Consider the following 71,365-nt stretch of genomic DNA (forward strand, 5'->3'; position numbering starts at 1 on the left):
GCAAATCATCATAACATACTTCTATATCAAATGGATGTGAAGAGTGCCTTTCTCAATGGGAAGATTGAAGGGGAAGTGTATGTTGCACAACCGCCTGGCTTTGAAAATCCAAAACATCCTGACATGGTATACAAGCTCAACAAGGCACTGTATGGCCTCAAACAAGCCCCTAGGGCCTGGTATGACACACTCAAATACTTTCTGAAGAGCAAAGGCTTCATACCTGGTTCCCTAGATCCCACTCTTTTCACGAAGACATATGATGGTGAACTGTTTGTGTGCCAAATATATGTGGATGACATTATCTTCGGCTGCACCAATCAGAAGTACAGTGAAGAGTTTGGATATATGATGCAAGAGCAATATCAGATGTCCATGATGGGGGAGCTGAAGTTCTTCCTTGGTCTTCAAATACAACAACAACGCAATGGCATCTTCATATCTCAAGATAAGTATCTCAAAGATTGCCTGAAGAAGTTCGGTATGCAAGACTGCAAAGGCTTCACAACACCAATGTCAGCCAAACATCATCTGGGTCCTGACGACAATGGTAAAGAGTTCGACCAAAAGGTATACCGCTCCATGATTGGTTCTTTACTTTATCTATGTGCATCTAGGCCAGATATTATACTTAGTGTTTGCATGTGTGCTCGATTTCAAGCGGCACCAAAGGAGTCGCATCACTTAGCTGTGAAGCGAATTCTTCGATATTTGGCTCACACCCCAACTCTAGGATTATGGTATCCAAAGGGCTCAGAGTTTGATCTGGTTGGATTCTCGGATGCTGATTATGCTGGTGACAAAGTTGATCGCAAGTCTACATCAGGCACATGTCACTTTCTGGGACGATCACTTGTATGTTGGTCTAAAGAAGCAGAAGTGTGTATCTCTCTCCACTGTTGAATCTGAATACATTGCTGCTGGATCTTGCTGCGCTCAGCTTCTGTGGATGAAGCAAACACTCAAGGACTATGGCATTCATCTGAAGCAAGTGCCACTTTACTGTGACAACGAAAGCGCCATCAAGATTGCTAACAACCCAGTTCAGCACTTGAAGACAAACACATTGAAATTCGTCATCACTTTCTCAGAGATCATGTTGTGAAGGAAGACATTGATATCATACACGTCAACACTGAAGAGCAATTGGCAGATATCTTCACCAAGCCCTTGGATGAGAAGAGGTTTTGCAAGTTACGGTGTGAGCTAAATATCCTGAAATCCTCAAATGTCCTGTGATCAGGCACACATCCTAACCCTTATGCATATTGATGACTTAGATGTGCAACACACGAAGTGAAGTATATCTTCAATCAATGAAGACATACATTCTAAGTGTGAATACATTAATGTGGAATTTGACTTCGGAGCGCCACGATAATTGTGCGTCGTGTCTGGGTCTAATACTTCCTATACGGTGGGTAACGCCACCACCAAACGTTCTATTTTGAAGTGTTTCACTCATGGCGTTACCTTGCAATGTCTTCACATTTGGTTTGGCTTCGATCTCAACATATTTTCATGATTATCTTCACTATGTTGATTATAGATATATATATATATATGCTAGTGTTCTGTCCTCTACAACATTCACTTATAGCTATGTCTTCGTGTTGAATCTTTTGAACTAAGTGAATGTGATCGGACCCCAACCTCTCTATGCTTTCTATCTCAAACTCTATCTCTCCAAGTCATATGCATTCTATTGAAACTGTTGAATGTCTTCTCTGCGTCCTTGTCAGCAGAAGATACAGAGACAACCATTAAGTCCGTTTTCAATGCTCATTCCTCCACATGAAATTCGGAGAAGTAGGAACGACCACCCTACAATCCAGGCGTACGTGGGACGTGGAACAAACCCCAAAATTCTGCATACTGGCCACGTGTTCCTCAGATGCGAATCGCCAGGGGCACCTGTGTAATAGCACAGTGCCGCCCCTGTGCCTATAAATTCACACTCATAGCGGTCATTATCTCTTCTTCCACCCTCGCACAAACCCTAGCACCATCGCTAGCTCTCGACGACGCCGGCGACGAAGCGCTTCGCTGCCGCAACCTCTCCGACGCCGTCTTCACGCCGATCGCGGACATCGTACTCTCCGCCGTCGCCGTAGGTGTCCTCCGTCGCCAAGTTAGGGCACGAAGGATCGAACTGCTCTGCCTCATCTCCCACTTCGTCTAGCAGTTCTCAGTGTGGTAAATAAAACTCCCTTTTTACAGCACCGTTGATCCTATTGATCTGTCACTTTCTACCACAAGCAGTTTCTGTTCACACAAGCTAGATCTCTTTCATACTGCATCTCATAACATGCCTAGTATATTCACTTGTGCTTCACAAAGTAGTTAGATTCCTCACTTGTACTGATCTGTGGATTCGTACAAATCTGGAACCAACTTATTATCTATGAGTGAATGTCTTTGCACGATGAGGTCAATGTCTTCTAAACTGATTTATCTTCAAAATCTTCTGAGAATGCATATGACCTCTTCCCCTTCCCTCGCACCTTAATGTTGTCACAGGTACATGTCCGTGGGAGAATCCTTTGGTTCTCATAGTCTGCATTCATTTGCAGAATTCTTACAGCTTCACATAAATTCTCCCGAAGCCAGTTCCTGTTGGTCCAGCAAACGAAAACCTTTGAAGCCTTTGAACGTCTTGAAGCCTTTCAAGTTAAAGTTTATGGCTTCAGAAAAGGCAGCAAGGAAGGGTGGCAGAAAGCGTCGTGGTGAGACCTCCAGAGATCTGCCAGATGAACTCTCAGAAATGTACAAGACAGATCCTGAAGAGGATTACAGTCAGCGCAAGACCCGAATCCAATGGATTCGAAGATATTGGGCAGAACAATGGTTCAAATACAGATTTGTGACCCAGGAGTATGCTGAGAAAAACGCCATCAAGAGACTGTGGGGAGACATCCTATTCAAGAATCTTCTACCCAGGTCCAGAGATGAAGCCATTGCTCAAGGCTTCTATCCATGCATGGTCCGTGGACCACAGCCTGCTGATGCACACTCGTCATCACTGCTATGGTGTCGTGACGACAATCTGTTCAAGCGCAACTTTCAGTTTGCTCAAAACTCTGCGAAGCAGAACAAGAAGACTTTTGGGTTAGACTTCAACTCTGGTCCCTCATCTCCAAGGGCAGATGGCACACGACATGCAGAACCCAATGTCATCGGTCCTTTCGCCAACCTTGAAGGCCTCATCACCTACATCTTGGTTCAAGGGACTGGAGTGAAAGAGACTGCGGCTGACACTGAGTCTGATGACGCGCCTGCAGTGCCGAAGCCAAAGCAGTTGAAGAAGCCAAAAGCTTCAAAGCCAGCCCCTTCACCAAAAATCTCAAGGGCGAAGCCATTGGCAACTGCACCTCCTGAAGACAGTGTGTAGTCTGAAGATTTATCACGCGTCTCCAAGCCCCAGAAGGCCAAGATGCCTCTGTCTCACACTGGCAAAGAGCTAACAGCTGCTGCCATCCTGCGCAATGACGACATTGATCTGTCAAGTGATGAAGATCTTGCCGATTACGCTCTTGAGCAACTCATCAAGAGCAAAGAAGAAGCAGAAATCTTCAATGATCTACCTCTCTTTGATGTCACCATCATCCACAACTTCATTGACGAGTGGTTTGACACGCCAAACATCAGCTTTGAAGATCTGCAGCTACCTATTGGCCTCAGTGTCGCCTTTCAAGGCGCCATTACTTCAGAACTTGCTATTGCCCAACGCATTGTTGAACTGAAGCAGAAGATTGACTATGAAAAGGCTCAGTTCAAGAAGCATATGGCCAAGCTCAGCGTGCAAGAAGTGAAGAACTTCAAGACAATGATGCATGAGCTCAAGGAAGCCTTTGTGAAGAAGCGTGCAGAAGCTCAGGGTTCGCGTGAGCGCATGAAGACTCTGGCTGACAGATGTGTGCAAGCCTATAATGAGGCTGAGAAGCGCAAGGCACTTGGGCGTCCTGGCATCGACCCCAGGATGGCCGCAAAGAAGAAGAAGAAGCCTGCTACGGCTGAATCTGATGCACCAAGGCAAGAAGCAGTTCCGATTGTCTTCCCAATAAGAATGACTAGCTCGAAGCCAAAGAGCCGGTCAACAGCTTCAGAGCTCAAGAAGACAAAAACTGCTGAGGCTGAAGCCAGGAAGAGAAAACACTCTGAAGACTCTCCTACTGCCCCCACCAAGAAAAAGTGAAAAACCAAGAAAGCTCGGGCTGCTCCCACAGAGCCCTTGATAGTTGAACCCATTTCTATGGTTCATCCTGACGCAGAACGTCAACTGACAGTTCATGAGCCTGCTTCCACAGAGGCTCCTGAAGCTGAAGACATTCCAGCAGCTAATTCGATCGTTGCTGAAGACATTGGTCATCATGACAATGTAGAAGGTGATGTAGTCCTTCCTCAGTTAGAAAACAGCGAACTCATCAGCATTGGTCGTCCACTAACGCCAATTGCACAGGATGCTTTATGGGCGGATCGCCCACAAGAGGAAGAAGACTATGAGGCCCAGCCCACTCCAACTACACATGCGTCGACTGCGTTCTGCAGGCTTCGCAAAGGTCCAAGGCCTCAAGTCTCTGCTGAAGACATTCCAGCTGCATCAGCCGCAAAAGAAGAAGTACCACAAGATCCCACTCCCCCGCTCCACCAAGAAGCAGTTCTCCAGGAGAACGTGCCTGTGACCGACCCTCCAGCTAGTCAAGTGGAGGATGCAAATCTTGAGGCTGCCACAACCACCAATGAAGCTAATGTGGAGCCCTCCCCAGCAAAAGCTTCAGAAGACAGCGAAGCCACTGATCCCGCCACTTCTGTTCCTGAGTCTACTGCCGATCCCCAATTCAACTATCATGTTGAGCACAGGCCTCAGGTCCAGAAGCCAATCCCAAGACCGCCAAGGTTTCCAGGTCCTGCATCAACACCTGGCTCCTTCAACATCAATGGCTTCAGGGCAGACAACACGTTCTTCGATAGCTCCAGGAACCCCTACTCAAGGGAAAGGATATCATCTGATCGGTTCTGGAGCTATCCTCAGCGAAGCTATTACTCTTGCATTCTTTACAACCAAGGTCGCATCTTCCCACACAAGTGCCTTGACGTTGAAACTATAGCTGGTCTGCCCTGTCTAGAAGAAGCGTTGGATTGCTTCAAGCAAGTGGGTCTGCTGCAGTTTGTTATTGATGAAGAGCATTGGAATGAAGAGCTGCTGCTACAATTCTATGCCACACTTCACATCAAAGGGTATAGCAGAGATCCGAAGACTTGGGTCCTGGAGTGGATGACTGGCAACGTTCATCATGAAGCCAATGCATTTGACATCATTGAGCTTACTGGCTTGCCCACTCCTGGCGATCTCTTCGAGCAAGGCTGTCAGCTGCATGCTGAAGCTATTGAGAGCATCTTTCAGCGGCCAGAACCTAATATGAGTCAAATGCTCAGCATGATGAAGCCATTGCCTCAAGATGCTGCGTATCCCACAGAGTTCTTCGTTGAAGACCTTGAGTACCTGCCCAGAACCATCTATCACATCATCAGGCGAACTCTCTGGCCTATCAAAGGGCACTCTCCAAATGCCAAGCTTCAGGGTGCAATGAAGACTTTGGTCTTCTATATACTTCATGGCAAATGCTTCAATGCACAGGACTTCTTCATACGCCAACTTGCTGCATCAGGCATTGATCTGTTTGGTCTGAAGTTCTACGCCCCTTGGGTCATGCGGCTGATCAAGCTACACTCTGCCATCTCTTATCAGCCCTCAGCCCGCAACCATCGGATCTTCTTGCCTGACGTGGACATGTCTACTGAAGCCATATATTCTGAGCCTGCCAAGCAACCTCTAAATCTTCAGAATGCATAACATCAGAGTTTTACACAGAACGTTGAAGGCGTTGAAGCAGTTTCTCGGGTGTATCCTTTGGCTGGCACTACACGTGCACCACACCCTGCTTCCACTGAAGCCACTGACAGTGCCACTGCTTCAAGACCCAAGAAGCGCACTCGTGTTCTCAACGACCGAGAGCTTCTTGTGGCCCTACATCAGAAACAAGATAGGCATCATGACTGGCTGAAGAGTCAGATGAAAAGCCTCTTGGTGGATGTTAATCGCACTCGAAATCTTGCCACCAAGAATGCTTTCGTTGCTCATGAAACCTGTCGCCGCACATGGAAAGGGCTAACGATGATGCTTTCTGAAGCTGATCTTCAAGAGGATGGCTTCACTGAGAGATTCAAGTTTGACTCCACACCTCCTCGAAGGGTTGTGCTGCTGAGAACTCCATCCCTTGAAGACTCTGAGTTCTCTTCCTCTGCTGCCACAGTCAATGCCAGAATTATTGAGGAAGAAGACGATGCTACTTCACCGCCACCTGCTTCAGCACCTCCAAGCTCTTCTGCACCGCCAAACAACACCAACAACCCTGCTACTCCTCACGGGAACGAGTAGAGGCTCTATGTCTTCAAACCTTTTTGGTCATTACTGACAAAAGGGGGAGAAGCATATGAGATTGATAGTCTTCAAACGGGTACATATGGGCGGGTGCCTTATATTTTGCTTCGTGCTTACAACTCTCATTTTTTTGCTACATTTGGTTCTTATGAGTTGTAACATTTAAACTAGATGGTCGTCTGCTACTTATTCGCCACCTTGTTTTGCGAAGATAAATTCCGCATGTGCGACGATAAATTCCGCACTTAGCTCATTCTGCAGACGTCCATTTTCCATTATGCATGGCATTATCTTCATATACTTTCACATGCATAGTGGATTGTCATCATAAGTTGAAGTGGATCTCCACAAGTACCACCTGCCATGTGCATTTGCATTCCAAAAGCAAATTAACTTATATGCACATCTTCAGGGGGAGCCCTTGCAACTTATGAAGACAATTCCTTATTCTTTACAATTTCACAGATTAATTCCCCGTTGAAAACTTCAACTAGTTTGTCATCAATCACCAAAAAGGGGGAGATTGTAAGTGCATCTAGTGCCACCCCTAGTTGGTTTTGGAGTATTGACGACAAACCTAGTTGAGGGACTAATGTGTTTGTGAGAATTGCAGAATAACACAGGTAGAAGTCCCTCATGATTCGGTTTTACTACCAGAGATGACCCCTAAAACTTTATGAAGACATTGAAGTCAAAGGTGGTATATGAAGATATTCACATTGAAGACTATGACAAGAGAAGACACGATATGAAGCCTATGGAGCTCGAAGACTTAGATCTTTCGTAGTTCTTTTTCTTGTGTTGAGTCATAGGAACCACCGTACTGTTAAGTGGGGTCGAAGAGAACCAGTCAGAATGACTGAAGTGATGCCTAAACCAAAAACCTATGTCTTCGAGTGAAGACTATGAGAGCGAATCTTGTCCAGAGTCGGACAAGTCAGCTTTGCTTGTAGCCCAAGTAAAGTTGCCGTGTGAGTTTGAAATCTGACCGTTGGAACACGTGTCAGTTCCTTAGTGACCCAGGGTCATTTCGGACAAATCAGGTCGGGTTGCCAAGTGGCTATAAATAGCCCACCCCCTACAACCATAAACGGTTGGCTGCTCAGATTGAGAGTACGGCTTTTGTCGTTTGAGAGCAACCCACCTCGAAGCCTTTGAGAGAGAATTCCTTGCGAGGATAAAGCCCTAACCACCCAGAGCCAGAGAGAATTGGGCATCACTTAAGTCTTCTTGTCTGTGTGATCTGAAGACTTATTACACTTGAGGACTGTGCATCCTCCAGCCGGTTAGGCGTCGCGTTCTGAGCATCCAAGAGACATTGTGGATTGCCGGTGAACGAAGTCTGTGAAGGTTTGGGAGTCTACCTTGAAGACTTACCAGAGTGATTGGGCGAGGTCTATGTGACCTTAGCTCAAGGAGAATACGGTGAGGACTGGGTATCCGGGATTGTGTGTCCTAAGGTTTAAATACCTAGCCGCTCCAACCGGACGTACAATTGTCACAGCAACTGGAACTGGTTCAACAAATCATTGTCTTCAACGAGTCACTGGTTTCATCTTCACTTCACTTTACTTACTGTTACTCCTTCTGAAGTCATTGTATGTTTGCTCTATAATTTGTCTTCACTGAGTGACTGCGTGTTCTGTTTGGCTTCACAATATCTTCCTACCTGATCCTTACTACCTAGCTGCTATTAGTCTTTGTGCTTTCACTTCATTGAATACTTGACTATGGTTTGCCTAGTGTAGCCTACCTTCCGCTGCATGGTAATAGGTTTAATTTTATCGTTTCTCTTCAAAACTCCCATGTTCTGAAGACTTTCATAAAAATCGCCTATTCACCCCCCCTCTAGTCGATATAACGCACTTTCACGTATCCCTCAGAAAATTCCATTCAATTCGGTCATATACTTTGTGCATGTCAAGCTTAACCGCACATAATCCCGTTTTGCCCGACCTCTTGTTTTTGATCTTATTAATACATTCATATACTATCAAGATGTTATCCGTAACCATTCTACCCGGAACAAAAGTACTTTGCGTTGGGGATATAATTTCCGGCAGAATGTTTTCCAAGCGTAGTGCTAACATCTTTGAAACAATTTTATAAAGGACATTGCATAAGCTAATAGGACGAAACTGAGTAACTAGTTCAGGGGATTCAACCTTGGGGATCATGACAATTGTTGTATCATTCCACTCATCTGGAATTTTCCTGGAATTTATTGCAACCATTACCTCCTGAGTTATTTCCTCTCCAAGAATATGCCAATACTTTTTGAAAAATATAGCATGCAATCCATCAGGCCCGGGCGCCTTCATATCTCCAATACTATAAACAGCCTTGCGAATATCTTCTGCCGTGAACGGTGCCATCAACATATCATTCATTTGATTTGTGACTTTCGGTTGCACTTTAGCTAGCACTTCCGAACTTGTTTGCTGCACTTCTTGTGTGAAAAGGTTAGAAAAATAATTCTGAACATGGGGATTAAGAGCTGCATCACCTTCTAACCAATTTCCACCTTCACTTTTAAGTTTCTTGATGAAATTTCTTTTCATTCTCGCAGATGCGAACGCCTGAAAGAACGCGGTATTCTGGTCACCGCTAGTTAGCCAGGTCGCCTGTGAAATCTGCCTTGCTTGGATCTCCTCCAATTCCAATAAGTATTCTATTAGTTCCTCCAGCTCTTTCTTTTTCTCCTTATTTTCCGCATTCATCGGCCCGGACATTATTTTTTCCATGTCTCGCTGAGCTTTACGCAAACGCTTTTTTGGTTTTTTTAAGACCCGCTGGTCCCAATCATGAAACTGTGTGTGCATCATATTAAGCTTTTTTATAAATATTTGTTGCCATTGGATCAGAGCCAACCTTCGCCCAAGCCTGTAGTACCGTCTCATTAAACTTCTCTTCCCGTAACCAGCGAGCTTCAAACTTTTTCTGCTGGCCACTTCCACCTGCAACCGGCTAGGAATAATACTCTGTGTTAACTAACAATGGCCGGTGGTTAAATTCCAAGTTCTCTAATGCCACCTGTGGGAACAATCTTGACCAAATCTCATTTACTAATCCTCTATCGAGTCTTTCTCTGATCCTTCCTCTTCCTCATTTTTCTACTATTTTTAGTTTAATATAAACTCACCTGAAGTTTTTTTAAGTCTCATGTATTTTTTTAGGAAATTACTAGCACATATGTCTGTGCATTGCAACGGGAGAGAAAATTGATATGTACTTAAATTTAGAGAACATTGGATGTGCAAGTACGACATATCAACTCATTAAGTAGTTTTAACTGACACACTTAATTTCCTTAAGGGCACTCCGCACTATATTTGAACTTATAATCATATATATATGTATTAACCCTAAATCTAGGTTGTGAATGTGCAGTTGATGAACATACAATACGGCCAAGTTAAACATTGTCGGATTGCAATTTTATATTAAGTTATATCATAATCCCGCGTAATATACTGTCTATCTCATGTTCATCGACAATCCCGCGTAAAAAGCATCCAGAACATTGGGACTTGATTTCTTCTTTTTGAGAAATGTGAGTTAAATCCTCCCTGCTCATTTATAACAAAACAATTATGTGTTCGTTTCTCCAGGGATAATCGGTACCCACTCCTCACCCTCTATCAATTTATGAAGCGGTTTATTGATTTTCCACACAACTTGTAAACATATATAAACTGATGAAATTTAGTGTAAGAAAATGAGAAGCTAGTATTTAAATTGATAAGTAAATAAACCCTCTCATCTGAATTTAAAGCGCTCGAGGGCAAAACTCTACGACCAAGAGACAGCCTCGCGTGAAGATTAAATGCATCTAACTGTAGCCAATGACTGTGTGAAGAAGCAATTTCCACGTAAATATTACATTTTGGCTGCCACGTGGGATAATTGAGCCCGCATACAATGCACCAGTCGGAGGAAAGAAAACCCATCGCATACATTGGCTGATGCTCTATAACGATCTGCTGGAGAGAATAAATCAAGCATTTTTATCGAACGGCCCAAAAATAACGGACATACTCATTGCACCTGGCTTAATAATGATGGATGAATGTAATAGAAAGAAGTACGAGCTAGCCCAATTTACTAACTCAAGGTTTCTTTTTAGTTCATTTTTTCAAAAAAATAATCTTGTTTTCAAATTTGTCCAGAAATTCAAACATTGTTTAGATTTTGAAAATTTGTTCACTTCTTTTCAATTTTTTTTTGCAAACTTAACAAAGTTTAAATCTTTCGCTGCAATTTTTAGATAAAAAAAATCGAAGAACTACAATGGCTAGGGACGTTGTTAACTTACGGGAGGTCATATGATTGGTCCCACTCACACACCATTTTTTGTTAGCCTTTTTTGTGTTTTGCTTTGCCACTCTCTCTTTTCTTTAAAGGCCGCGCTGCTAAACTTGCACCGAAGGCAGGCTGGTGTAGTGGCTAGGTACGCGGGTGTAGCAGCAGCCGGTTGCTGGTTCGAGCTAGTCCTGGCCATCTTAGGCCCGGCCCTGTCGGCCCACCCAGGCCCGGCCCTAAAATCCAGGGCCTAGGCCTGATGGGCTTGCCCGTGGGCCGGGCTTGGGCCTGAGTTTTGAGCCAACCAGCAGGGCTTGGACGGGCTTGGGCTTGGCATATTGGCATTTTAAGGAAGAGGCCCGGCCCACGGCCCTAAGCCCTAAGGGCTTTTCAGGGCTTTTTACCAGATGGGTCGGGCTTGGGCTTGAAAAGTAGGCCCGATGGTAGGGCCTGGGAGGGACTGGGCCTCAGTTTTCTGCCGTGGGCTTTTTCAGGCCCGGCCCAAGCCCGGCCCGGCCCGGCCCATGGCCAGATATAGTTCGAGCCCACCACCAAAAGCAAACTAGCTCGAGAGGATTTGTGACAGACGAAAAAACATCTGGTCCCACCGCAAACCAAAAAAAGTGAAGAAACAATTCTTCCTTTAAAATTAGATAGATTAAAAATAGAAAATAGAAAATAGAATAGATTAGATTAGAAAAATAGAAATAGAAATAGAAATAGATAAAGAATAAAGATATAAAGATAAAGATGGACTCTTGTTTTTTTGAAACTCTTGTGTGAAATCTATTTTTTCTCTGCACGTGGCAGGATTTGCTACGGCTTACCGGCCCAGTTACCCAAAGGGCGCCTAGGTTCTCCTGGTTGGCCAGCAGTGCTTCTGTTCCGAACCCCGAACCCCGCCGCCGCCGCCCTCCTCCTCCGTCAGCCTCGCCCCGGAGCAGCGCGTCGTTGGCGGCGGAGGCCGTGTAAACCCATAAAGGTCAGTTCTCCACGACCCACCACTCCCGCTTCCTCTCTGCTCCAGACCAAATTGTGTCCGTATTGGGTTGGGGATTCACCGGGCCGTGATGGCGACGGTGATGAGGAGATCAGTAACGGCGCTTAGCCTGATCCAGAGCTCCCTCGCGCCAAGCTCGAGGCTGGGACGCTGCCGAATCCGTCGCGCTATGTGCTCCGGCGCGTGGCAGGAGGGGGAATCCGAGGCGGCGGTGCGCGACGTCGTGTGCTTCGGCTCCGGGAGCCTGGACGAGGTGGGAAGCAGGCTGGATCGCCTGAACCTGGCCATATCGCCGGCCCTGGTCAGGCGGGTGATCGATTCTTGTAGCGAGAGGAGTGATTCAGGCAGGAGGCTGCTGCGGTTCCTATCGTGGTGCCGCTCTAAGGACCCCGCCGGATTGGGGGATGAGGAGCACGACAGGGCGATTGCGGTGCTTGCGCGGATGGGTGACCTCACCGCTATGAAAATTGCTGTGGGAGATGGGGAGAAGGATGGCCGTAGGATGGCTCCGGAGACGTTCACCGCTGTGGTCGAGGCTCTTGTCAAGGCAGGGAAGGAGGATGAGGCTGTTAGGTTGTTCAGAGGCTTGGAGAGGCAGAAATTGCTGCCTCAGCAAGGCCCGGGTGCTGGAGGGGAAGGCATATGGTGCAGCAGCCTTGCCATGGTCCAGACATTGTGCATGAAGGGCTATGCTCGTGAGGCGCAGGGTGTTGTGTGGCACCATAAGAGCAAACTCTCAGCGGAGCCCATGGTCAGCATCGTTCAGCGTAGCCTCCTCCATGGATGGTGCGTCCATGGAAATGCTAAGGAAGCTCGGAGAGTCCTTGATGATATCAAGTCCTCAGGCTGCCCATTGGGATTGCCGTCGTTCAACGACTTTCTAAACTGCGTGTGCAATAGAAACCTCAAGTTTAATCCTTCTGCGCTTGTTTCTGAGGCCATGGATATCTTAACTGAGATGAGGTCCTATGGTGTCACCCCTGATTCATCCAGCTTCAACATCTTACTGTCTTGTTTGGGACGAGCAAGAAGAGTGAAAGAAGCATACAGAATCCTCTATTTGATGAGGGAAGGAGAAGAAGGGTGCTCACCTGACTGGGTTAGCTACTATCTTGTAGTTAAGGTCCTCTATTTGACCGATAGAATTATCAGAGGAAAAAGGCTTGTAGAAGATATGCTTGAAAGTGGGGTGCTTCCGACAGCAAAGTTTTTCCATGGCCTCATTGGCATCCTTTGTGGGACAGAGAAAGTTGATCATGCTCTTGACATGTTCAGAATTATGAAGAGTTGTGAGTTAGCGGACACTCATACATATGATCTGCTTATAGAAAAGCTTTCTAGGAACGGTAGGTTCGAGGTTGCAAAGGAGTTATGGGATGATGCTACTAAGAATGGCATTGTGTTAGGGTGCTCATCGGATCTGTTGGATCCCTTGAAGACAGAAGTATTCAGACCAGTTCGTCCTGCACAAAGACAGACCTCTCAGAACTGTAAGAGCTTGATCCGAACTAAGAAGGGTACTGCTGCTGGAGCAATAAATAAGTAGGATACTCTGTCCCAGGACAAAGCAGGGAGTCTAGGTACTATGGGACTAGTCAACTTATCCGAGCATATTTGCTTCTAAACCTTTGGTTTGGAACTATGTATGATGAGTTGATGACCCTTGTTTTTGTTGTTACTTAATAAACTCAATTAATCAGTTGTCAAATCTTTCCTGAATCTTACATGTAATTACCCTATTTTTATGTGGAATCCGTTCCATGACTACTGTTTTTAATAAAGTCAAGTGAACTACTATAATTCAGTGAAGCTGTTACTTTTGCTTTTAGTATTTTATTGCCGTTCTGCCATTATAGTAGTTTGCAAAAATGACTGGCACTCTGGCAGTATTGTATAGCAACTGCCCTCCTTAATCCTTATGTCGAAGTTCTCTATCATAAAGTATACTGTTATGATTAGTTTTTTTGTTTGCTGACCTTTCCCCCTTTTCTTTATTGTCACTGTTACAGTTCTGTTTTAAGCGCACATCGAACTTTATGGACATATCTCAGGAGCAACAACAAGATTTTGGTGTGCTACTAAAGCAGGGGGCTGAAGGAGTGAGTCAAAACTCTAGACTTATATAGTTTCAGTTTGTCCCGTACCTGTTTTCAATAGTTTGTTTGCTTGTTTGCAGAGGGTATTTGTTTCTACATTTGTTGGACGAAAATGCGTAATCAAAGAGCGCTTTTCAAAGAAGTACCGTCACCCATTGCTGGACTCAAAGCTGACTCTAAAACGCTTAAATGCTGTCAGTCTCCTTAACCTATGTGCTTTTCTTTTGAGATAATGTACCCCTTCCAGTTTTCTTTATGTTAAGATTAATTGTACAAACATTCTTTCAAAGATGAATAGTATTGATACCAAATTTCTTTCTTATTTTGTTTATCAAGCAGCAAAGAGTTCCATATGCTTTTAAGGATAGAAGTATAACTCTTGTACAGTTTCATATTGAAAGAGAATGATAGAATCATAGAGTGATCTGTGTTCACGTGTTAGGTTGTAACATGTACAAATGATATTAAAACTTGCCTTACCTCGGTCTCCCTTCCATCTGTAGGAAGCTAGATGCATGACAAAAGCGAGGCGGCTTGGTGTTCCTACACCAGTTCTGTATGCTGTGGACCCTCTTCAACATACATTAACCTTTGAGTATGTGGATGGCTTGTGCGTCAAAGATATTCTTCTTGGATTTGGGTCAAATGGGATAAATGAAGAACGTCTTAATGACATTGCCACACAGATAGGTAATGCAGTTGGCAAACTACACGATGGAGGTCTTGTCCATGGTGATTTGACAACTTCAAATATGATGATCAAGAACAGCACCAATCAACTGGTGCGCACAATATTCTTTGTTTTCCCCTGTTTTAATTCATCTATTTACTGTGTTAACTTAAAAAGTTTGCATATGGCTATCAATTTACCACATTATATTTTCATTTTGCAGGTTCTTATTGATTTTGGTCTGAGCTTTACATCAACTATTCCCGAGGACAAGGCAGTGGACCTATATGTTCTTGAGAGAGCCTTGATTTCCATGCATTCTTCATGTGGGGATGTGGTAAGTGAATTGTGTAAATCATGTACACTAGGATATTTTGTGTCTTTGTTTACTCCCAAGTTATGACTCTTACCATATCAATGATGTCCTAAATGTGTCCAAAGACTATTAATTACTTTTTTGTGGAGCAAAAGATATATAGGGGGCCATTTTTGCAAGTAGCCCCTCCATATATAATTGTATATATTTTTGCACAAGGTGTAGCCATTTTTTTTTGGAAATCACCATTCATGCTATTTATTCATTCAGGGATCTCAGCAGAAAACAGTACCAAGAATACAGTCTGGTAGAGCATGAGCCCACACCTTACACAAATCATTATTCACTTCCTCTCTTGCTAAATCTTGAGCAATTACCAATAGCCGATCACGGAACCCAGCTAACTTTGAAGTCCATTCGAGTGCGCAGCAACTCTTTCACCTCCTGAATGATCGGCCCAGCGGCTGACAAGTTCTTCGTAGGATCATTTAGCATACTTACCACAGCCTTGCAATCCATCTCGACATGAAGTTTCAGAATGTTCATCTCCATTGCAAGCTTGACAGCACGCCGGCAGGCGAGAAGTTCAGCAACATCGGGGTTGGAAACCGAAGGGAACACATGGCAGAAACCCCCTCTGAATGCACCGTCGTGATCCCTGAAGACCATGCCACCGGCCCCTTTGTCCCCAGCTTTTGATACTACACCATCCACATCGGCTTTGATCCACCCCATCTCAGGTGGTCGCCATCTTTCCGTCATCGCCTAATGCATTTTCCTCTCCTTGTTTCCATGGACCGACTTCCAGTCCTCCATATGGGCCATCACCAAACCTGCTATCACATGTGCCTCTGCGATCTTCTTGCCTTCACGCGTATCATTCCTTGGTAGCCAGAGTGCATAAGCACCCTGCACCACTGTGGCTCTTTCCTCTTCTGAAGCGCCAGCAAACCACGATGGCAGCCATCTAGATAGTGCACTCTGAGAGCCTGCCGAAACCGGCAGGATCGCCACCGGAGCTCCCAATTCCGAGTGCATGAATTTCCAGAACAGTGCTGATGACATTCCCAAAACCTAAGGTAGAGCGTTTCCTCCCTACCACATACAGCACAAAACACACCCATCTTGATATGTCGATGAAGGAGCTCGGCTCCAACAACGAGTCCATTGCACATTAGTCGCCAAGTATGATTCTTTGCTTTATTTGGAGTGCCTGTGTCCCAAAGGGCAAGCCACTCCATGTGGTCGGCGACTGTCGAGGAAGATTCCGGTCGTCCAGTCTTCACACGGTTCTTTGCTATGCTCAGGTGGTGCTGACTTGACCGTAAACTGTCCATTTTTGAAACACTTCTAATACTATACTCCCTCCATTCCAAAATATAGTGCGCCCACGCTTCCCGAGGTCGAACTTTGACCATAAATTTAACGAACGAGACCGACTGCGGCGGGAGAAAAAGTTACATAATTAAAAACTTCTTTCGAATACAAATTCACTGATATAACTTTTGCCCCTGCCGCAATCGGTCTTGATAGTTAAATTTACGGTCAAAGTTAAAGCACGTGGATAGAGGAAGCACTACATTGTTGAATGGAGGGAGTATTCTATAAAAAATATGATGGTAAAAACATGAGAACTGATTATATTGAAAGTATGTATATATAATGATCGTCATATTAGCACTACTTTCAGTCGGTCAACGTAGATATACTTGCTCATACTAGTACGCAAGTTGCCTCCTGTACACCGTGCAGTGTCCGAAATGACATACCTATACAGAGACCACAAGGTTAAATTAATTTGCCAAAATTGTTATTCTGCGATTGTTAGCACACCTACTCCATTTATCTTGAGGAAATATTCATGTCTTGTGTGTGACTTCCTAGCCGTTTTTCACACCCTGCCTTAGAAGAACGGTGTTCCAAAATAACATGGGGTTTGACAAATCAGAATATATTAGCAGTTAGTCCGGTGCCATGGGATTTTCCGTGCTCGACATGGACTGCCTTTATTACTGTTCCAGTTTTGTGGATAACAGCCACCCATTTTGCTTTGAATTAGATGGAGAAGATCCTTGCAGCGTACCGAAAAGCTTCAAGGCAGTGGTGTGCCACTACGAACAAGCTAGCTCAAGGTATTATATGTTGCCATGGCCCTTCCGCAAAGTACGATGTCCATTTGCTGCCTCATGTTTTAACCTAACCTCATGGCTTATTTCTGTTCCTTGCATGGATTTTTCAGTCAGGCAGCGGGGCAGAAAACGAACAATGGTTGGGTAAAACTTGACCCGGAGTTGCTGAATGCGACGAATTGAACCTGCATTACCATCCATTGTGTGTGTTAGTTTGCATGTAGCGGTTCAGCGGAATTGGCTCTTGCAGAATTGAAATGGACGTCAACGTGTCAAGTGAATCATTTGTAACACTGCTTGTTGTACTTCCGTTAGGAATCATATATCTCCCAACTCTTTAACTTGTGAGTTTTGGATGATCGTTGTGCATCTTTGTGAACCTGTACGTTTACTTTGTTGCGGTGCATCTGGTTGAAATGTGAATTGATGTAATTTACTGAAATTACAACCATGTGTGTTCTCCGCATTAGCAGAAGTTTGAACGAAACTCAAACTCCGTCGCACCAGTGTTATACTACCAAATCACTTTGCACCGAGCAGCAGCTTGAATCATAGTGATTTTCCCACGAATTTTCTGCGTCAGAGAAAAATTTCCGCACCACTTCAACTGTTTTTTTTACGGTGAGGAAATCATCACTTTTTTTGAGGGAAAGGAAATCATCACTTTTTTTTTGAGACACAGGAAATCATCACTTGAATTTTTTTAGGCAAACTCTGAATTGTTATAAAAGTCTATAAAGTTACTCCAACCTGACTACCACCGGGGCTCGCAACTACTGTTTTTTCTTTCTAGATAGACTAGAAGAGGTTTTTTTTTTACGAAACTCTAGACTAGAAGAGGTGCCCGCTGTTGTCCAGAAAGGCCCAATTAAGCAGGATATAGGCCTGGCCGGCCTAACCCGGAGGCCCATGTGAGGTCACGCGGAGCCAGTTCACCATCCTCGCCTCTCGCCTGGTTCTACGCGACTCGTTTAGTACCACATCGCCTAGCGAGGAGGAAGCGCAACGCCGCGAGGCTATAAAGAGCTGGGGTGGCCACCGTTTTAACTCATACCTTTCTCGGCCTTTTGGCTAAGATCAAGTGTAGTATCTGTTCTTATCAGTTTAATATCTGATATGTGGACCATGTGTCCACAATGATATTAAATTTATTTTTTATGGAAGAGGGCCCACCACAGTGGCTTGCCACTGGGACCCTCGGGTGTCGTCCAGGCGTTGCACTACAGCCTGGGCTGGCGCACCCCAACCAAATCAATTCAAACTTTTTATTTAAAAATTGCAAACAGAGTTGATCTAATGGTGATTATTAAGCAGCATTATTAAGATATCACGGGATTCGCTGATGAAGAGCAGTACACACTTTGGCATTAATGTTTCAGTCGGTTTAATTTAATTTGCTGTACAAATACCCGGGCCAAATTTGTTCAAAAACGATTTGGATTTATAATCTAACGAAGATTTGACATCAAAATCAGATTCTTCTGGCACAATAGTCGGCAAAACTTGGTGGGGAATTTCCAAGTTACGATATATCTGGGACTCTCTTTCCCCATTCCCAAAACCCAACCAAACCCCTCTCCCCCTCCGCCTCCCCACCATGGCTCCCGGTGCCCTAGCCCGCCTCATCATCGGCCGCCGCGCAGCGTCCCCGCTCCTGGCGCGCCCCTTCGCCGCGAAGGCCCGCGCGCCGCAGCGGGCGCCGGAGCCGGAGCCCCTGTCGGAGGAGGACGACGACTTCACCAGCGGCGGGGAGGCCGCCCCCATCCCCACCGAGGGCATCAGCAAGCCGCTCGCCGGCATCCTCAAGGAGCTCGGGAAGAGGGTCCCCGAGTCCCTCCTGAAGACCCGCCTCGAGGACAATGGATTCGCCCTCAAGTACATCCCATGGTGAGCCTGAGCCCCCTTCGTCAACAGTGATCGTTCACCGGACTCTAGCTTTTACTGCGCGGTGCTGTGTAGGGCTGGTTAATTAGGGGATTCCTGCTTGCTTCTAGAATGATTTGGTCCTATATGCCGATTTATGTATAAGCATTAGGTTATGTTGAGCACTATCCTTTACTCCGCGGTTTGTGTTACTCGATATGGAATTGCATCTAAGATCAACTCAAAGTGTTGGTTTACGCATCTGTAGTTATGTTCCCAATGTTGCAGTTGGTGGTTTTCTGATAGAGCTAAAATCAATTTGGATGCCGATGAAAGCTTAGTTAGGACGAAGTCCATCAGAAAAACTTGTGATCAATTGGTTTACTGAATTGATTTTGGGTCTATATTAATGCGCACTGGCTATTGTTGTCACCGAAATTGGTTCTCGTGCAGCAGAAATTCAAGAGAACTGTTATGCATAGCACAATGCCTTTCAGTTTATAGACTGATAACTGTATTATAACTGGAGAGCATTTCCTATCAGATAAATAAACCGAACATCAAATCTTTTGTTGTTTGTTAGCTCTCCTGAGAACCCTAGAACCCTGCTTGGAAGACTAATTTAACCCTCCATTTTTCTGTTTATTGTTCGAAATGGCTTCAGTTCACATGATCATGAGTGTACATGCTGTATATGTATTTTTAATCTTGTGTACTTGTGACCTCACTTTTTATGCCTTCTGCAGGCACCTTGCTAACAAAATTCTGAATATGCACGCTCCAGGTAAATTTCTGGATATATTATATCTATATGTCCTTTCTATGAGAGCTTAATTTTTTGTAACCCTTTGCAGAATGGTCTGGGGAGGTTCGCAACATTGTCTACTCATCTGATGGGAAATCTGTATCTGTTGTCTATCGTGTGACTCTCTATGGAACTGATGCAGAGGTACCCTTCTTTTCCTCGGAGTTATATTTGGTTCAGTTTGCTCGATCTGGTTTGTGTTTACACTGATCTTGTGTGCTCAGTTTTTGAGTGTATAATCGGTTCTTTGATCATGGACTATGCATGCTGGAAATGTATAAATGGATCATATGATTTGTATGTGGAATGACGTAGTGAGCGGCCTAGCTGTCACTAAATGTTCTAGTGTTGACATAAACTCATCTCTGTTTTTGCATTACATAAACTAATAGTTCAAGTGTTCTACATTTCAGTTGGTGACCGATTCTTGTGATAAACTGCTGTAAATGTACGCGTTTTTTCTCAGTAATGGCTATATCTAATGTATTTTTTTTTTGGATATGCTTATTTTCAGATCTATAGAGAGGCTACTGGAACTGCTTCTGTTGAGGAAAAAGGCTTTGGAGATCCTGTCCAGAAGGCTGAAGGAATGGCTTTTCGCCGAGCTTGTGCCCGCCTTGGTCTTGGACTTCATCTCTATCATGAAGATATGTCATAGATGCTTACTGATCATTGTTTGTGGTCTGGACTTCTGCTTCATGTCTCTTAGTGCGCGGACACTTGTCGTTCAGTAGGCTACCCTTTTGTGCTGAACATGATATGAATGTGCCGGCATATAAAACTAAGTATTCTAGAATGTCGTTTAGTTGTCTAATGTAAGCTACAAAGGTGGTTGATGTTCTGAATGGTGTGCTTATAATGAGCCAGCTTGTTTCATCTTCTAAATTTCTTTCTCCACCAATTTTCAGGGAAGCTTGATTTCTATGTTTTCTGATAATGTTCAATATCTGGATATTCATTTATGTGCTAGCAGGTTGCTTGTTGAGGGGATACAGTATGCATGTTGTTCATTGCTCCTTTAGTTGTTAAGTAACTATTTGATCCCACATTGTCCTATGGCATTGAAACCATATGTTGTATTTGCCGTCAGGTCAAAGTGTTCTAAAGCTTATATTTTCTTTGACCTTATATTAAGGACTGGTGACCTGTGTCCTCTTTCAGAAAAATAAAAAAGTCCTTTCGTGATATAGCAAGAAGCCATTCTGGGCTATGCTGTCTGACTAGTGTATAGTCTAAACTACCATTGGAATGTTATTGTAAACAGTTTGTTCTTGTCATCTTAACCTATAGCTGCAAAATGTTTTAACTAACACTGTAACAGGCTACTAAGGATTTACTCCCTCCGTTCCTAAATATGTCTTTTTTAGAGATTTCAGTATGAAGTACATACGGATGTATATAGGCATAGTTTAGAGTGTAGATTCACTCATTTTGCTCCGTATGTAGTCCATATTGGAATCTCTAAAAAGACTTATATTTAGGAACGGAGGGGGTAGTTATTATAAGCTGTTTTGTGTCATCGTCGTAGAACTGCAGAATTCGGCAAGCTATTATACTGGTTATTGCCATCTTCAAACTGAATTGCAGAATTGGGCACGTAAATGGTCTAACATTGGTACTCCCTCTGTAAAGAAATATAAGAGCATTTAGATCACTACTTTAGTGATCTATAAACACTCTTATATTTCTTTACAGAGGGAGTACTTGGTAGCTGTCAATGGACATCTTTTTTTATATCGTAGTACTCTGAACATATTGGCTATTCAGCACGGCTTCCTGTGAAGTCCTTGTACTTATGGGCACGTCGGTACAATCTCTATAGCTTAGAAGGCGGCTGCATTAATTTTCTTCGGAAGGAACCAATTCATTACCAAACGATTTAATTCAGCCAACATCTGGAATTCATACATCTAAACTACTACCGGACAGGTACGAATTTTGCTTTGAAACTCTCAACCATCCAGTCTGCATCTGGTGCATCATATATGAAGTGAAGGGAGAATGTTGTTAACACATATTTCACATTACCTCTTTCATTTATGACTCTTCATTTATTTACTAAGCACTGAGACGAAATTAGATAAAAGAACATTGAATAGAAAATGTGCAACAGAACAGGTAGATTTTACATTGCATTATATGGCGAGCTACCATGTCGATAGAGAAGGTACTGATTATAGGTTGACAGAATATTTAGCTAGATCCGACTGATAAAACAGTAAAGAGTTCCTGCCCTAGAAGTGGCATAGTACTACTTTATTATTACAATCACTGTGACCGATAATATTACATTAAAAAGCATCAAAGCCTCTCTGCCCAGAGAGAGAAAGAGAGTGGGTCCTGGACCTAACCATGGTAATGACATTGGGGAAGATGAACATCTAGATGAGTGGGTGACCCAAGACAATAAAAATATGCCTGGGTCCATTGGGGTTATTGAGTTGCACAGCAGTGCTTTGGTATCTCCAAAGCCTTCTTTGGAGTCCCATCACTGTGTTACAAATGGCAGGAGGTAGTGCCAAGTGCCAAAAACTAACATTAGCACTCCTGAACCTGTCTCTGATGAGGGGCACAGGCTCTCCTTAGAGCCTGAGCCACCTAGATGCAAAGCTATAAACTGAAGGATAAAGAACTGTTAGTTGGTGCATCTACTCAGTGCATAGAAAAGTTGAGTGGTTGGTTACACAAGAAGTTATCACAGGATGTTGTTGTGAAGTTGCTGGTGGTGATGGGAGGGGGGGTGTGAGTATGCGTGGAAATGAAGTTATAGACTGGTCAGATGTCAAATTTTATTTGCTCTAGATAACACCCATGAATAGAATATTAGGATCTGCTAAATGCCTCATGCTTCAGCCAGAAGCACTTGGCCTAAGCTAAATACAGTATGAATTCCACTGATGAAGTTTTGGAGTGGCATGCTAGCTCAATTGGTTGTCTACATGTCAGTTTTGTCCAATTTGGATTGTATCAGCATGAACCCTCCCTGGGGTCATGCTTGATTGTTAGGGTTGCCTTTTACCGTAGCCATCTCTTGCTAGGGCTCAAATTAACTCTCTTGGATGAAGTCCTTCCTTGGACTGGTTAAACGGCTGGTTTGCGCCCGACTGTTAGTACATCCCCTTCCTTGGGGCATCAAGCTTTGAGCTCATCCTGGGGCTCAAGCTGGTCTCCAATCATCACATAACCATGTGGGATATGGAGAGAGGGGCACTTACGTGATCCACATGGGATCAACATTGGTGACACCCTTTGGTGTTAGAGATGGATGCATGGACTAACACATAGGAAATAAAAAAGAGACGGTGACGATGAGGATGGAGACCATGGTTAGGCCAAGGATTGCTCTGGAGCAGCAGACACAGCAAAGTGCGAGGGGACGAGCCGGTAAGGATGAGCAGCCTGAGTTGGACTTGGCAAGGTTGGTGCTGTGAGAGCCATAGTCATGCCTGTTTAATGGGGATACACACTGTCAAGATATTAGTATCAGAACTGAGCAAAAAGAAAGAAAAATCTACTAATTGCTGATAATATGATAGGTTATCACTTTAATGGATACAAAGAAAGCTAACAGATCAACAAATCCATACCATTTACTCATTGCGGATAATATGTTAGGTTATCATTGTAATGGATATAAAGAAAGCTAACAGATCGACAAATCCATACCAAAAGCTAACTTGTTCTTAGTAATTCACTAGAACAGACTGAGATATACTCCCTCCGTCCGATAATATAAGAGCGTTTTTAACACTAATGTAGTGTCAAAACGCTCTTATATTATGGGATGGAGGGAGTATTATATTGCAAATAAGCTGGTAATATTTTGGGTTGCATTTTCTTTATCAAGGGATACATGTCATAACTCTATTGTACTTGGATTTATTCAGCTAACCATGGTAGGGCTTGAATAATGAAAGACAAACATTTAGAAAATAGTAGATTTATACAAGATGCTAGTAGTACCTGCTTGGGCTTGAGGACTGGCTGCAAGTGACAATGGCCCTCCATATTGCTGTGCAAAGCCAGTTACAGCAGCAGCTGTAGAAGCCACAGTTGAGAAGGGAAACATCTGTGGGAATTGCATGTTGTAGCCCTGTCCAGTTGCATAGTTGGGCGTAGTGCTTCCGGACTGCCCAAACTGGAAGTATGGATAGAAGGGACTGGTTCCGGTCACCATGCCAGTTCCTGCTCCTCCATAAAACGGGTACTGGTTTCCTCCATAGATGTTGTAGTAGTTCTAAATAACATAAGGAGAAACATAACATAAGTATTATGCCATGATGTCTGTTAGGAGCTCTGTTATGTATAGGTTAAATTACACTTGAATTATGTTTATATGCAGGCTTCATCTGTTTAGCTTACAAATAGATGTTAATTTAAGTATTCATGCTGTTACATTCCTGTCAATTTGCTTGCTTACCGCCCAAAGTTTCACCAGATAGTGCTTTGTGTTAGTGTTTCTGATATTGCCGCATTTGACACATAACAGCAGTATAGCATCTGTTGATTAGAAAAAAGATTGTGGTCTAATTTCCCAACTTTAAGCATTCTCAGAGGCCAATAGTGCTGTGATAATTACCAAGGGATCTTATTCCTGCTATCTTAATAGTTGTTCATAAACCATGCTCTGTTACACCATGCCAAGTATATATACTGTCCTGCTATATTAAAATCAGTACCATCTCCCTCCTTCCCTCTAGTTCTATTGCTGTAGTGATATACCCCAGATCTTTGTCTACCTCACACCTATTGAAATTACTAGATTCATAAATCTTCCTATTCGACTCGAAACTAACAAAATCACTGGCCTGCAGAACACAGGGGCTGCTTGCTGGCTGCCTGCCTCTGCATGTGCCATCTGCGCTGGATCCAACTGGGCCAGAGCCATAGCTGAGTGTCGCAGGCACTAACTGTAAACCTGTGTGCTCTGGCCTACAGGCCGGTCCAAGATTCACAAGATTCAGAGTCCCAGCTGGTAATTTGGGTCCTTTATATGCAGCCAAACAGAGGTAAGAGGTTGCGGTTTGGATAGACTCGGGGGGGATGGGGACACTAGCATGTGCCGCCATAAGTTTATTGGGTTAACAGGGCGCGCTGCTGATGGAAAGATGGATCAAGTGTTTAGCAGGTTCGGTCTAGACAGCCCAGGGCCCATGCCATGTGCGGCTGTACAAGGTAAGATGGAAGTTGATAGGACCACAAGGCACTATATGTACCTTTAGCACTGCACCTTTGATCATATGGAGCCATTTTTGGCGGGAAAATAGAAAAACAACCATCTATCCTTGTGTAGAAGTTATACTTAGCATGGCAACCATACCTGTTTGAAGAAAGGGAATGGCTTTGAAGGGGTGGTTAAGAGGCTATCTGGGTATATTACTGTCAAACAACATGGTGGGCAGCTAGGCATCTGATGGATGTCTTTTAAGAGCAGTTGCCTCATGTTTGTTTGTTTGTTTGTGCTAAGACGTACTCGCTGTCACGAGAGTTTTTGCAACTAAAAATTACTTCAGTAGCACTGTGCTGGCTGTACACTTGTACTAGCCTATGCTTTTCATTTCACTGTGCTCCTGGGTCAAAGGAAGAAGGAATTCTACACTTTACATTTTCACAATACTCCAGTAGCAAAGGAAGAAAGCGAAATCAGTATCAGCAACAGAACAAAACGAGTAGGCCATGCATCATTTATGTTGTAGGATGGGACAGTTGTAATGGTTCAGAAACATCCAGATCACAAGGACTTGAAGAGTTTAGATTTTCAAGTAGGAAAGTTGAGACATGACTGTGGATATGACATCACTATTATTTTATCTCCAGGTAACTGTTATATTTATGTACTGGTAGAGGAATACTAGAATTTACTGTGCATGCTCAAGCCATTGCTGGTGAGCTAGGTTACTGTTAATTCTATGGCTTCCATGAATAGAAACAAAGCAAGCATTCTGTTTTTAAGTTAAACCTGTGCAGGGCTTATTTGCAGCACAGACAAAGAGTGCGAACACCAATCCTCCAGGTTGGCTTGAAAGTTAGCAGTTGCAGAGGCAAAATGGTCAGCATTTTTCTTTCTTTCTTTGGTTATTGCACATCATTGCATTTTATGACCCCGAAGCATATCCTATGTAACATGATGCTCACTTTTATGTAACATTTATGTAGTGCTATTTTTCATGCATCCCTTCATCACATATCATGGCTCTTATGATAAAATGCATGATATGCATACATACTAGGAAACATTTTAAGTACGCTGGTATAGCGACATGCAAACTCAAAAGCCATGTGCTAATCTTTTTCTCTTGTCTACACAAATTAAACCTCAATGAAATTAATGACAATAACTCGTAGCAATTAATATGTAACTGTTGGTGAATTCAATAGAACCTTTTGCTAATGCGAAGATAGAACTTACTGCAGGATAACCGTAGTCTGGAGAATAGGGAGAATACCTGCGGCAGCGAGGGAGAAAGAAACATTAGTTATGTCTTAACAAATTAATAATGATGCATTAGATTATGTACTTGATAAACCAGCAAGCTTAGCTTGTGTGCGTGTGAGAGAGAGAAAGAGAGAGTGAGCAGCAAGAGTGTGAGACTGAGAGGTCATGTGCAGACGTGCAGTGGCACTAGAGCACGCTCTGTCACTTTTATGAGCGAGCATATGTGTGAGAGAGATGTGTTGCATGCAAGCTAAAAAGTTACACGCCAGTCGCCATTGACCAAAGATGGGATGTCATAATGCACATGTCATGCATGTGATTAACCCTCCGTCACAGCTGGTCCATAGACACTTTCCATAGGTTCCTCACCACATGAGAGAGAGATGAGTGAGAGAGAGAGAAACTTACCCATAGACATGGTAAGGGAGGCCTTGTGGGATGGCATAATGAGGGAAGGTGGCCTGCGAAGGAAAAGCTGCGCCCAGCGCACCTTGGATCCCCGCCGCAGCCTGCTGCTGCCCAAAGGACTTCATCACTCGAAAGCTCCTAGCGCCTCCTGTAGTAAAATCATCAGCAAAACAAAAGTTAGTAGCCCTAAGTTTTTTTTAATCACCCACATTACTCGCTAGCATCATCAACAAAAAGACGCACTGCTGTAAAAGGGATGCATGCACTTGTTCCTATGCACCTCTGATGAAGATGAATATATATTCGCGGTCATGCCATGGCTCGGTCTTCAGAATTGCAAGACGACATAATAGAAGTAAAAGATTCTCGAATCTGGCATTCATCTCGGTTGGATTTTATTATTTAACCCTAGGGTTTTCTAATTAACGTTGCACATTATCCGAAACACGGCACTTGTTCCGAGGATAACTAACAACTTTGCGCCTCTAATGTTGTTTCGCCTTTATCTACTTTCTGCAGCAAGCAAATGCTCAGAGGATATCCTGTCAAGGCCACTATTTAGTTTTCCAGCTGCAAAGCAAATGGCAGCGACGTTGTTGTGCTTGGGAAAATCAGGTTGCACTGAGCTAAAGGTAGCCATTTTAAGCCTCTTATTCTCTAGTAAATGCCAAAATAAGATCCTTATGGACCTAATTGAGCTCCTTTATACTAATTGCACGAAGGTGCTTTTGCGCATAAAATCATAACAGCTAACTTGGTTATCATGAAACTATATACTAGCTAGAGCTCACAGAGAAATGAGAAGAGTCAGCAGTGCATCTATAATGATGACGATTACTTTGCTTTTTCAAAAGCTTTTACCTAGTGTGATAGTTGAACTGCGTTCAAATAATTAAAGAGAGGGTGTCATCAAAGAAATGCTTTCAATTAGGCTACCTAGCTATTAACTCTTCTCTAATGTTACTTTGTGTATGTAGCTAGCAGCTGGTAGAGAGAATGGGAAATGTCTACTAACCGTGCTGCGGGGTTGGAGGCCTGGATCTCTGCACCCCAAGGGAAGCCAGGTTGCAGTTGGCCCTCCTCCCGTCGATCACCGGCGCGGGGTCGACGCAAGACCTCATGGCCGATTCCGGGTCCCGGAAGGTAACCTACAAAACCACCAATTCAAAGTGCATCCGTCGTTCATATTGCAGCTCAGGCAAACAGAAAAAGTATGTGCAGTGTAGCAAAGAGAACACTTGCACTAGCTAGAAGCTTAATTCTGCTTCCAAGCTAAACTGCACTGAAACTGAAAGGGAAGGGAAAACCAGCAGAGAGAGAGAGAGAGAGAGAGAGAGAGAGAGTGCGTGTGTGTGTACAGTAGGAGGTATAGAAGAAGCATACAAATCCGTAGCCCTTGGATCTGCCGGTGTTCTTGTCGGTGATGACGACGGCCTCGAGGATCTCCCCGAACTGCTCGAAGTACTTCCTCATGGTCTCCTTCTGGGTCTCCCACGCCAGCCCGCCCACGAACACCTTGGTGTAGGTCGTGTCCCCGAACTGCCCCATCACACTCGGCGGGCTCATGGCGATGCTGCTACCTCCTCCTTCTTCTTCTTCTACCTCAGCACCAGAGGGGAAGCAACTAAAACCAGCTGCAGCTAAGGATCTGAATTGGGCTAGGACACTAGCGGCTCTTGTTAGAGGAACGGAGGGAGGGAGGGAGTGAGGAAAAGCTAAAGGTTAGAGTAGAAAGGGGCGGGGTGGGGGAGAGGGAGGGGAAGGAAGGGGGTGTACAGGGGAGGAGGGGCAAATATATACTGGCGCTGGCTATGATAATGCACCATCCATCCTTGTCCTTTTGGTCCAAGCCATGCTGCCCCTCCCTCCCAGTATAATAATACTGCGCGCCGGGAGACACACCCACCCCCGCCCGCCAGCCAGCCCACGGCGGAATGACCGGAACGCCCCCGCCGGAGTGAACAGCTGTTACAGGGTGTCGTTAGGCTGTCCCTGTCCACGGAGTGGCAGAAACGGAACGGAGCGGGATTCTGACGGGAATTTGGGGGGCTCGGTACCTGGAGGATGTGGAGGCATTCCGGATGGTCTTTGCGAACTTATCCGATTCTCTTCTTTTTGGGAGTATTTGGTTGGACTAGCTACGTGCGTCGTCATGGCTAGACTAGAGGGAGGATAATCATGGGTGATCGGCCGGTGATACGAGCGTGAGGGGAGCAAACTTAGCAGGGTTCTTGCTCGCGTCCAGCAGAAGAGGGCGTGGGGTGGGTGGGGTTGGCCGACGCGAAATTCCGTTCTGTTCCGTGACACAACACAGGAGGTTTTGTATAGGTTCACCACTGCGATCAGCTCCAGGCCAGTTAGTTCTTTGCTATGCTATGCTATGCACGTATCATTTATGAGTACTCCTTTATTAATGTTTATAAGTATAAGTAATGCTTTGCTTCCGTGTTAGTTCTTTTTGTTGTCGCCCTTGGCTCATCTCTCCGGCGAGCCCATATCCTAATCCTCCACACACAACGTTGGTCCACCAATCGTCCAAAGTTGGGTTGTTTTCAGTTACAGTTTAATCGACGTGTACCATCATCCATCCGCGAATGAAAATCAGTACTAGAACAAATGATTGGGAATTATCTCCAGAGCCCGTAACCCTAGCCACTCTGAGAGCAAGAGCAGCTAGCGAGCTGCGCTTGGAGCCCTTAATTTGTTTTTTTCTTCTTCTCATTGTGCACATAAAGCGCATGCAAAAGCACGGGGGTATATTTGATGATGTGCACTGTCTGGCAGCCCGAGGGGGAACGCATGATGTGCCATCAGATCTGATCTGGAGATGGACGGCTGGGGCGGCCCAGACCATTTGGAGTGGCCGGGGACAAGGACGCTGTGCCAAAGCTTTTGCGCGGCCTATCAGTCTCTATTCTCTAGCGTCTAGCTCCTACTGACTATTTATCTCCCTTGGCCTTGAAGCCACCCCCGATAACAACAGCGCCGTCCATCCATCACTCGGGTCAATATCTCAGACAGCAACAATACAATCTGCGACGCCCGTGTGTATACATATGTGTACCTATCCATGCAATATCTTGATCTCTGCCGACTGATAGTTGCGCCTTCCTTTTCGCAGACGAATTATGGGAGAATACAAGGAAATATGACAGTTTGTTGCTTGTGGTTGGTTACTGTAGTAGTAGGAGTTGAATTATTGAATCATTTCACGTGCAACTCCTGCATTGATCGGAAATGGCCAATTACTGTGTCTAGACAGGGAGATTCTCCCCTGAGTTGGAGAATGTATATATGATAAAGTGGCTGATTGGGAATATTACGGAAATCAATGAGGAAAGGTGGAAAGTCCTTGTCTGCTTTGAGAAGGTTGGCACACGATATGAATATGAATATCAGTCTGGCTCTGGCGGCGATGTATGTGTATTATATGGCCTGGCTTTTAGCCGACGGGGAGTGTAGACTTGGGGAGTGACTCGTGGCCGCCCAGCTTACAATTCGGTACAAAGCGCACACCATATTTGGGGACTGCATTTGGTGGCAAAATTTTCTTTTCGGGATGGCAATCATGGACCTTTTGATTCAATAACGCCCAAAGCGGTGGAGGAGAAAAACTAATCATTTTGTCATCCCAGCTTAAATCAGGGAAGTATACGTGTATGCAATATTGTTATCAATTCAGTACTTATTAGTAGTACTGCATTTAGGATACGGCGACAGTTGTAGCATTCCATAGAAACTAGAGACTCCTTTTCGTCCACCCATTGCATATATGCTTATCCCGCCTAATCATTTGGCCGCCTGCTTTCACTGCAAAGGGAATCCTTTTATACACAATCGGCTGGAGTATATTTTTTTTCTCTCTCGGAGCAAGGGAGGAATCTACTACTAGGTTAATGGTCCAAGTTTACATGACCTCTGACGTGCTTCAGAGTGTTGGATTAACTGCTCTGCACCACGTCTTTTGTTGACCGGTTTGACCGGGACCGGCCTGGGAGGAACAGGGACCCCGGCGTAATTTTGTGGCTGTTGCTCGTGCTGTTGCTGCAGTTGCGGTTGCGCCTGGACCGGACTGGACTGGACTGGACTGTTGCTTCGCACCCAATTTATCTCGTTGCAGTTTGGAACTTTGGATGCTCTGCGCCTGAAGCAAAAGCAGGACCCTGACCTCCCCCCACTGTTCATCTTCGTGTGGTTGCATCATCGGTGCCGCGGACGCGCGCGTGCCACGCAAGGCCGAAAGCCTCTCGAACTCAAAAACTCCCCGGCTTCTCGCATGAGACGAACAGTTTTCCTGTGATCAGATATGCGTTGCAAATACTAACATAAACTTGGCCAAACTTTGTCGAGTTTGACTTGACACAAATCTGTTACACGGAGTGAAAAGGACTGGAGGGAGTAGACTCTTAAGCCCCACCTATATTTACCGGCAATCAAACGGGTTCGAAGTCCCAACTATATTCATGGGCAAGCATTTTTTTTGGCGGTGGAATTTGGTCCCCGTTCAGCCGGTGAACTAGGAAAAGGAGCATCGGCGCTTGGCGGCAACGGAGTCTGCAGCATGGGGAAAGGTGGCGGCACTCCATATGCGTCCATGCTGCGCATGCGCAGCGCTTCGGATTCCACTGGCGCTCGATCTTTGGGCGGTGCCACTGACGTAGGACTAGGAACGGCGGGCATGATAGTCTTCCCGGCGGAAGAAAAGGTTGCCTTCCTTGTTCGACGGCAGATTCGTCTCAACTTTTTCTGTAGGGGGAGCAATGAATTCTTGGCTGTCACTCTCATTTGGTAGCACCCGGATGGCCTAGCACCGGTCAGCGTCTGGTCTAGCCAATTCTGTTGCCTGGTACAGCTGGTGTGTCTGGTCGACGTTACTGTGATTTGGATATACGAGGATTGGACCATGGATTGGGGCGTAGCAACGGCCGATAGAAAGGACGGAGGGCGTTCTCCGTCCTGCCAATTTCATGGAAAAACACAAGAACAGAGATCCTGTAAAACATGCTCATCTCTATCATATACTCCCTCCGACTCCAAAATAGAACTTGCACGTTTTTTAAAATAGAACCACGCGTTTTTCAAGAGTAAACTTTGACCATCAGCTAGACTAATGATTATACCACGCTAAAGAAAGAAGAGGAGAGTATGTTCTTGTGCCCCCAAGTTTTTCCAGAAATATAGACTAGATTTCTCAAGAATTTTTTATAGACATTTGGCCACCGGAGTCTCAAAAACGGGTAAGTTTCGTCCAAAACCAGATTTTGACCATGCTGACCGAGTTTGACCGCAATATATTCTGTGCTTGATGAATAGTAAATTCAAAAATAGAAAAAAAACCCAAAAATTGAATTCTTTTGGCATCCAATATGCCTGGGTGCGCAAGGTGCTTGCAATTTTTCGTGATGTTTGAACACTCGAGGAGCTTGTGGCAAAACAACTGTAAATATGCTCTAGGTGAACAGTAAATTAAAAAAAAATAGCAAAAAAGTTTAGAAAAAACTTAAGATTTGTGGAAACCAAGATTCCATAGTGCGCTAGAAGTGTGTAAAATTTTGTGGTCAAATGACATCCAAGGCGCCATAAAAAAGGGTTTTTTATATTTGTGCCCCTGGTTTCGTAGCCATACTAATTCATTTCCATGCTCTTAATTTTTGCTCACTTTTCCCCACTCCCTTGCCCGAAACTCTCAGAACTGGTCACAAGCGGTGGATGCCGTCGGGTAAGTGCTTTGACCGTTAACTCTGACGAGTGGGACCGTGCTGACTGTGTCACCCCTTGGACCTGATGAGTGGGGTCGCGTCGGACGGTGCCGCTGTTCGCCCGTTGGGCCGTGCGTGCGCCGCGACGACAGAAGTCTGCATGTCCAGCTAGCCTGCTATGCATGCACGTAGCTAGTCTACTTGCATGCGCCGCTGCCCGCCGCCACGATGCGTTGACCGGCCTCTTTCTGCACGCGAGCCGCCATGGACGCTGACCGACCTCTTTTTCACACGAGCCACCACGGACGCATGGACGGTTGCTGCCACAGGTTCGTCTCATCTCGCACGCGTGTCTCCTCGATGTAGAGCATTGTTTCACTCTTTTTGGTCCACTCGCATCTATTCAACGTGGCAATTAAAATCTGTTGGCAATTAAAGTGGCATATCGATCGACGCGGCTCGTTTGAACGTAGCAAATCCGAAGCACGGTCGGTGCCACTCCCATTCCCTTCCCCTTTCCCTATTTGAACCACCATCCCTTCACCTATTCTCCACACATCCATTTGCGCCGCCCCCTTCTCTTCTTCACCCAAACCCAGAGCACTCTGAAAGCGAGGCGAGGATGCAGTATAACAGCCCCACCTTCGAGCTCCCACCGACCGTGCCGGAGAGACGGTATCCGTCCGGCGTCGTCGTGGAGAGGACGCTCCGCGTGTGGGCGTTCTCACGCTGGAGGGGTGCAAGGGGGTTTGCCCAGTGGTTCCTCGGCGCGGGCTTCGCCCACCTCCCGACGGGCTCGCCGGTGATGTTCCGACTGGAGGAAGTGCGTCCAAACTCCAGGACTCCGTCGATAGGGCTCACCGTCACCTTCATCAACAGATTTGATGCGTACTACCTCCTCAGCAAGGTGTTTTGGTCTGGATGCGAATTATCGCATTCACAACCCACAACATCACAAACTTCGACTGCATCTTCCCCACCCGCGACGGTATGCACATCCTCCCCTACTACATCGGCGAGGACGACATGGAGAGGAGGAGCAGTGAAGAGGAGGCACAGTGAAGATGGTGGTGAAGGCCCGGTCTCGTGAGCTTGTCTTGCCCTATGGTGTTAGGGCTTTTTATCTTTTATATATTTCTATCTTAATTATGTCGTTGCTTGTACCGTGAACTTTTTATCTCTGTCATGTTATCCCCTAAGAACTATGTTATGATTGCTACCCTTATTTGATATGTCATTGGTTATCTGTGTTTTGCTTGCTATTTTTATCTTATTTGACGTGAGATATCGCTAGACGGATATGGTGCCGTACACGAGCCCTTCTGCTAAATCAATCAATGGAAAGGTATCCCTCAATGAAAACTAACAAGTTTTGGGGTTAGCCTTGTAAAAATGGTTGGAGGGTAGCCCATTCGTCTTGTTATATTCATGGTGTGTAATTGTGTAGGTCAAGTTTAAATGGCCCATTTAGAGTAGGGTCAAGTTTTCGCACGCGTGGACAATGGACTAGTTGAAGTGTCAAAAAGGAAACTAAAGCTAGAAAAATGAGCCATGTTGATGTTGAAAAGAAGAAGAAAAGCTATGTTTTTTGAATTGTTGGTGGCCCTATTCCGTATATTGTATGAACAAAAACAAGCTAATTTTTGAATAGTTTGTGGCCTATGCTATGGTCTAGGGCACCCCATATTTTATGTAAGAAGTATGCTATGGTTGCTACTTTCTATGTTATGGATGTATGCTTGCTACGTGAGATATCGGTAGATGGATATGATGCCGTAGCCGAGCCGTAGACATGCTCTCTAGATGGATATGGTGTCGTAGTTGAGCCCTTGACATGCTCTCTAGATGGATATGGTGGCTAATGGTGCCACCGGACTTTATTTTAGACGTGGTTTCATATGGATATCATGATCTACATAATTAAGTCTGACATGCTCTTAATAACAAAAACTAAAACAAAAAATCATGTATACAATATTTTTCTTGCAACAAAAACATGTTTATAATACCCGCATGTTAAAAAATCAAAGTGTTGTGCCGTAGGCTATATACAGAAGGAAATTGCCACGATATGTACAAATAAATTTGACATGGGCAAGTCCAACAATAAATCGATTTACCATCATGCACTATTTTTGTTCGGCATGGCAATACATGGATTTACCATGGCAATAATCAATGAAAAAACAGAGCCAGCGCGTGCACTATTTTTTAGGCCTCTTTTATCTTTGTGGGCCTTCGACACTCAACGCAATGAGACGGCCCAACTAGAGCTTAGTTTCAATTTAGGCCCCAGAACTACGTTTTTTTTCTTCTGCGGTCGGTGTTGTCTGACGAAACTGAAGAAACTGAAAGTGTACAAAACTGACGAAACTGACATGATTCACAAATTAAGCAACACAGAGCATATAGCACATGATCCACAAAGTAAGCAACACAAAGCATAGAGCACATGATCCACAAATTTAAGCAAATCGTAGAGCACATGATCCACAAATTTAACCAAATCCTAAAGCACATGACACCACACTAATAACATCTCTAACGAGTGATGACCAGTAAGTAAGCAAATCCTAGAGCAACTACACAGAAATAAAAGGGATAAAATCCTAAAGCTATCAGATTCGCCTGTTTGTTCAATTGAATCATCTGCTTCAAGTTCTTGTTCATCTAATTTAATTCCCCCTTCAGATCTGCATCCCCAACTGTCAGAGCAGCACTTTTAGAGACTAAATTCGTTGGTGCTGACGGTAGATTGAGCTCCCGGGTTGGGGCCCCATTGAATTGAATCCGCTTAACGTAGTCATCCAACCATTCAAAATGTGTGCATTTCTTCACGATCTGAAATGAAAACATGAATCCGAAATCCCAGATCGAAAAAGAACTAAAAGAAAATAGAAAAAGAAATTAGAGAAAAATCATGAGAACTGACCTGACTGTCTAGCTTGCTCTCGCATTTCACGAACTCGCGCCCATAGTTGCCATTCTTGACCTCCTTCAAAGTCAACCCGGTCAACATGCTCAAAATATGGTTTTGGACAAAACTTACCCGGTTTCAAGACTAGAAGGACCAAATGTTTACCAAGGGACCAAATCTATAATTTGGGGAAACTCAAAAACATACTTTTCTTAAAAAAAGACCAATGATATATTATATGTTATGTATTTTTTAAAGGACAAAGGGCATCTCCAACGCTGAAACTCAAACCACCCGCATCCGTGTGGACGGAGCTGTCTGGGCCCATTTTGCCATCCAGCATGGTACCCTATCGGTCTGCGGAGCGGTTCGGACGCCGGTTTTCCCGCAAACCGGAAGCAAACTCGGGGGGGGGGGGGGGGGGGGGGGGGGGGGGGGTTGTGGGAGTGCGGACCAATGCCACGTAGGACTCCGACACCCCCGCCCACTCGGATCCCCCTCACGGTCCACTTTTCTTCCATTTCGCCCCTGCTCCCCCTTGCTTTGCATCCTTCGCCGCCAATGTACCTATCCGGCCGCCGCCCAGGCATTGTAGGATGTTTGTAGCCTCCACCAATGTGTCTACCCTCCTTGGACTACGCCGCTGTCCTTCCAGGATCCCTTCGTAGCCAGGTACCCTTCGCCCCCTGTCGACAACGCCCATGCCGAACACCATGCCCGACAGATGGTTGGTCAAATGCCATAGAGCTGTTTTTAACTTCTTGTTATTTTCTAAAGTAAGCATGATGGCGGGGTAATTGGTGAAGGATGATAAGTTGTTGTATGATGTGTGGTTGGTTGTATCTGTGGACTTTGTAGGCATGAACTCAAGGGGCTCGATCCTTTGGCGGCGCGTGCATGGTTCATTTCATGTGCGAAAGCACTTTGTGCCCCACGACATGCACATCATCCATGAATGCAATATGAGGTCAATATTGCATCGATGATACACGATACACCATATGTAACTCCATCATGAAGTTTTGCGCCGCGATTGAATGGGTGGAGACAATGTATCCATTGAGTGCATCAACCATGGCGATCGTAAGTTTTGCTTCTTGTTGCTCTACATGTTGGTTAATTCGTTCATTCACTCAATATTGCTCTACACATTGTATAGCATGCATGCTCTTCCGTGATGTACTACAGGACAGAGGGCAGGCCATTCACGCACATACATTGTTGGATAAGTTCAAGGAGCAGCCTGTGTGGGACGCCATATGCGAGCTCTAATTCTAGTATCGTTGAATTTGGAATCGGTAAATTCAAAAAACTTATTGAACATCCGGTTATCTCGTTGAATTCGAACTATTGTTGTACTAGAGATATTTGCATGTTATCTTATGGATGAATTGTGCTATTTTCTATAATTACTTTGAGTGTTGCGGGCTTGATTTAGTTGAACAGACGAAATATCGTTCCTTTTATGTAAATTCTGTCCAAACTTTGCCGAATCCCGTCATATTTGATGTAATTCGTCTGGTTTGTTGAAATCTGGTTTGAAAAGTATGCGGGCATGGTTGGATGGCTGGATCTCACATCATTGTCCGTGGATTGGTCCCCACCGGTCTGTGGACAGATTTAGTTTCTGATTGAGGGGTCAACGTTGGAGCTGCCCTAAGGCCGTATTTTTCAGAAGGAAGACTCGTGAAGAGCTCGGCTTTGAATTAACAAAGCTAACCATCGGCCAGGAGTTACTCTTCAACTCTCCAAGAAGATGTGTGGGAACCTGAAATCTATCTCTTCCGAATTCTGGTGGGGGCAGCTCATGGTGAACGGAAGTCTATTCGGTGGCATGAAACAAAATGTGTACAAGAAATTGGGACGATGGCATGGGTTTCAGAGATTTTGAGGTGTTCAATCAAGCACATGTTGCAAAAAAGTTTGGCATGTCATCATGGCACCAAATTCTCTTTGTGCCAGAGTTCTTAAGGCTTGTTATTTTCAAGACGCTGGAGGCCTCCCACTTGCCTTTGGACCCAGAGTAGGCCATGGATGATCGAGGAGATGGCCAGAGAAGTTCTTGGAAGGAAGTATGGATCTGGGCGTTGGAGCTCAGGAGATTGGGTGGACAATGTTAAAGAAGGAAATGAGGGCGTGCAAAGGAAGTGGCAGTTGTTCCCCTTTACGGGCTACCGTCATACCAAGGGTCCCTTTACTGCGCCACATACCTCGCCTCTTCCTGATATAATCGTGTCTTTGTGCGCGCGTGGGATAACACAAATCCTCGATCACATCCCTTTAAAACAGGGCAGAATCTCCATATTGATGGGACGTGCCAATGGAGAAATCGCCTCGAACCGCTAATCGAGTTTTCATAACTGGCTATTGGTCATGGCGGGTCGTGACCTTTTGACAAAAGTTGTCAGATATGGGTACTATTCACACTTGAGCGACTCGCCTTCGAGGATAAGTTACGTATACACTTCGGAAACTATAATGCAGCTCATGGGACGTATGGCCAGAGGTTGTCAAAGCCACCACAGAAGGGGAGGAACTAGTCCCCAAAGCCGGTGATTTCCGCATGTACCTCAGCTTCAAAGACTAGTTCGGGGGCTACCGAGGGCGTCCCGGACTAAGGGGTCCTCGGGCTGCTGGTCTGTCTCTCATGGGCCGGACATGTGGGCCACTCTTGATCCGCCATTGGAAGGCCGAGCTATAAGCGACTCCATGTTCTGGAAGGAAACCGAAGCCTTCGTGTATCCTCCAAGTCAAGATAATAAAGTCGGCATGTTTTTCCCCTGACATACCGACCACATGTATCCCTAGGTACCCCTGGTGTCTATATAAACCAGAGGGTTTAGCCTGTAGAGGGGGGGAACCATCATCATACCTACCTAGGGTTTAGTTCGTCTGATCTTGTGGTAGATCAGCTCTGTAATTGTCATACAAACACATCAATACAATCAAGCAAGACGTAGGGTTTTACCTCTTTGAGAGGGCCCGGACCTGGTAAACACTGTCTCTATGCCCCTTGTTACCCATTGATCTAAGATCCACAGATTGGGACCCCCTACCCGAGATCTGCTGGTTTTGACACCGACAACGGGCACATCCTCACAAATATCGATAGGTATGGCAGTTGACTTGTCAGCCATTTGCAATGATATTTCAGTAGGTGTGAGTTTATTCAAACCAAGTCTTCTATATAAAGAGAAAGGCATAACACTAACACCGGCTCCCAAATCACATAAATAAGTTTTGACATAATTTCTTTTAATGGAGCATGGTATAGTAGGTATTCCTGGATCTCCTAGTTTCTTAGGTACTCCATCCTTAAAAGGATAATTCACAGGCATGGTGGAGATTCCGGCTTCAAGTATCTTTCTTTTGTTAGTGACAATATCTTTCATATATTTAGCATATGGGGCCATCTTTAGAATATCAGTCAAACGAGTATGAAAAAGACCGGCCTAAGCATTTCAGCAAAGCGTTCAAATTATTCATCATCCTTATTATTATGTGGCTTAGGAGGAAAGGGCATGGGTTTCTGAACCCATGGTTCTCTTTCTTTACCATGTTTTCTAGCAATGAAATCTCTCTTATCATAACGTTTAATTTAAGGAGGTGGCATACCAAGATCAACCGCACGTTCTATTTCTACACCATTATCAGGTTCTTTATCATTGTCTGGTTGAGCATCTACATGAACATCATAATTATCATTATCATTATCCTAGATGAATGTTCATTACCAGATTGTGTCTCAGCATCAGCAATAGAAACGTCATTACTCTTCTCAGAAGGTTTTTCTACCTCAGGTTCACTAGAAGCATGCAAAGTCCTATCATTTTTATTTTTCTTTTTCTTCTTAGATGGATTATGTGAATTAGTATTAATTCTTTGAAAATCTTGTTCAATTATTTTAGGTTGACCTTCAGGATAAAGTGGCTCCTGAGTCATTCTACCTCCTCTAGTCATTCTCTAATAGCATGATCATTCATATTATTATTCATCTCATTGAGCAAATCATTTTGAGATTTATCAACTTGTTCTAACTATGTTTGGACCATAGGTGCATGTTTACCTACACCTTTAACATCATTAGCAATTCTAAAAATCAAGTCACTCCAGCGATCAATCTTGTAAGCATTATGTTCAATTGTTTCATAACATACGCATTAAAGTTTTCTTGCTTAACAATGTAGTTATCAAATTCATCCAAGCATTGATTAGTAGATTTATTACAAGGAATATCGCCTTCATCAAATCTTATAAGAAAATTTACCTCTACTACCTGTGTCGGGGTTTCAAGTCCACGTATTTCTTCAATAAGTGGTAAATTCTTAACATCTTCAGCTTTAATACCTTTTTCTTTCATAGATTTCTTTGTCTCTTGCATATCTTCAGGACTGAGAAGTAGAATACCCCTCTTCTTCGGAGTTGGTTTAGGCAGTGGTTCAGGAAGTGTCCAATCATTATCATTTATCAATATATTATTCAATAGTTCTTTAGCTTGTTCAATAGTTCATTCCCTGAAAACACAACCAACACAACTATCTAGTAGTCCCTAGAAGCATCCGTTAGTCCATTATAAAAGATATCAAGTATTTAATTTTTCTTGAGAGGATGATCAGTCAAAGCATTAAGTAATTGGAGAAGCCTCCCCCAAGCTTGAGGGAGATTCTCTTCTTTAATTTGCACAAAGTTAAATATTTCCTGCAAGGTAGCTTGTTTCTTATGATTAGGAAAATATTTTTCAGAGAAGTAATATATCATATCCTGGGGATTACGCACACAACCAAGAGCAAGAGTATTAAATCATGTCTTAGCATCACCCTTTAGCGAGAGAGGAAACAACTTAAGGATATAGTAGCAGCGAAGTTTTTCCTCATGAGCAAATAGGGTGGCTATATCATTCAACTTAGTAAGGTGTGCCACAACAGTTTTAGTTTCATAACCATGAAAAGGATCAGATTCAACCAAAGTAATTAACTCAAGATCGACAGAGAATTCATAATCCTTATCGGTAACAAAGATAGGTGAAGTAGCAAAGTTAGGATCATATTTCATTCTTGCATTCAAAGATTTTCTTTCAACTTACATAGTAGTTTCTTAAGATCATCTCCATCATTACAAGCAAGAAGTTCTCTAGTTGTCTCTTCACCAACAACAAATCACTCGGGTATCTTCGGCATTTCAATTCCAGGATAGCTAGGCCTAATAGGTGTTTCATAATTTTCAGTTTCAATAATTCATTGGTTTCAGTAATTTCATGAGTTTTAGCATTTTCAAATTCTTTAGCTTTAGCAAGTTGTTCATCAAGAAATTCACCTAGTGGCACAGTATCATCAAGCAAAGTACTAGCATCATCAATAGCATCATTCATAGCAGAAGTAGCATCATCAATTACTTGTGACATATCAGAATTAATAGAAGGTTGTGGTGTCGCAAGCCTATTCAAAATGGAAGGTGAATCAAGTGCAGAGATATATGGCAGTACCTTACTCCCTCATCCTAGAGGGAAAGATCTTGGTTCTGTCATCCTTCAGATTCTTCATAGTGATCAATAAATATAAATCCCAAGTGACTCAGCAAATAGAGCTATGGTCCCTAGCAACAGCGCCAGAAAAAGGTCTTGATAACTGATGACCCACAAGTATAGGGGATATATCGTAGTCCTTTCGATAAGTAAGAGTGTCGAACCCAACGAGGAGCAGAAGGATATGACAAGTGGTTTTCAGCAAGGTACTCTCTGCAAGCATTGAAATTATCGGTAACAAATAGTTTTGTGATAAGAAAAATCGTAATGGGTAACAAGTAAATAAAGTAACTAAGGTGCAGCAAGGTGGCGCAATCCTTTTTATAGCAAAGGACAAGCCTGGACAAACTCTTATATAAATCAAAGTGCTCCCGAGGACACATGGGAATTATTGTCAAGGTAGTTTTCATCATGCTAATATGATTCACGTTTGTTACTTTGATAATTTGATATGTGGGTGGACCGGTGCTTGGGTGCTGCCCTTCCTTGGACAAGCCTCCCACTTATGATTAACCCCTCTCGCAAGCATCCACAAGTTTGAAAGAAATATTGAGGTAAACCTAACCATAGCATGAAACATATGGATCCAAATCAGCCCCTTACGAAGTAATGCATAAACTAGGGTTTAAGCTTCTATCACTCTAGCAACCCATCATATACTTATTACTTCCCAATGCCTTCCCCTAGGCCCAAATAATGCTGAAGTGTCATGTAGTCGAGGTTCACATAACACCACTAGAGGAGAGACAACATACATCTCATCAAAATATCGAACAAATACCAAATTCACATGATTACTTATAACAAGACTTCTCCCATGTCCTCGGGGAACGAACGTAACTACTCACAAAGCATATTTATGATCAAGATCAGAGGAGTATTAATTATCATTAAAGATCTGAAAATATAATCTTCCATCGGATAAACCAACTAGCATCAACAACAAAGGGTAATCAACACTACTAGCAACCCACAGGTACCAATCTGAGGTTTTGGGACCAAGATCGAATACAAGAGATGAGCTAGGGTTTGAGAGGAGATGGTGCTAGTGAAGATGTTGATGGAGATTGACCCGCTCTCGATGAGAGGATCAATGGTGATGACGATGGCGACGATTTCCCCCTCCCGGAGGGATGTTTCCTCGGCAGAACAGCTCCGCCAGAGCCGTAGATTGGTTCTGCCCAGGTTCCGCCTCGAGACGGCGGAGCTTCGTCCCGAAAGCTTCTTCTTGATTTTTTCCACGGTAAAAGGCACCATATAGCCAAAGATGGGCACCTGAGGCCTGCCAGGGGGGCCACAAGGTCGGGGAGGGGGGCGCGCCCAGGGGGGTAGGGCGCGCCCACCACCCTTGTGGCTGGCTGGTGGCCCCCCTCTGGTACTTTTTTTGCCCAATATTTTTTATATATTCCAAAAATAAGCTCCATGAAGTTTCAGGAATTTTGGAGTTGCGCAGAATAGGTCTCTAATATTTGCTCCTTTTCAAGTCCAGAATTCCAGCTGCCGACATTCTCCCTCTTCATGTAAACCTTATAAAATAAGAGAGAATAGGCATAAGTATTGTGATATAATGTGTAATAACAGTCCATAATGCAATAAATATCTATATAAAAGCATGATGCAAAATGGATGTATCAATAACCCACAAGTATAGGGGATTGCAACAGTTTTTGAGGGTAGAGTATTCAACCGAAATTTATTGATTCGACACAAGGGGAGCCAAAGAATATTTGCAAGTATTAGTAGTTGAGTTGTCAATTCAGCCACACCTGGAGAACCAAATATCTGTGGTATAGTGATTAGTAGCACAGTAGTTGGATAGTTTGATAGCAGTGGTAGTGATAGCAACAGTAACGGTAGTGGTAGCAATAGCAGTTTTATAGTGATTGTAACAACAACAGCAACAACAATATTAACTTAGCAAAGATCAATATATGAAAAGATCGTAGGCATTGTGATGCGGAGCATCGCTCTTCCACCCACCCACACACTCCATCACCACCGCAAGCACCAAGTGGACCTATGACAAGAGCTCGTGCATGCGCCATTGAAACCAAGGTGAACTCACTCCTACTTGAGATAGATATGGACATGAATGGAACTTGGTTTCTACCTCACCAAAATATGCTATGTTTCATTAGGTATGAGGACAAACTCCGACAAGAGATTATGGAGTACCCCCAAGGCCTAAGAGAAGGACCCCAAGACCCAAGAGCTGACCAGAAGTGTCCAGATGAAGAGAAGGGAGCGTGCAAAAATTGCACTACCGGACAGTTTGATCCCCACAGTGGACAGCCCGGTCGCACAGAAATTGCACTACCGGATAGTCCGGTCCCCACAACAGACAGTCCGGTGGCACCAGAAAATACATCTATACTCACCGGATTGTCCGGTCCTTAACACCGGACTCTCCGGTAGGCCCAGTTTCGCTACGAATTGGTCTAAAAGGCCCGTGTAACCTCCAAGGCCCATACCCTTTCGCCCCTAGACTATATATTTCGTTCTTCTCTTAGTTTTTAGGGTTAGCAAAGTATTTCGAACACCAAAGAGAGCCTTTCTCCTTGTATCCCCTCCTCTTGGAGATCAAGCCCCCATCTAGGGAAGAATCCTTGGGATTATCAAGCCCTCCTCTTGGAGAAGATCAAGATCAAGACCTCACCTAGTGGGAAGAACTTACCTAGTGCTATTTTCCTTGAATTGTTCGTGTAATCTTGTGGATCTCATGTATGCTAATCTAGTGGATGTGATATTTGGGTTTGTTTGAGTGATTTGTTCCTTGTGTTCTTGAGTGTTCTTCCTCTTTCCCCTCCAAGTGTGAAAAGATCCCCTCTAGGGTTTCACCCTACAACATCTTGGTATCATGAGCAAGGTTGATTCACATCTTGGAGTCCCATCCCCCCATTTGCTAGCTTGATTTTGTTGTTTTTGGTCCAAATTCGAAAATCCCCACAAAAATAGCCCCCCAATTTTTTTCCCTTGCAATTTGTTGGATCTTATGAGATTTGGTTGTTTGGTCCATGGATTTGATGTTTGGCAAGTGGGCCTAGCCCTACCCAACAATCCCCACCCTTCCCTCCATGAAATCCGGTGAATTTGACATCTTCTCCATCAATTTCCGCCCAAATTTTTTCAAGTTCGAGCTTTTCCCAGCCCGCACCGGACTGTCCGCTCCCGTCAGGACCAAAATCGCAGTTGGACCAGACTGTCCGCTCCCCAATACCGGACTGTCCGCTCAAATCAGAAGGTTTTCGGATGCATACCAGACTGTCCGCTACCCAGGACCAGATTGTCCGCTAGTTTAAAAACTGTTTCGGCTGATTTCTTGTTTCGACCATATCTTCCACATCTGAAGTCCGTTTTTCGCGTTCTTTAGCTCGTTTGGAAGCTCTTGACACCCCCATCCACATATATCATTACCACCACCATTAGCCTCCATCCAAATTCATAATAAAAGCACCCACCTTTTGCATTTGGCCGATTTCGAGTTGCTGTTTTTGTTTCCTAAGGTGTTTCGGCTACTTAGGAGCGTGTGACATCGGCATCGTTGCCTTTCATCATCACCTCGGAGTCATCTTCACCGCTAACCGTAAGAAAGGACGGTAACCTCGACGACACTTACTTCTTACCCTTGCTTTTCCATTGATAGCCCGAGCCATTTTGCGTTGCTTACCCATCGAGACTAGCAAGTTGAGAATTGCCGGGCCACGTTATTGTGCACTGTAGTGATCTTGTTATCATCTTAGTGCCATAAGTCTCTCCCGTGCATATCATACATACTTGTCTCATATCATACTTGGCTCAAGCATCAAGCATAGAAAAAAAGCTTTTAAGCAAAAGAGGAGAAACAAAGAGCTTTAAGCAATAACATTGAGCCATTTTGCATAGACATATCATCTTGGTCACCGCATACATAGAATAGTTGGGATTGAAGACGACACGTTTCTCTTATAGGTTGGTGCACATGCGTATCTTGCCCATTTGAGAAATCGAGCTAGCGTCTCTCTAGCATTCGCACAACAAGAGCATTCTCCGTGGTTGCACATTTTGAGCTCACCCCTGGTTGTGCGGATCCCATCTATCTTCCGTGTGTGTGTGTTCCTAGTAATATCCTTGGGTTTGATCTATTTGCTTTACTTGCATTTTTGTGAACCTTCTCAACCTTATCGATATCTTGACTAACATTTGCTTGAAATTTTTGCGACCATCTTAACCGAGCTCCTCCATAAGCCTTTTATTTGTAGGTGTGAGAAACAAACCCGGTTCCAATTCTACTATTGTGGCATTACATTGAGTGACGCTTGTTACATCCTTAATCCTCGGAAAAGGTAACTTCGGTATTGTTCTCTTATTTTCCTACTCTCCCCACTTGGTTATGATGGATAGGCCAAGTTCGTCGGTGAACCTGCTTTTCGAGGAGCAAGGTGATGATTCCGGCTACGTCACCAAGAGCCACTTCTTCGTCGCGCAATGAGCTCTCCATCAAGAAAGTGAAGCCTTGGGTGAATGCCTTAACCAACTCGCCGCCGACATTCGTCAATCGGAAGCAAGGAACCGCGAATACATCGACGACTAGTTCTCTACACAAATGGAAGAACTCCACAACATGATCGTGCGGCGCCCGTCTTCCTCATCCTCGTCAACAAGATGGCGCCACTCAAGCCACCGCTCAAGTCGGCAATCTTTGGACTACTCCTCTTACGAAGCAAGTCCTCCACGAGCTCGAGTCCCTCGACGTGAAGATCCTCAAGATCACCAAGCTCCAGAAAATCCATTCCATGGCAATGGCCTACAAGACCGAGTCCGAGCACGTGAAAGGGCACGTCAACAAGCGCAAGAAGCAATGGAGTAAGAGAAAATACCTCCACAAGTGCCTCGTCAAGAACCTCAAGATGATGATGCAATCCGTCAAGCTCAAGCACTTGAAGCACAACGCGCACTCCGCGAGTCCACTAGAGCCGTCGAGGAGTGCAACCACCAAGTGTGTGAACAAGGGGAAGCACTTTGCCAAGCATGACAAGAAGAAGCCGCTCGACGTGAAGAGCAACAAGAAAGGCGCAACAAAGTGCATATTCCTCGTCCTCCTCCTCGACAAGAGCGACACCAAGTGGAACAAGTGCGTTGAGACCCCCCCCCACGCCAAGAGCGACACCTCGAGGAACGAGCATTTGAAGACCTTCCTCCATGACAAGAGCGACATCAATACCACCACTACGATGAAGAACTCCGCTACGGCAAGCTCAAGTTCACCATGCCCAAGTTCTCCGGAAGCAATGATCCCAAAGAATACCTCTCATGGGCCTTGAAGGTGGAAAAAATATTCCGTCTTCACAACTACGACGAGGTAAAGAAAATCGCCATGTCCTCCCTCGAATTTCAAGACTACGTCCTCATTTGGTGGGAACAAGTGATCGAGCGATGACAAACAAGAGGTGAGCCACCAATCACAACTTGGGCGGACATGAAGGATGTCATGAGAGCCCGCTTCATGCCTACACACTACACTCGTGATCTCTTCAAGAAGTTGCAACTCCTCAAGCAAGGCACGAAGACGGTGGAAGAATACTACCAAGAAATGGAGATTGCCATGATATGAGCCAATGTCAAGGAAGACGACGAGCAAACAATGGCACGCTTCTTGAACGGCCTCAACCACCCAATCAAGCTGATTCCTGACTTCCAACCATACTCAAACCTTCTCGAGCTAGTTCATCAAGCGACCAAGGCCGAGCAACAAGTGCAAGATGACTTCAAATACGCCAAGTACTCGTCCAAGACCTACGGCTCCTACTCTCAAGCTCCCGCGGCTTCGGCAACTCCTACCTCAACTAGAGCATCACCAAGTACCAGCGACAAGTCAGGTTCCAAGCAAGCTACGCCTTCCACGACTCGTCCTCCGGCAAGCACTTACAAATCCAAGACTCCCTCATCTTTGGCGCCAACAAATGACCACGTCAAGACAAGTTCTCTCAAGTGCTTCACATGTGGTGGCCGAGGACACAAGTCCTTCAAATGCACCAACAAGCGGACCATGATCTTCAATGATGATGGCACATATGACTCGATGAGTGAAGAAGGAATGGAAGCCCTTGAGCACGTGGACATGCACTGGCATGTGAATGAAGATGATCAAGTGTTTTGTGACAAGATTCAAGTCCCTCCCTCGTGGTCTCCAAGGTCTTGACGCTCCAACACCATCAAGATGAAGACCAACGGTGCCACATCTTCCACACCAAGGCCGGATTCAACAGGCGTTCCGTGAAAGTCATCATCGACGGAGGAATTTGTCACAACTTGGCGAGGGATGAGCTATGTTCCAAGCTCCAATTGGTTAAGAAGAAGCACCCTCGTCTCTACAAGGTGCAATGACTAAGCGACTCCGGAACTATTCAAGTGGAGCATGCGGTGCAAGTTTCTTTCAAGATCGGCGCCTACGAGGACACCTTGGAGTGCGACGTGGTCCCTATGTCTGTGTGCCATCTTCTCTTGGGGAGACCTTGGCAATTCGACCGCGGAGTCATCCACAATGGAAGAACCAACAACTATAGCTTCAAGATGAAGGGCAAGGAGAATGTGCTTCGACCAATGTCACCAAGCCAAGTGATCGCCGATAAGCAAGCCTCCACCCATCGTGGAGAGCCTAGTGAGAGAGTGAACCACCAAAAAGAAAGTGAGCGCCACAAACCAAAATTGAGCGACTCTTCCCCAAGAGAGAAAAACTTAGTCCTCCTAGCCAAAAAAAGAGAGATGAGAGAAGTGTGTGAGAACCCATCAAGTGTCATCCACTTTGTCCTACTTTGCAAAGATGAGGTGGCAAAAACTAACACTCCTAATCCACTTCCTCTAGTGTTTTCTAAATTGTTGCAGGAATTTGAGGATGTCTTTCCCGATGAGCTACCTCCCGGTCTCCCTCCTCTACGTGGCATTGAACATAGCATCGACCTCATCCCCGGAGCACCTCTTCCGAACAAGGATCCCTACCGCGTCAACCCCGAACAAACTAAGGAGATCCAACGGCAAGTACAACAACTCATCGACAATGGCCATGTACGTGAAAGCTTAAGCCCTTGTGCCGTTTCGGTTATACTTGTGCCCAAGCAAGATGGTAGTTTTCGCATGTGCTCCGATTGTAGACCCATCAATGCTATCACCGTTAGATATAGGCATCCCATACCTCGCCTTGATGATATGCTAGATGAGCTTAGCGGTGCCACTATTTTCTCAAAAATTGATCTCAAAAGAGGTTACTATCAAATCCGCATACAAGAAGGTGATGAATGGAAAACCGCTTTCAAAACTAATTTTGGCTTGTACGAGTGGTTGGTTATGCCTATGGGTTTATCGGAGGCTCCCGGTACTTTCATGCGACTTATGCATTTTGTGCTTCATCCTTACATTGGAGTGTTTGTTGTGGTCTACTTCAATGACATACTTGTTTTTAGCAAATCCATCAAAGATCATGTAAATCATGTTCGGGCCGTTTTGCAAACTCTTCGCAAGGAACGTCTTTATGCCAACATGAAAAAGTGCACGTTTGGTGTTGACAAACTTGTTTTCTTGGGTTTCGTTGTTTCTTCCAAGGGTGTCCATGTTGATGAATCTAAAATTGAAGCAATTAAAACTTGGCCACAACCCACTAATTTGCAACAAGTGCGTAGTTTTCTTGGCCTTGCCGGTTTCTATCGTCGCTTTGTGAAAGATTTTAGCACTATTGCCGCATCGTTGCATGCCTTGAGTAAGAAAAATGCTCCTTTTGTTTGGGGACCTTTGCAATCTACCGCTTTTGATGAGCTCAAATCTTTGCTTACTCATTCTCCGATTCTTGCTTTGCCCAACTTTGACAAAAAATTTGAGGTTCATTGTGATGCTAGTGGTAATGGAATTGGTGGAGTTTTGATGCAAGAAAAGTGAGCTATTGCATATTTTAGTGAAAAAATCTCCGGTGCTCAACTCAACTATCCCATCTATGACAAAGAATTGTATGCTTTAGTGCGTGTGTTGCATGTTTGGGAGCATTATCTTAGACCACATGAGTTTGTCATACATACCGATCACGAAACACTTAAGTACCTTAAAGGCCAAACCAAGTTGAATAAATGGCAAGCTAAATGGAGTGAATTTATTAAATCTTTCCCATATGTGATCAAGTACATTAAGGGCAAAGAGAATGTTGTGGCGGATGCCCTTTCCCTCAAATGCATGTTAATTACTCAACTTGAATTGAATGTTGTTGGATTTGATCATATCAAAGATTTGTATGAGCATGATGTGACTTTTGCTACTCCTTATGCTAAGTGTGTGACGCATACTTCTTGGGAACGATACTATATCAAAGATGGTTATCTTATGAGAGCTAACAAACTATGCATTCCCGAGTCTTCTCTTCGTTTGTTGCTTTTGCAAGAGGCTCATGGAGGTGGACTCATGGGACACTTTGGACGCGACAAGACTTTTGCCACGCTCTCCAAGAACTATTTTTGGCCCAAGATGTTCCGCGATGTCTCACGCTTCACCACTCGGTGCTCTACATGTTGCAAAGCTAAGTCACAATCTCAATCCCATGGTTTACATATGCCACTACCTATTCCACATCAACCTTGGGAAGATATTAGCATGGATTTTTTGCTTGGATTGCCTAGGACTCAAAATGGCAAGGACTCTGTATTTGTTGTCGTGGATCGATTCTCTAAAATGGCTCATTTTATACCATGCAATAAGATAGACGATGCTTCACATGTTGCAAAACTCTTTTGTAGGGAAATCTTGAGGTTGCACGACGTGCCAAAGACAATTGTGTCGGACTGAGACGTCAAGTTCTTAAGCTACTTTTGGAAGTCGCTATGCGCCAAGCTCGGAATCAAGCTACTCTTCTCCATGGTGTATCATCCTCAAACCGATGGCCAAACGGAAGTCACCAACCAGACGCTTGCCACTCTCCTACGCGTGTTGATAAAGAAGAACATCAAGGAGTGGGAGGAGTGCTTACCCATCGCCGAGTACGCCTACAACCGAGCAAGACACTCTACCACCGGCAAGTCCCCCTTCAAGGTTGTCTACGGCTTCAACCCATTGTCGCCCTTGGACATCCTTCCTCTACCACTTCAAGAACGAGCAAACATGGACGCTAGCACAAGAGCCACCTGCCTCAAGAAGATGCATGAAGAAACAAGGGCCACGATCGAGCGTCAAGTACACCGCCTCGCCTCCAAGCTCAACATCAACAAGTCACCGATGGTGTTCCAACCGGGTGATCTAGTATGGTTACATCTCCGCAAAGACCGCTTCCCCAAGGAGCGCAAGTCCAAGCTACTTCCGAGATTTGATGGACCATTCAAGGTGCTCGCACGCTACAACGACAACGCCTACAAGATCGACATTCCACGTGAAAAGTATAACATAAGCAACATCTTCAACGTCAAAGACTTGGCCAAGTACCATGGTGATGAATATCACGATCCGTGGACAGATCTCTCCCGGGGGGGGGGGGGGGAGATGATGCAGAGCATCGCTTGTCCACCCACACAGACACTCCATCACCACCACAAGCACCAAGTGGACCTATGACAAGAGCTCGAGCACGCGCCCTTGAAACCAAGGTGAACTCACTCCTACTTGAGATAGATATGGACATGAATGGAACTTGGTTGCTACCTCACCAAAATATGCTATGTTTCATTAGGTATGAGGACAAACTCCGACAAGAGGTTATGGAGTACCCCCAAGGCCTAAGAGAACGACCCCAAGACCCAAGAGCTGACCAGAAGTGTCCAGATGAAGAGAAGGGAGCGTGCAGAAATTGCACTACCGTACAGTCCAGTCCCCACATCGAACAGTCCGGTCGCACAGAAATTGCACTACCGGACAGTCCGGTCCCCACAGCGGACAGTCCGGTGGCACCAGAAAATACATATGTACTCACCGGACTGTCCGGTAGGCCCAGTTTCGCTACGAATTGGGCGAAAAGGCTCGTGTAACCTCCGAGGCACATACCCTTTCGCCCCTAGAGTATATATTCCGTTCTTCTCTCAGTTTTAAGGGTTAGCAAAGTATTTAGAACACCAAAGAGAGATTTTCTCCTTGTATCCCCTCCTCTTGGAGATCAAGCCCCCATCTAGGGAAGAATGCTTGGGATTATCAAGCCCTCCTCTTGGAGAAGATCAAGATCAAGACCTCACCTAGTGGGAAGAACTTACCTAGTGCTATTTTCCTTGAATTGTTCATGTAATCTTGTGGATCTCATGTATGCTACTCTAGTGGATGTGATATTTGGGTTTGTTTGAGTGATTTGTTCCTTGTGTTCTTGAGTGTTCTTCCTCTTTCCCCTCCAAGTGTGAAAAGATCCCCTCTAGGGTTTCACCCTACAACACATTGGATCGATGATGGATAATTATGTTTGATGACATTCATCATGTAACAGTTATAACCCAGGGCAACACAGAACTAGCTCCAATTCGTCAATGTAATGTAGGCATGTATTCCGTGTATAGTCATACATGCTTGCGATAAGAACTTGCATGACATCTTTTGTCCTACTCTCCTGTGGCAGTGGGGTCCATAAGGAAACCAAGGGATATTAAGGCCTCCTTTTAATAGAGAACTGAAACAAAACATTAACACATAGTGAATACATGAATTCCACAAACTACGGTAATCACCAGAAAGGATCTCAATGTTGTCACCTTGGGGTATGCGGATCATAACACGAAATAGGTGCGTATAACTTGCAAGATAGGATCAAGAACACAAATATATTCATGAAAGCATAAAGGTTTCAGATATGAAATCATGGCACTCGGGCCCTAGGGACAAGCATTAAGCATAACAAAGTCTTATAAACATCAATCTCAGAACATAGTGGATATTAGGGATCAAGCCCTGACAAAACTAACTCGATTAAATGATAAATCTCATCTAATCCATCACCGTCCAGCAAGCCTATGAAGGAATTACTCACTCCCAGCAGTGAGCATCATGAAATTGGTGATGAAGAAGGGTTCGTGTGACAATGGTGATGAATCCCACTCTCCGGAGCTCCTAACAGACTCTAGATCTGGCCTCCCGATGAAGAACAAGATGTGGCGGCGACTCTATATCATAAAATGAGATGAAACTTCTTATATTTTTTCTCAGGAAATCTAAATTTATAGGCTTGAGATTAGGGTCAGCGGAGCCACGTGGGCCCCACAAGTCACTAGGGCGCACCCTGGTTCCTTGTGGGCAGCGGGTGGCCCCCTCCAGTGGGTCTTGGCTCCAGTATTTTTTATATATTCCATAAAAGATCTCCAAAAAGTTTCGTCCAATTCCGAGAACTTTTATTTCTGCACAGAAAACAACACCATGGTAGTTCTGCTAAAAACAACATCAGTCCGGGTTAGTTCCATTCAAATCATGCAAATTAGAGTCCAAAACAAGAGCAAAAGTGAAAAGTAGATACTATGGAGACGTATCACATACCTGTGTTCTTGTAGAAGTGTTCCATGACAATACTGAAATTATCATCACTGAAGTGTCTAATTCCATGATGATAAATGCCGCGTCATGGAAGTATTTTCGTTAAGGGTAACCGACACATGGCATCCACCGTAACTAGGCACCGTTAAGCTACCGGGTTTCGGTTTGGATCCGATAACCTGCTAACAGCCCGGACTAATGGCGATTTTCCAAGTGTAAATTTCTCATTCGCCAGAGGATCCACGTGTCTGCTCAGCGTTGGGACAAATGTCATCCATTCAATGGACTAGACACACCTATGATACGTCGGCACGTGGCACAGCCCAACAGTGGCCCATTTAAGGTAAAAAGGCCGGCCCAACAAAAGGCCCACAAGATTTTATCAGAAACTAGTGGGCCGACCCATCAATAGCCTGCCATGTTTTGGGTCAAATTACGACCCATATCATATGTGGCCCGTTAACTACCTCGTATTTTTAATGCTCTCTAATTCTACCAGAATTCCTATAAGAATTTGTTAGGAGTAAATTCCTTGAACTAATTGATCCATGGCCTTAGAGCGGAATCCCTTTTTGACTCTGTACCCTTGATTCCACTATGATTATTGATCAATAGTAGAATAATCCCTTCACAGAAATAGGAGACATAATTTAGATGGATATAGTAAGTCTCGCTTGGGCTGCTTTAATGGTAGTCTTTACATTTTCTCTTTCCGTGTTTTGGGCTAAATTATGGCCCATATCAGATCAGGCCCGTTAACAAGCCGATGTGCTTTTGGGCCCATTGTAAGCCTGGTTTGTATTTCGGCCTGTTAAAGGCCCATGTAATAGTTCACCCTGATATTCTTTTTGTCCTGTTAGCGGCTCTTGGTGCATCTAGGCCGTTGTCGGCCCGATTTCACTTTCGGCCATTTAACGGCCCGTGTTGCAACTTGGCTATTTCTTGTTTGAAGCGACTTTTTACCTCTTAAAAACCCATAGTCTTTGTCAATAAATTTCAGCCCAACCTGACTATCGGCCTGCTAAAGGGTCGTTACACTGTTGGGCCTAATTACGGCCCTCACTGCATCTGGCCTGCTTAAAGTTGATACATCTCCAACGTATCTATAACTTTTTATTGTTCCATGCTATTATATTATCTATCTTGGATGTTTTATATGCATTTATACTATTTTATATGATTTTTGGGACTAACCTATTAACCTAGAGCCCAGTGCCAGTTTCTGTTTTTTTCCTTGTTTTTGAGTTTCGCAGAAAAGGAATATCAAACGGAGTCCAAACGAGTTGAAAATTTATGGTGATTTTTTATGGACCATAAGAAGCCCCCGAAGCAAAAGAGTTGGGCCATAAGAGTCCCGAGCCAACCACAAGGTTGGAGGGCGCGCCCTACCCCCCCGGGGCACGTCCTCCATCCTTGTCGTTGACTCGTGGATCCCCCTAACTTGTTCTTGACGCCAAAAATTCCTATAAATACAGAAACCCCCGAAAAGAAATCTAGATCGGGAGTTCCGCTGCCGCAAGCATCTGTAGACACGAAAAACCAATCAGGATCCTGTTCCGGCACCCTGCCGGAGGGGGGTGAAAGGATCAAGAAGAGGTGTCTAGAGGGGGCGAATAGACTCTTAGTAAGACAAGTTGCAGTTTTTAATTTCTTTAAGTTGAAGTGGAGTTTTAGCACAAGTTTAAACATTCACAATACATATCAAGCAAGCATGATAAGAGTATATGAGCAGCGGAAAGTAAATCATGCAAATTGCAAGAATGTAAAGGGATGGGATTTGAGTGTGCAAACGTAATTTGAGACACGGAGATTTTTGGCGTGGTTCCGATAGGTGGTGATATCGTACATCCATGTTGATGGATACTTGAACCCACGAACGGTAACGGTTGCGCAAGTCCATGGAGGGCTCCACCCACGGAGGGTCCACGAAGAAGCAACCTTATCTATCCCACCATGGCCATCGCCCATGAAGGACTTGCCTCACTAGGGTAGATCTTCACGAAGTAGGCGATCTCCTTGCCCGTACAAACTCCTTGGTTCAACTCCATAATATTGACGGAGGCTCCCAAGTGACACCTAACCAATCTAGGAGGCACCACTCTCCAAAAGGTAATAGATGGTGTGTTGATGATGAACTCCTTCCTCTTGTGCTTCAAATGATAGTCTCCCCAACACTCTGCTCTCTCTCATAGGATTGGATTTGGTGGAAAGAGGGTTTGAGTGGAAAACAACTTGGGGAAGGCTAGAGATCAAGATTTATGTGGTTGGAATGGAATATCTTGACCTCAACACAAGTGTAGGTGGTTCTCTCTCAGAAAATGTATGTTGGAAGCGTAGGCATGTTCTGATGGATCTCCCCACGAATGAAGAGTGGGTGGAGGGGTATATATAGCCTCCACACAAAATCTAACCGTTACACACAATTTACCAAACTCGGTGAGACCGAATCATGAAACTCGGTCGGACCGATTCAGTTCAAAATGTGAACATTAGGATTCTCGGTGGGACCAATATGATCAACTCGGTGAGACCGATGTGCTAGGGTTAGGGTAATACCTCGTCTCGGTTTGACTGATTATGCAAACTCGGTGAGACCGATTTTGGTAATAAGAAAAACAGAGAGTTGGTCAAGCAAACTCGGTGGGACCGATTGCATATCTCTTTGTGACCGAAATTATTGCAATAGGTAACAGAGAGTTTGCAAGCCCATCTCGGTGAGACCGAGATCCCATCGGTGAGACCAAATTGATTAGGGTTTGTGGCAGTGGGTGTGTCAAGTGAACTCGGTGGCGCCGGATGGAAAATTTCGATGGGGCCGAGTTTGACTTTTGGTTTGGGACATATGTGGTTATGGGAAAGTGGTTGAGGGTTTTGGAGCATATCACTAAGCATTTTGAGCAAGCAAGCCATTAAGCAACACCTCATCCTTTTTTAATAGTATTAGCTTTCCTCTGGACTCAATATGATCTTGGATCACTAAAAGTACAAATGTAGAGTCTTGAGCTTTTTGAGCTTGAGCCAATCCTTTGTCCTTAGCATCTTGAAATGGTTCCATATCCTCTTGTCCACGCCACTCCATCTGTTGAACTTGTCTGAAATATACTAGATGAAAACATTAGTCCAACAAGAGATATCTTGGCATTAATTACCAAAACCACCCAGGGAGCACTTGTGCTTTCAATCTGCCCCTTTTTGGTAATTGATGACAACATACATCAAAGCTTTAGATAAAGATATAGATAATAGCAAGTAAAGCTTTGGAAAGACATGTAACATGCACGGGCTCCCCCTACATGTATGCATCCATGTCAATATGGAATGTAAGAGCATGTGAATGCATAATCATGATAGAGCAAGCAATGTGTTACATGTATCTTGGCTATATGCACCAGAGCAAATGATGTGAATATGGGAATTGTAACTTCATGTTCATGATTCCTCCTTGCAAACAATATGTACATTAGCAAGAAATCTTCATGCACATGAGTGTGATGCATATACTTACCTTGTGGTCTTGAGCTGGCTTAGGAAGAGATGAACCTGAGTAAACAAGGTTAGATAACACAGATACATCTACTAGACAGAACAAACAAAAGAAGCCACAAGAGTACCAAGATTGGGATGACATGTAGAGTGTGAGTACTGGGTACTCTATAGGATATAGACATGTCCCCAAAGGATAAAGATATGAACTGAATTCAAGGATTTCCTTCCCTAGCAGTCTTTTCTCCCCCTAAATCTTGTATTGGATAATGGGAGAACATAGGGAAACAAAATCAGAGCAAAACAGATCATGAACATAAACAAAACATAGACATGTCTTTCCCCTCTTAAAGACATGTGACTTCTCTCCTCTTGAACACCAAGCATCTGGGGCCTTCTCTCTCCCTTTTCCTCTCTCTCCCCCTTTGAATAGAATAAGCTTTGATGTGATCTCTCTCTCCCCCTTTGACATCAATTTCCAAGAAGGGATCTTCTGGAGTGTGAGTCAAAACAGGTTTGGTCATTGAGTCACAGAGCAAAGTAGTATATAGATTGTGATGCTGGTAGAGGACAAGAATCATCGAGTGGAGCTGGAACAAAAGTGCAGGAACAAGTGGCAAATTGTTTTCTCTGCAGTGAAATCGGTGACACCGAGTTATATTTTTCGGTTGCACCAAAATGGTTCGGCATGACCGAAAGAGACGAATCGGTATGACCGAGTTTCAGATAGAGAGAACATTTGTCACCTCAGCTCACTAGGCAAATAAGATCTCACAAAGATTTGCAAGGAATTAACCGAAGGATTTGCAATGAATTGGATGCTGGGAATGCAGAACAAAAACAAAGAAAAAGAAAAGAAATCTAGATGAAGGGAAACAAATATGCAAGAGACAAATGTAAGAATACATAGAAACACTAGAGAACTTCATCTAGAAATGGGTGGTGACAAAGTCACCTATGTTAGAGTATATTGAATGAGGAGTCAAGTGAAAACACTTGATCATAGGTCATACTCATCGTTTAAGCTCAAAATGGGGTTACCATTTTTCGTTTAAGCATTTGATGTATTCACATCTTGTTGAGCTGCTTTGACCCATAACTTGGGGTAAAGCATCTCTAAGATGGAATGGCATACCTTGGGTGGTGGTGTTGATCTTAGTCATGTAGTTGAACTTGTGTGGGTTGCTCAAGGTTGATGTAGCTCATCAAGAGTTCAGAGCACTACTTGGAAGTGAGTTCATCTACCTACGTGGATTAGTTTTGCAAGGAAGAGCACTTGTCTATCCAAAATGACAATTATGAAATTTTATACCAAATGAAATTTGATATATAGAATTTGTCAAAGGATATGTTGAAGGGTTTCATGCTTCCTTGTCTTCAACCACCATTATATAGAGACTTGGTGATGTAGAGATTGCTCAAGATGTGAGTGAGTTGCAATCTCATAGATTTAGATTCATCCAAGTATCTACAAGGGTTAGATAGCATGCAAGGGTACAAATACATCGAAGACATATGATTATCATCATAAGAGAATCAAAGATTAGTCATGGGATCATGCCTTGCATGTATCCAAATGGAGTTCCTACTCCAAGTTTGAAGCATCAATGATGTTCAGTTCACCTCTCAAACGGCAAAAGACTTTCTCATCAAGCGGTTTGGTGAATATATCTGCCAATTGCTTGTCGGTATGGACATGCTTAAGATCAATGTCCCCTTTACCAACATGATCTCGGATGAAATGATGACGAACTTCAATATGCTTAGTTCAAGAATGTTGCACGGGATTGTGAGCAATCTTAATAGCACTCTCATTGTCACAAAGCAATGGAACATGTTTCACATTGATCCCATAATCTTTAAGAGTTTGGGTCATCTAAAGTAACTGAGCACAACATGAACCGGCGGCAATGTATTCCGCTTCAACGGTGGATAAGGATACCGAGTTTTGTTTCTTAGAGGACCAAGACACAAGTGATCTACCAAGAAATTGACAAGTACCCAAAGTGGACTTTCTATCAACCTTGTCTCCGGCATAGTCCAAGTCAGAATAGCCAACAAGATCAAAAGATGACCTCTTGGTATACCAAATGCCAAAATTTGGTGTATGTATTAAGTATCTCACTATTCTTTTCACAGCCTTAAGATGCCATTCCTTGGGGGCCGCTAGATATCGTGCACACATGCACACACTTAGCATAATATTGGGACGAGAGGCACATAGATATAATAACGAACCAATCATAGAGCGATAAACCTTTTGGTCAACCGGTTTGCCATCCTTGGTCAAATCCAGATGTCCACTAGTTGGCATGGGAGTTTTCATACCTTTGCTTTCTTGCATGTTGAACTTCTTGAATAAGTCCTTGGTGTACTTTGTTTGAGAAACAAAGGTGCCTTCCTTAGTTTGCTTGATTTGCAAACCAAGAAAGAACTTGACTTCACTCATCATAGACATCTCAAACTTCTTCGACATTAGCTTCCCAAACTTTTCAGTAAAATGAGGGTTAGTCGAACCAAATATGATATCATCAACATAAATTTTGCATACAGATAATTCACCATTAACCTTTTTAGTGAAAAGAATAGAATCTATCTTTCCAATCTCAAAGCCTTTCTCAATAAGGAACTTGGTCAAGCATTTATACCATGCTCTAGGAGCTTGTTTAAGACCATAAAGAGCTTTGTGAAGTTTGTAAACATGATCAACTTTCTTAGGATTGACAAAGCTGGGAGGTTGTTTAACATAGACTTCCTCCTCAATTTCACCATTTAGAAAAGCACTTTTAATGTCCATTTGGTATAAAGTGATACCATGGTGATTAGCATACGCAAGTAAGATGCGGATGGACTCAAGTCTAGCAACAGGGGCATATGTCTCACCGTAGTCCATACCTTCGACTTGAGTGTAGCCTTGGGCGACGAGACGAGCTTTGTTGCGAACAACTTGACCATCTTCGTCTTGCTTGTTGCAAAACACCCATTTGGTACCAATGATGTTGTGGTTGTTGTCGGGCTTCTCGACCAATGTCCACACTTTATTTCTCTCAAAGTTGTGTAGCTCTTCATGCATGGCGTTTATCCAATATGGATCTTCCAATGCTTCTTCAACCTTCATAGGTTAAATGCTAGAGATGAATGAATAATGTTCACAAAAGTTAGCCAAACGAGTTTTCGAGCGAGTGATTCTCCCGGTTTGAATATCATTGAAGATTTGTTCGACAGGATGATCTCTTGAGACTCTTGCTCAAACTCATGAAAGCTTTTGCTTGGGTCTGAGTGGAACATCTGCTTCATCATCTTGTCCTTCTTCTTGGCCTTCTTCATTATTGGCGTTGTTCTCTTGTCTTGGTGGAGAAGGAGGTTGATGAGGTTCATCTTGGTGTAGTTCCTCGTTTTCTTCACCTTGGTGCGTCCCACTTGTGGATGCTTCTGTATCAACTCTTGGTTCACCTTGTCGTGAGGTAGAAGCTTTCACTTGGACGGATGATGTACTCTCCTTTACCTCCGTTGGACGAATCTTGCCAATATACAAGTATTGGATTGCTTCCGAAGGATCCTTATCTCCTACATCAATTGGCAATTTCTCTACTTGCGAGCCGTTAGATTCATCAAACTTCACATCTACCGTCTCTTCAACCTTTCGGGTGAAATTGATGTAGACACGGTAAGTGTGAGAGTTTGAGCCATAACTGTGACGCCCTCGATTCAATCGTACACTAATCATACATGCAAATGTGTACGATCAAGATCAATGACTCACGGGAAGATATCACAACACAACTCTAGACACAAATTTAAATAATACAAGCTTTATATTACAAGCCAGGGGCCTCGAGGGCTCGAATACATAAGCTCAAATACACAAGAGTCAGCGGAAGCAACAATATCTGAGTACAAACATAAGTTAGACAAGATTGCCTTAAGAAGGCTAGCACAAAAGCAACAACGATCGAAAAGGCAAGGCCTCCTGCCTGGGAGCCTCCTAACTACTCCAAGTCGTCTGCGGTCTTCACGTAGTAGTAGGCATCCTTCGGGTAGTAGTAGTCATCAGTGGCGTCGTCTGGCTCCTGGGATCCATCATCTGGTCGCAACAATCGAGTACGGGGGAAAAGAAGTAGCAAAGCAACCGTGAGTACTCATCCAAAGTACTCGCAAGACTTACATCAGATCTAAACTAAGTATGCATCTGTATCAAAGGAATGGGTTGTATCTGTGGACTAAACTACAGAATGCCAGAAGGGAAGGGGAAAGCCTAGCCTATCGAAGACTAGCATCTTCTGGAAACCACCATCTTGCAGCAACAGGAGGGAGTAGAGTAGCATAAAGTAAAGTAGTAGAAGTGTTATCAACCTCGGCCAGAGATCCTTTCTCGACTCCATGCGAGAAAGCAATCCCAGAGCCATACCATCCAGTTATCATCTCATATCCAAGTCTCATCACAATCCATTTCTCATCACAAGTATCCAGTTCTAGTTGTATCGATCGGGATACAACTCCAAGTGTCCGTTACCGTAGGACAAGCTATCGCTAGATGTTTTCTTCCCTGCAGGGGTGCACCAACTTACCCACCACGCTCGATTAACTCCGGCCGGACACACTTTCCTGGGTCATGCCCGGCCTCGGCCAAACAATACGCCGCAACCCGACCTAGGCTCAATAGAGAGGCCACCACGCTGGACTAAACCTATGCCCCCAGGGGTCATGGGCCATCTCCCCGGGAACTCCTGCACATTGCGTACGCGGCCGGTGAGCAGACCTAGCTACCTTCTTCAACAAGGTAGGTGCTTTCCAGTCCAACTCGGCGCGCGCCGCTCAGTCGCTGACGTCTATTAAGCTTCGGCTGATGTATACGACACAGAACGCCCATACTATGCCCACGTGATGGTTAGTGCTATCAGGACAGAGGCCCCTCGGATCAAATATCCAAATCGTAGTGGATTAGGAATGCGCGGTAACGAGCAGAGACTCATGATCGATGTGACCACGTCGCCCCGTCTCGAGTACTTGCGGCAAGGGCTAAGAATGCCCGGCCACGCCTCGTAAGTATCTCGCGGGCACCTTCCAGGTCAAGCTGACTCCACATCACTCGCTATTAAGCTCGCGCGGGTACCCCTCAGGGTCGACCCGTCTTTAGTAACATGGTTCAGTGTAAAGTCATAGTAACCATAGTAACTGTGTGTCTAACACCAAAGGGAAAACCCGAGGAATCACCCCCGATGAATTCCACTTGATGTTGTCATCAAGGTGAACGTAAGAGGATCCACCCTCGAGGTTCACGTTTGATGGGTTGCACGACAGAGCCGTAACGGAAGTGGTTAAGGAAGAAATCACCCTCGATGACCTCGACCGTAAAGCTACACTATGGAGATCTCATCAGGAGTGATGTAAGAGGTACCACCCTCGGCACTCGATGTTAACTCTGCAGAGTCATACAACTAGGGGGGAGGGTGATGTGCGGTGTCGGGCCTGGACGTCGATCACGTTTATCGAGTCATCAAACATAAAGCAGGGCAACTGGGACAAGGTGGGGGTCACTGATGGATCTCTAACCAACCTATACTAAGCAGTTTAGGATAATTAGGTAAGGTATGAAAGCAGGTAACAACAACAGGCTATGCATCAGAGTAGGATCATACAGAAAGCAGTAGCAGTTCTAATGCAAGCATGAGAGGGAAAGAAATGGGCGATATCGGAATGCTCAAAGGGGGGTTTGCTTGCCTGGTTGCTCTGGCAAGGAGGGGGGTCGTCGTCGACGTAGTCAATCACAAGGGCAGCATCGGTCTCGGGGTCTATCAGAGAGAAGAGGGGGAAGAAACAGTAAATATAAAGCAACTTAGCACCACAAAGCATAACATGGCAATAAGATGTGCCGGGTGTGACCTAACGCAGTAGGAGGTGATACCGGCGAAGGGGGAAAACATCCGGGAAAGTATTCCCGGTTCCGGACATCTGTTGGACTGATGAACCAGAGGGGAAAGGTTGCATGTTCGTTATGCTAGGGATGTGTGGCAGACGAGCGGAGGGCGTATTCGGATTCGTCTCGTCGTTCTGAGCAACTTTCATGTATAAAGTTTTTCGATCCGAGCTACGGTTAATTTTCTATGTTTTTCCGAAGTTTTAAAGGCATTCTGCAATTTAAATTTAAAACAAAAATAAGTTTACTGCATCAGCATGACGTCATCATGACGTCAGCAAGGTCAACAGTCAACTCTGACCGGGTTGACTGGTCAAAAGGGCCTGTGGGGCCCATTGGCCATTGACCTAACTAAACTAACTGTGTTAATTAACTAAATTAGGCAATTATGCTAATTAAGTTAAGTTAATTAAGCTAATTAACTTGATTACTAATTAATTAATTAATATTTAATTATTTTTAACTAATTTTAATTTTGTTTTGGGGGCGGGCCCCACTGTCATAGGCCCATGTGGCCAAACGGGCTAACGGGTGCGGGCGCCGGGCGGCGGATGCAGGCGATGCCCAAACGGGCGCTGGCGTTCGGGGCCGCACCCGAACGGGCGTGCGCCCAGGCCATCAGGGGAGGCGCCAGCCACGGCAGCAGGCGCCAGCGCCGACAAGCGGCGGCCAGCAGGAGGCAATGGTAGGCGGCGCGAGGAGGGGCGGCTGGCGCGGCGAAGCAACAACGGCGGCGGCGGGGCTGCAGGGCAGGGGTGGCGCGGTGCTAGGGGGAGACGGGGCAGGCAGTTGTGGTGGAGCGGGAGGGCGACGCAGGGCAGTTGTACAGGGCGACGCCGGCGAGCGCTGGGGCTGCGGGGACGCGGTGAGCGCACCGGGGAGGGTAGCGGTAAGCGGGCACGCGCGTCGGGCGTGGCTGGCGCGGCACGGGCGCGTAGGGACTACGATGCGGGGCACGCGAGCTCGTGCGTAGCACGCGGCCACGGGCGCGGACGCGACGAGCGCAAGGCCCGGGCGCGGCCTCGGTGACGGAGGATGGCAGGGAAAAAAGGGGAAATGGCGAGGTCTCACAGCGGAGCGTAGGGAGGCGGCAGTGGGCTCGGGGAGGGTCGAGGTGGCCGGAGACGACGACGAGGGCAGCGACGTTCGAGAAGGGAGACGAGTCGGGGAGGCGTCGATCCGCTTGATGCGCCGACTCCGAGCTCCATCCGGGGCTTGTAGCCGACGTGGAGGAGGCCGGTGGAGCCGTTGGACGCGTCGGCGTGGTGAGGGAGGGGTCGAGGCCGCGGCAACGGTGCCGACGGCGCTCCGGCAGAGAGAAGCGAGAGGGAGAGAGCCGAGCGAGAGGGGGGGATCTGGGGCTGACGAGGACGAGGCCGAGGGGGAGACTTATCCCCTCGGCGGCGTGGGTGGTTCAAGTGGGCCGGCCTGGCCGACCAGCCGGATGGCCAGCTGGGCCACGAGGCCCACTAGGGGGCGGTGGCCTTTTCTTTTATTTATTTTTTTGAATTGCCTCTGTTTCCTATTTAAAAGAGCTACTGGATTATTTTTGTTAAATGTGGCACTTTGCACAAAAATAGATAGGAACAAAGTGAAGTTGCATAAAAAGTTTGGAGTCAAAAGGAGTTGGCTAACTATTTTCAGAAATTGGAAAGGCCAATTTAATTATTGTTGGACCACAAGATAAAATCCCAGGGGCATTTTGGGAACTCAAATGAGGTTGGTTCCAACTTGATAAATATCCAAGGATTATTTGCCACCTTTTGAACATTTTAGTTTTCATGCTTGACAAACTTGGATTTTTGACTTTAAATTTTGAATTTGAATTTGAATCATGATTTGGATCAAGTGAGGATTAGCAACAGTAATGTGATGACGTGGCATCATTAGCGGAGGATTACTGTAGCTTAATTATCCGGGCGTCACAATTCTCCTCCACTACAAGAAATCTTGTCCCGAGATTTAAGGGGTGTAGTAGGAGGAAAGACTCGAAAAGGACGGGGCTCAACACAAGATAGGTACCTGGGGGCTATCTCGCGACGTGGCATCGAGGCATCTCTCGAGTTGAAACTCAAGAAAGTCATCGAGAGCAAGGTAAGGAGGAGCAATAAGAAGCTTGAAGTGGATGGACAATCGTTTGATGTCTGAAACAGAGTGTGAAAGGGGTTCGGTGCATCAAAAATAAGTATTGCATCTGATAGCAAAACATATCACAAGAAGGTGGCTCGTGAATTACATACGAAGCCAAGCATGTGGAATAATTTTGGAGGACAAAGATGTACATTAGAGTCAGGTTTCGATCCTGTGGAGCTATGGGTTATGGGCCCACCATGTGGGTTACAGGTAGGAAGGGCGCTAACATATGTATGGTCATGATAGCAAGGTAGGTCAGAGGATAGCCTGTCAGTTATGTTGGTAACAACGTTGGTACCAAGGGCGAGGGACGAGGAGAACCATTTTCCTTCTCGTTAAGATGAGGCGGACCAATAGGCAAAGTTCTCGTCCATCGGCGGCTACAAGAATGTCATCAACAATAGTAACAAGGGCTTACAGACAGAGCTTGTACACCAAGGTGTTGTATAAGCAGGGAACTATTACTGCTTAGATCATATAGATCACAAGAAAGGTTAAACAAAACAATGGAAAGGAAAAAGGTGCTTATACAAAAGTATTAGAGTATATACTTCCCAAGAACAAATAGAGCATCATATACAAGACAAGCCATCAAGTACTTATCCATTTAGTTAATGGGGCAAGGAGAATCATGATGCTTACCCATACAACGGTGTTTGGATAATTGATCAAGAAACATTTAGCACTACGCCTCCAATGTTCTTGTTGATATTCGGAAAACCTCAGTCATGCTTCGAGGTAGCATAAACATGGTGTTCCAAGTAGGGGTTGGAGTTGAAGATCACAAGAAATACTCAACGAACAATTGCAAGAATAGCAATGAGTCCCAAGGTATAACCAAGACATGATCAATCATGTGCTGGAAACAAGACGAGGGGTAGTCGATGATAACTCAAATCATCGTAGGTCAAGGATGGTATTTCTCACCATGAATTCAATTGTCATTTCAACAGAAGTCAAAATGTTGATGCTGATCATGACGCCTTTGTCGAGAGGCTCTATGAAGATGCCATCGAGCAGCGACGACATCAAGCAAAAGGGAGGAAGAAGTGAAATGCTATGAGAACCATGGATTTGACACAAGCTTGAAATCAAGCTTGTTGTTCGAGGTGGAATGATAAGATGAGGAAGATCGACGTAGTCTTAGCTCGTCGACGGAAGTTGTTTCGGGCATAAGGACCAGGTAGCACAGTTAGAATTAGCACGATAATGATGTAGTTGATCAGGCTAGGAATGACTTGAAGGATTATTAAACTCGTAAGCAACAAAAATTACTTAGAGTTGTTGCATCGGAGTGCGGGATCGATTCTCTTATCAGTGTTCTCGATTGATAAACAACCCAGAACCCATGAAGTGACAAAGACGGGGTAAGGTAGTACTTCATCAAAAATTCATAAGATGTAGAGTAATGGCATGATATCCTCGAGATACCATGGGTAATACTCGAAGGTAGATCATAACAGAGGTCGGGCAGACACATTGATCTGTAGAAGTCAGATGTTTTAACTTGTCCGAGAAATGGGATCAAAGAAGAACAATCATGGTCGGATCCACGGTTGTAAAGGATCAATTCACAGATACCGTAAGAACTAATAATAAGGGGATTATTATATCACAAGAAGCTTCCATGATAAGATCCACATTAGGTCCATGGGCATGAACACAAAGTTCAAGGTCGACTCCCACTTCTTCAATGCATAACCTCTCATTTACTTCTCGCGTTCAATGAAGTTGTAGGGTTGAAATTTTATCTGGCAAAACACCAAAAGAGTAAGGCTCGTTAAAACTCTCGGGTTCAAACAGATTATGGGAGGCATAGGTTCAACCCATAGGGGCATCTTAGTAACCTATTCCACAAACTTCAGAAGTAAACAACACAAGCTCGAAAGCAGAGCATGGTTGACAAAAGGAGAGATACAATTACCAAAGGCATTATGTATTTGGGAAAGAACTTCACGAGGTTCTTTGAATATGAAGGACACTGTCGGATGATAATCCAATAATGGATCCGGCGATCCACAACGGAGCTGATGTGAGTGTCAGTGCCAAAACCGGCAGATCTCGGGTAGGGGGCCCCGAACTGTGCATCTAGGCCGGATGGTAACAGGAGGCAAGGGACACGAAGTTTTACCCAGGTTCGGGCCCTCTTGATGGAGGTAAAACCCTACGTCCTGCTTGATTAATATTGATGATATGGGTAGTACAAGAGTAGATCTACCACAAGATCGGAGAGGCTAAACCCTAGAAGCTAGCCTATGGTATGATTGTTGTTCTCTATCTTGTCCTACGGACTAAAACCCTCCGGTTTATATAGACACCGGAGAGGGTTAGGGTTACACAAAGTCGGTTACAATGGTAGGAGATCTACATATCCGTATCGCCAAACTTGCCTTCCACGCCAAGGAAAGCCCCTTCCGGACACGAGACGAAGTCTTCAATCTTGTATCTTCATAGTCCAGGAGTCCGGCTGAAGGTATAGTCCGTCCATCCGGACACCCCCTAATCCAGGACTCCCTCAGTAGCCCCTGAACCAGGCTTCACTGACGACGAGTCCGGCACGCAGATTGCCTTCGGCATTGCAAGGCGGGTTCCTCCTCCAAGTACTTCATCGAAGATTTTGAACACAAAGATAGTGTCCGGCTCTGCAAAATAAGTTTCCACATATTGCCATAGAGAGAATAATATTTACACAAATCTAATCTGCTGACATATTCCATTGTGCGAAGCACCATGGCCAAGCCTTTATTCGAATCGTTTTATTATCCCACCTCAGCATGTCACGCGAGGAGGTTTCCTTGGCACGTCTTGTTAAAGGAGAGTTCGTGTCCCCTTATTCCGGGATTCTCATCAATATGGGCGTGGGTAACCCAACCGCTTCTAGGACTCCTAGACTATAGGCAAGTCCAAACGACCACGGAGAGGACGCTTGATATTCACCCTCTTTATAAAGGGACAAGGCTTTTACCTTTTCCCTCCCGTGCTCAATCGAATCCTTCCCCCTCCTCAAGATCAAACACCCAAAGTTTAGGTCAGGTGCTCCGAACCTTTAATCATGTCCGGATCTAGCCTTCAAGGCCGATGGGTGCCTTCCTCCGTCATGGAAGAAGACATCAAAAAGTTGAGGGAGGCCAGATATCTGACCGCCGAGGTTGTGCATCGGCTGCTTGCCCGAGGGCAGGCCGTCCCCTCCCCCAAACCCAACAAGAGCATCGTGTTCGTCTCCCACTTCCTCCGAGGTCTAGGCCTTGCTCTGGATCCTTTCGTCAGGGGCTTGATGTTTTATTACGGGCTAGACTTCCATGATCTAGCTCCGGACTCCTTTCTTCATATCACGACATTTATTATCGTGTGTGAGGCCTTCCTCCGGGTTACCCCTCACTTTGGCTTGTCGCTCAAGACCTTTGAAGTAAAACCAAAGATGATCGAGGGGCAACATGCAGTGTGTGGAGGTGCCTCAATATGCAAGATGACGGGAGCTCCATGGCCCAAAGGTTCCATTCCAGAGGTGTTTGAATTGTGGCAACAGGAGTGGTTCTACATCACGGCTCCTAGAAGTGCCAAGTGGGCGGCCGCCCCTGTTTTCTGCTCGGGCCCTCCACCACAACTGATGTCATGGATCAGCAGAGGTCTGAGCTGGGGCCCAGCCAAGGACGTGCATATACTGCAAAGCCGCATTCGAGATCTCTTCAATGGAGATTTTAGTTTGGTTGTGGTAATACAAGTTGTGCTGGTTTGTCAAGTCCAGCCTTGCAAACGCCGGCCCCTTCGCTTGTGGGAGTTCAATCCCGAGGGACCGCGTGTCATCCAAAATTTCCTCGGCCTGACGCACGAGGAGATGTACAAGTCATTCTTCGGACCTCAGGTAGAGTGTTCGGAAATCACCGAGGACGTGGGCCTGAGCAGTAACCGCGCCGCCGAACATGTAAGGAATCTTCCGGCCGAACATACTATCTCTCATTTGTTACGAAGTTATTTCTAAGAGTTTGCTTTTTGACCAGGACTGGCTAACAAAGGCGAAGTTGATTCGGTGTTCGCCCCCCCTCCCTGAGGGTTTGGACAATCCGGTATTGGAAAAGATGCTCCAGGTCGCACCTTGCCCGGAGCCCTTGAAGGAAGATACTGGGAAGGATAATACGGGCGGACGCGGGCCCCCAACGCTGCCCATTCTAACCGAGGGAGTGAGCGTCTCCATGAAGACGACCGGAGCAGGAAAAGGACTGCGCCCGGGGATTTGGACGCCGAAGCTTCCAAACAGGAGAAGAAGTCTGCCACTGAGGGTCCTACCTTGCGGGGTGCTTTTGCCGCACAAAGTCCGCGGGGGGATCAACTCTCCAGCGAGTCGTAAGTGACCCGAAATACTTTAATAGTACAGGTATGCCATCTTTTTCTTCTGAGAAAATAACCACCGCATATATCTTTGCAGTTCGGGCCTTAGCCCTTCTCAAATGAGCTCGTCTTCGGGGGATCTTCTTCCAGAGATGATGGAGAGCAAAACGCCCCCTCCGGACTCCTCCGCTCCGGAAGTGGGCGACCCCGAAGTGTCGTCGCGGAGGGCCTCTCCGGGTCCGGTGAGGCCAGAAGATAATCCCATTGACCCCCGAAGCTCCCAGTGTCCGGCTCCCGAAGAGAGCGAAAAAAGAGTCCGGCACCGTTTGGTGTGCGATCGGATGTTCTGAGGGAGTTGGTGGGGCGAGCGGCCATCTCAGATGAACACCGTGTGCTGATGAATACGGTGATGGAGAGAATCTCGTCCGCCGAAAGCAGATTGCATGAAGCTTTTATGAGTCTACTGACAGGCTTTGAGGTACGTAAAATAATGTATGATAGTCCTGCACATGCTAGGTGTGCCCTGTGTAGATAGTAGCCCCTGAGACTCTGGTTGTCGTCGGAAACAACGACGAACAGAGGATCATATTCCCAGGTAATAGCCATAATGCCTCTATGTGCAGGTGATGGAAGCTCCGGTGGCTAGCCGGACTAGCGAGTTTGCCCATTTAAAATGGCAGTTGGATGCGGCAGACGCCGACATCGAGCTTGTTAACAAAAGGCTTGACGAGGCACAGGGTAAGTGTCATTATCTGGTAAACGCCACATAGTAAGCGCAACATGATGCCAGTATCTTTAATATGTTGTGACTGCAGATGGAGCTTCCACTGTTGAAGCCTTGCGGGCAGAACTTGCCCGAGCCAAGGAACAAGCGAGGTTTAGTAATGCGGCTGCTTTGAAGGCGGCCGAAGAGTTGAAAACCGAGAAGGCCGCGCATGGCGAGAGCCGGGATAAGATGGCCAAGATGGCCATAGAATTAAAAGCCGCCGCCGACCGTTGCCGGGTTCTTAAAAAGGAAAACCTAGCGAAGGCATCAGACCTTGAGAAGGCTGCTGCGACGAGAAAAGACATCCGCTCTGCTATGAGGGCAAAGAAGGGGGAGCTGCGGGAAGCCGGGGATATTGTAACTGGGAAATCCTTTATGTTGCGGAGGAAGTTCGGAGATCCACGGTATGCCTCTCTGGATCGGCTGTGGAGTTCGGAGGATGTGTATATGGATTTGGCGGCGAGCGCTGCCTATGCGGCCAAGTACTTCCAGGGTCAGACGGGCCGTGAAGTGGACCAGCTGTTTTGGACACAATTCCATTCTTCCGAGCGTCCGCTTTCATTGACTGACCAATTAGCCGAATGGGCCGAACTGAATAGGTTGTCCGGACTCGCCATGAGGTCTGTTGTGGATCAGCTATGGCCGGAAAGGCCAAAACCGAACAACTATTTCAGCTTGGTGCATCAGCTCCTTGACGTGGTGTCGCGCATTGATGCGATGAAGAGGTCGGCGTGCATAGAAGGCTCACGGATGGCCTTTGCCCGTGTTAAAGCATACTGGGCGGAGATGGATGCTACCACTGTTGCAGCGCAGGATTCGGCCATAGGCCGAATGGCTGCTGAGCACTACTTTGAAGAAGTTCTTGAGGGTGCTTGTTTGATAGAGACCCAGTGCTCAAAAAATATTATGTTTGAGTGATATGTAATCTCATTGTAAGCGAAATGCTTTTATAAATTTTTTATAAGGCTATTTTTATACTTTTGCTTGAAAGTAATATGATGCCTCCTGGGCGGCCTTTTATGTATACATGTGTATAACTTGAAAGATTGCAGACGTCGGCTTCAACCCCCACGCATATAATGCGGAGGTGCTCGCAAAAAACACGCGTTCACACTTAACCCAACGTCTTGGTCCTATTAAGGAGGTGATAGCAGAGCGAGCGAGGCAACCGGACTATAATGCTTTAGCACTTTCACTTAGCCATAGGAGTTTGACAGTGGGGCTACTAGATAGCCCCTGGTGGCTCCGCACTCTCCCGATCCTGGGGTGCGTACATGCCTGGCCGGAAAACGGCCCTTCGTTAAGGCGGGGGGAATTCTAACATTCCAACAGGTCATCGAGTGGTTGGCCAGTCTCACACTATATCATGACAATCAGTTTTCGGCTTTCTCTACTGAGGTGCTCGTCCGGATGAACCAGGGCACAATCGCAGTAGTTCTCCTGGTGCTACCTTAGCCGGTAAAGCGGAACGTAAGGCACCAAAACACAGGAGCCGGGCAAACCCAACATTTGACCAAAGACAATGATTCGGAGCTGATGCATATAAGGCCAAACTCGCGACGCCGAACACTCCCTAAGGTATTCGGTCTTTGTGGTATAAACCGAGCCTGAATAATGGCCTTTGTAAGAAGCCCCTTGTGTCCAGGTACATGCATTGTTTTGGTGTGGCCACATGCCAAGACGTCAGCATCCTTCTCAACGGTGGATATGTATCAACAAGAGACAGTAAAAAAGGTTTACGCAGGGTCTTAATCTAAAAAGAATCCTTCGAGCGGGTCCCTGCTGCACGTCTGGGCCGGTGTCTCCGTTGTGCCGTATCCTAGACGGGTGTAGCACGATGATCGTCTGTAAAAGAGAGGAATTTAGGTGAAAAAGTTGTCGTGCAAAAAGATAGTTTTTAAAGAAACCATGTATAATTCAAGATGAGAAAAAATTGCCACTTGTGTGCGCGCGTTGAGCCCCTTGTATTGACAAATAGGGGTGTGACCACCTATTCGGTATAAATAGCGGTGCCGAACTTGATTAGTTGTGCCTGAGGTCTTGACGACCTATTGGATGCTTTCGCTGGTCCGGGCGCCTTTAGTGTGCGGCTACCAGGGCAGCCGCACTCTCTTCGGCGCGCAGAGATCGCTTGATATTTCCGTTCACTGAAATGATGCCACGTGGACCGGGCATCTTGAGTGTGAGGGAGGGTAGTGTGGTATTGCATTAAAGCGAGCAAAAGCTTCGCGTCCGAGCAGTGCTTGATAGCCACTTTGGAACGGAGCGATGTGGAAGGTTAAATGCTCGCGACGGAAGTTATCGGGGGAGCTGAACATAACTTGTAGTAGGAGGGAGCCCGTACAACGAGCCCCTGGGCCTAGCGTTACTCCTTTAAAGGTAATATTGCTATGGCGAATTTTTGTTGGGTCTAACCCCATCCCGCGGATTGTATCCTGATATATTAGGTTTAGATTACTGCCACCATCCATCAAGACTCGTGTGAAGTGATATCCGCCAATTACTGGATCTAATACCAGGGCAGCCCCTCTTGCGCATCGGATACTTGCTGAGTAATTGCGATGGTCGAAGGTGATCAGTTGAGACAACCAGTGGCAGGACTTCGCGGTGACAGGCACTTGGGTATATTTTCCTGGGAGTGCCGCGTTGTTTTTTCCCTTGATCACGTGTAACACGTTTATTGTTTTGACT

The 71,365-nt window shown here is 45.2% G+C and overlaps 3 protein-coding genes and 1 non-coding gene across 9 annotated transcripts; 3 read left to right on the forward strand and 1 right to left on the reverse strand.

Moving 5' to 3' along the window:
- Positions 1-11,552: 11,552 nt before the first annotated feature.
- LOC125545463 (EKC/KEOPS complex subunit bud32) lies at positions 11,553-17,397 on the forward strand. Of its 3 annotated transcripts, XM_048709405.1 has the most exons (8): positions 11,737-13,234; positions 13,649-13,710; positions 13,754-13,843; positions 13,921-14,034; positions 14,344-14,622; positions 14,734-14,847; positions 16,886-16,958; positions 17,066-17,397. In XM_048709405.1, the coding sequence occupies exons 1-8, from the start codon at positions 11,815-11,817 to the stop codon at positions 17,101-17,103; spliced, it is 2,190 nt and encodes a 729-aa protein (XP_048565362.1). In that variant the 5' UTR covers positions 11,737-11,814; the 3' UTR covers positions 17,104-17,397. The 3 variants fall into 3 exon arrangements, with proteins under 3 accessions (XP_048565359.1, XP_048565362.1, XP_048565360.1); XM_048709402.1 differs by lacking the exons at positions 11,737-13,234; positions 13,649-13,710 and adding an exon at positions 11,553-11,726; XM_048709403.1 differs by lacking the exon at positions 13,649-13,710 and having other exon boundaries at positions 13,211-13,324.
- Positions 17,398-18,005: 608 nt separating this feature from the next.
- LOC125549783 lies at positions 18,006-18,201 on the forward strand. The gene has a single exon (XR_007301502.1). It is a non-coding gene; the product is annotated as a U2 spliceosomal RNA (small nuclear RNA).
- A 266-nt stretch (positions 18,202-18,467) lies between these two features.
- On the forward strand, positions 18,468-20,524 carry LOC125548903 (DNA repair RAD52-like protein 1, mitochondrial). The gene is made up of 4 exons (XM_048712425.1): positions 18,468-18,842; positions 19,565-19,602; positions 19,673-19,767; positions 20,138-20,524. The coding sequence occupies exons 1-4, from the start codon at positions 18,553-18,555 to the stop codon at positions 20,279-20,281; spliced, it is 567 nt and encodes a 188-aa protein (XP_048568382.1). The 5' UTR covers positions 18,468-18,552; the 3' UTR covers positions 20,282-20,524.
- Positions 20,525-21,728: 1,204 nt separating this feature from the next.
- On the reverse strand, positions 21,729-28,238 carry LOC125545464 (RNA-binding protein 24-B-like). 4 transcript variants are annotated; one of them, XM_048709406.1, is made up of 6 exons: positions 27,851-28,238; positions 27,483-27,615; positions 26,468-26,615; positions 26,005-26,069; positions 23,587-23,860; positions 21,729-23,069 (listed from the first exon to the last, which is right to left on the reverse strand). In XM_048709406.1, exons 1-6 carry the CDS (start codon positions 28,031-28,033, stop codon positions 22,898-22,900), a joined length of 975 nt encoding a protein of 324 aa, XP_048565363.1. In that variant the 5' UTR covers positions 28,034-28,238; the 3' UTR covers positions 21,729-22,897. The 4 variants fall into 4 exon arrangements, with proteins under 4 accessions (XP_048565363.1, XP_048565365.1, XP_048565364.1 ...); XM_048709408.1 differs by having other exon boundaries at positions 21,729-23,089; XM_048709407.1 differs by having other exon boundaries at positions 26,033-26,069; positions 27,851-28,237.
- Positions 28,239-71,365: the final 43,127 nt, after the last annotated feature.

The sequence above is a fragment of the Triticum urartu genome, chromosome 3 (genome assembly GCF_003073215.2).
Source record: "Triticum urartu cultivar G1812 chromosome 3, Tu2.1, whole genome shotgun sequence".
Classification (NCBI taxonomy): domain Eukaryota; kingdom Viridiplantae; phylum Streptophyta; class Magnoliopsida; order Poales; family Poaceae; genus Triticum; species Triticum urartu.

Coding starts and splice junctions, on each gene's coding strand:
- LOC125545463 (XM_048709405.1), top strand. CDS start 11,815: ATGGCGACGGTGATGAGGAGATCAGTAACGGCGCTTAGCCTGATCCAG. Junction 13,844..13,920: donor TAAAGCAGGGGGCTGAAGGA/GTGAGTCAAAAC, acceptor GCTTGTTTGCAG/AGGGTATTTGTTTCTACATT. Junction 14,623..14,733: donor AGAACAGCACCAATCAACTG/GTGCGCACAATA, acceptor TTCATTTTGCAG/GTTCTTATTGATTTTGGTCT.
- LOC125548903 (XM_048712425.1), top strand. CDS start 18,553: ATGGCTCCCGGTGCCCTAGCCCGCCTCATCATCGGCCGCCGCGCAGCG. Junction 18,843..19,564: donor GCCCTCAAGTACATCCCATG/GTGAGCCTGAGC, acceptor TGCCTTCTGCAG/GCACCTTGCTAACAAAATTC. Junction 19,768..20,137: donor TCTATGGAACTGATGCAGAG/GTACCCTTCTTT, acceptor GCTTATTTTCAG/ATCTATAGAGAGGCTACTGG.
- LOC125545464 (XM_048709406.1), bottom strand. CDS start 28,033: ATGAGCCCGCCGAGTGTGATGGGGCAGTTCGGGGACACGACCTACACC. Junction 26,070..26,467: donor CTCCCTTACCATGTCTATGG/GTAAGTTTCTCT, acceptor TCGCTGCCGCAG/GTATTCTCCCTATTCTCCAG. Junction 23,861..26,004: donor TATCTTCGCATTAGCAAAAG/GTTCTATTGAAT, acceptor TATGTTATTTAG/AACTACTACAACATCTATGG.